This window comes from Anser brachyrhynchus (genome assembly GCF_964034855.1).
Source record: "Anser brachyrhynchus genome assembly, chromosome: 1".
NCBI lineage: Eukaryota > Metazoa > Chordata > Aves > Anseriformes > Anatidae > Anser > Anser brachyrhynchus.
Window position 1 is genome coordinate 56505185 of NC_137694.1, and position 62383 is coordinate 56567567.

A 62383-nucleotide genomic window follows, 5' to 3' on the forward strand; every position below is an offset into this window, starting at 1 on the left:
GCTGCCAGAGCAGAGATTTGCTTGTTCTGAGCTACGTGGGGCCAGCCTGCTGGCAGTGCTCGCCGGGGGCTCTGGATGGAGCTCAGCCTGGGTGGACGTGTCCCCTGCCCCATTCCCTGCTCCAGAGGTGGTTTCACACGGGATGAAAGAGTCGGAAGCTCAGCAAAATTCCTAAGTTTGCCTGCTGTCAACACAGGGAGCACTAAGATGGGGGACATGTCCAGAGATGGACTGGACATCACAGATTTGCTCCAAGAATGACATAGACACAGAACAAGTTTCCCAGATCCCTGGACACATATCTTCTGGGTACTGGCCACGTGGGAGAATATTAAGTGGTATGTTTAATTAACACTTACGGACTATGCTTGAGCTAGATTGATGCTACAGGTTTTGTGAAGAGATGCTTTGTCCTTCATGGCAGTATATATTCTCTGGATTCTGTGTTGTGCTGTGGAGGTATGAGTCAGCCGGATACCAGAGAAGATTTTGCCAAGTGCTTTGATGCACAGTGTTTTGGGGATATATTATGTGAAAAAAACACAACTTGTTTGATCTTTTGATGCTCATCCTTTCTCCTGCTGTGCCCCGTGTTCAATGAATAAGTACCGATACTTTTCCTGAGTACAGGACTAGCTGCTAGCATTCCTCAGAGTCTCTTATATGTTATGGGCATTATACTTTACGTATGCCGTTATTTCCCGTGAAGGTGTTCTTGCTACTTATAGCCCTTGGATAGATGGATAGATGAATTCATTTTGGTGAAATGTGAGCTCTTGTCTCTTATGGAGACAAGAGTCTTCTGCATGTCTTCCAAAGCCTTGGCTGTTCATAAACGCTGCTCTGGTTAACTTTTCAATTTCCCTCAGCTGTGAATGGTGCCACAGTTGCTTGTGCTGCTAGAGCAGCCTGGAGATGTCTCTGTGAGCAACAGGAGGGCTCTGGCAAAAGGTCCTCCCGCACAAAAAGCAGGACTTCTGCAGTGGCAGGAACCAAAACAGGGTGCTAGGTGGCTGCTGTGGGATTATAACTGGAAGATAGCTTACACTGGCCCAGGCAGAAGAGGGATGCATTTTACTGCTGCTACATTATGCAGCTGTCTTCACTGCACAGGGCTGAATCCCACTTCTGGAGAGGTCAGTGGCTTTACTGGAATTGCCCACAGCACCAATTCAGAGGAGTACTGACCCTGTTCCTCAGAGGGAGGTCACAGACCCCTTGTTTAGAGGTGGGGATGACAGCAGCACAACATCTGGGTGTCAGCCAGGACCAGTGGCTGCTCAGGGGCTTCTCTGGCCTTGGAGGCATCTTTGGTGGAGATTCTCAGTCTGGGTCATTCTCAGCCTGCTACTCTGTCAAGCAGTGATCCAGAAGCCTTCCTCTCCATCCCCCAGATCCCTCTTTGTTGACTACATCCTTCAAACGTCTTTTGGTTATCTGCTAATCTCTTCACAATCACTGTTAAGCCAAGCTAAACACATGCTCCCTTATTTTCCCTTGTAAATCAGCTTCTCTGCCGCTTTCATCTTTTTTTTTTTTTTTTTTTTTTTTTTTTTTTACTGCTCTCCTCTGAACTCTATTCACTTTGGGCACATGTTTCTAGCTCTTAGCTGCTAAAAGCAGAGTATAACCCCTCAGCTTTCGTTGTTGTTCATCTGGAAAGGGCTAATACTTCCTGCAGCACCTCAGCAGCAGGAGAAAAGTGACCTACCACTGCAGGAGCTGTAAGCTGCTGCTCTTCACCAGCTATTGCAAACCAGCCATATAATTTCTTTCTCCCAGTCTAGCTCATGCTCTCATCCTAAAAAGTCTTCTTTTACCAGATGAGATAGGCTGCCACAGACAAAGCAGGGCTGCCTTGCCCACTGTGGATACCACAATTTGGCCCAGAGCTGGTGCCCAGCCCTGTCCTGGTGCCAGCACTAGCAATGGCAGCTGGAGAAGGAGAGGATTGAGCCTGTGTGTGCTAGCAGTGACTTCTCTCCTTTGCAGCAGACATAGCCTGGCTGTGGAGGCAAAGTTCCTCCAGCTTTTTGTCATGTCATATTTCATGGCCTGCTTGCATATGAATTTACTATCTGTCACTGCCAAGGCTCCTTCGGTTCTACATTTTTTTTTGATTTTTTCCTTCCTCCCTTTGAACGTCTGTTGCAAATCTCTCTTTATTTTTTTCCCTCTCCCTCCACATCTCACTTGCATTTTTCATCTGAGATGGAACTCATTTCTTTTTCACTCCAGATTGCAATCTCCCCAGGTCTGCTGGTCTTCCTTCTCTCTCTCCTTTCTGCTACCTGCAGCAGCCGTGACTTTGTGACCCAGAGGGCACAAACATAAATAAGCAAGGGAGAATCCCCGGGATGGCAGTAGGACACAGCTGAAGTAATGAAGCCAGAAGGTTGGTCTTGTTGTAGACCAAGCAGCACTAGCACAATGTGCAGCCTTAGCTCCTGAGGTACCATCACGGTCTGCTGACAATATAATTGTAATGATGTCTCTTTCTGGGGGACTGTTCAGCTGCAGCTTGTCTGCTTAAGCTCCGTGAAATATTTTTTTTTCCTCACAAAATAAATGTTTCCAGTTAAAGGCCATTGTGAGCGTACAATGCAAAGCCTACAAGGTCAGGCCTATGGCTGCACACTTTGAGCTGTATCTTCTGAAAAATCCAGCTGCACAAGTTGGAGATGCTGGGCAGTTGTTTGAAAACTTAGTTTCCTAACTAATGCATCTGCTGATGTTTTGGCAGCTTTTGAAATTAGATGGCATTTGCAAATATCCATGTCTCTTAATCCAAAATCTTTATGGAAGGCTGTGACTCCAGTAAATATTCCCCCTAGGTTATGGTTGCAAATGATTGCTGGTTTGTGAAACTCACACCCCTGATAAAAAGCAGCAGGTAGATGGGGCTCTTTCGTGTCTTTCTCCCTGGCAATTTGCAAAGATTAATTTTGTAGTCCAAATGTTTGTCCCTGAGCCTACCGCTAAGCTGCAAATCTGGCACTTCAGCTGCATTCCTGCTCACAATCACAAACACCCCCAGCGGCTCCTGGGCCCAAGGTCTCCCAGCCAACCCGACAGAGATGTGCCTGCTGCCCCAGAGGGTTTCGGTTGTACCATCTGGCAGGTGACACCGAGCCTGAGATGGTGTCCTGGAGAGGGGACAGCCTGGCTGCTTCTGTGACCAGGACATCTCCAAGCCAGCGCCGTGGTTATAAGGGTGATGAAACAAAAGATGTGTGGTGCCTGAAGAGCAGTGGGAAAACAGGAGGGGCTGCTCATTGACTGTCACAGCAGCTGCCATGTGTCGTACACAGGATGGAGCTGCATGGACCAGAATCCTGCTGAGATAAGCTGAGGAGGTTTATCTTCTGACTGCTGTTCTCTTGCAGGACTCCCAGTCCCTTAGCAGACCCTCACAGGCTTTGTAAATGCACACTCGTGCAGGAATGCACACATGTAAAATTACGAGCAGTGTTTGTTCACATGTGAGGCAGGCTGACTAATCAGTTTATTCACAGAAAGTAGGGGTCTCTGTCCCTCCATCTCTATGACACAGAAAATAGGCATCTGAAATACTCCGGTGACCTCTTCAGTGACGTCAAGGATTTGTGTCATGTAAGTTGCTTGCCTTGGTGGGTGGCAGAGTGCAGGGCAGGCTTTGTGGGAAGGCAGAGCTGGGCTGCGAAGCATCTTACAGCTTCTGGTGCTCCAGGTTTTCTGTGCAACTGAAAAAAGATGAAATGGGACCTTAGGATTTAATCAAAGCAATTATTAGCGCTTTATGGAGAATCAAGATGGATGTGCATCGTGTGTTTTGCAGATAGATGCTAATAATTTCCTATTTATTTGCAATGATGGCTGCTGATATGTTGGCTATTTCCCCAGGTATTCTTTAAAGACAGCATCAAAGATGGACCCCAGCCACTGAAGAGCCAACATGTCCTTGAAATGGCCCTGGAATTTCTTCCATTTCTCTGGTCATGTCTTTGCATATTGGATTGTGCACTGTACCCACTCTTCTATTTGCAGAGTGGGGCTGAATCTTTTTCTCCTTCCAGAAAATCAAAGCTGCCTTAGGAGTGTCAAAGTTAATGCTAAGTTAATGCTGATTTCCCCCTCTGATGGTATTGGAGCACCCTGTTGCCACTGGACTTCCAGACAGTGACCAAAAAAGAAAAAGAGGGGGGGGAACGACAAAGAAAAGACTGAGAGAAAAGGAACTGTAACTCCTATTTACTGCATGACAGTTCAGATCACTGCATTCTGAAAAATAACCCTACCTGCTATAAAAAATGTACAGTTCCCTGTGAAATGAGGAGGTCTGCGTGTGCGTCAGATGGGCCTGAATCTGGCTCCGGATTCCTGGATTGGTTAAAAGGATTTCTTTTTAGCAGAAGTGCTTAGCACAGGTTGGTAGCAGGTTAGGCATGTCCTTTCCTTTCAGAATTGGAGCTGTCTGGGGAAGACTGAATGGAATAATTGATTTTTTATCAGACACAATAATTGGGGAATAATGGAAAAGAAGAGCGTGGAGGAAGAAGGGCCTGGGAATTGTGGTAATACAAAGGGGAGGAGGCCCTTGGGGGCAGATCATATCAACTGAAGTGGAAGTAATACATAGGCTTTTCTATCCTTCTGGCCTCTCGTAATAGCAAAATGAAAAGGAGAGCAGGAGGCACAAGGGAAGAATAAAGCCATATTCTGCTCTCATTCACTCCACTTTCGGTTTAACCCTCTACTGTCTCGTGTAACTGAGACTCAGATGGGTTGTCCTTCCTCTCCGCCTCTAATTTACGGGTTGAGAAATTGCAATGCCACTGAAATAAAGCCAGTTCATAGGTGCAAGGCTGATGGTAGAGAAGAGGTGGGCCTGGCAAGCCTGGATTTAGGGCTTGGAAGAGCCACTTGAAGCACGACCTGGTGAGGATAAAGACATACCTCCTTCTGGGAAGCATTTGAAGGCAGTATGGATGGTGTTCTTCAAGTGAAAAACAACAAAACAAACAAAAACTCACCACCACCACCACCCAACCTACACAGACATGGTACAAGGTGCGAATCAGGCCCCTGGCTCCATCCATGGAGTGGCACAGAGAGTGGCTGAGCCTCCTTCAGCCAGATGTCTCCTTGTGGTGTCAGTGCAGTAGTGGCTTAACAAGGCGGGTGGATGGATGACACTCCCTGATAAGGACATGTTGCTTTGGGACAAAGGATTACTGGCCACAGACAGCTACTACGCACGCTATGGTTTTGCACAGCCCCTGCAAACACACCTAGTCACTGGAGCTGGCTTTTTTCCACCCTACTAATAATGCCTTGATCCTGACTTGCAGCAAGGCTGGCCATTCTAGTCTTTGGTGATGTTCATCTCTGATTTCAACGAAGCTAGGAGGTATAACAAGCTTTCCCATTCTAGCAGGTACACTTCTGCTCCCTACAAAACATTTTTTGGTGATTTATGGCACCTTTCAATATGCGACGTCACAAAGATTGACTGCCTTCCCTGGGGGAAACTTATTATACAAAGTAATACATTATCATTACCTTTCTCTTCCTTCCGGTAATATCGCTGTCCCTCCTTTATATCTGACTACCTGTCAGCAATTATCCTATTTATTTTTACACATTGCTTAGTGAAGTGGTACATACTTTGCTCTTTCCACCTTTCCTTGTAATTAGATGTCTCCATTCTGGTAATCAATATATATTGCTCTGTCAATAGCTTTTGGGTATTGAAGTGCCCAGAACTGAAAATAATAGTTTAGGTGTGGCATCTATAGAGAAAGAAGAGCAGGGCTTGCTGCTGTATAATGTATATAGTGCTTCTGTGCATGGAGAAGGGCATTTCGTTGCCTTGCCAAAGCTGTACGCAATTTGCCCTCTGTTATGACCCTTTGTCATCTTCCATTGTTACAGCTCTCTCTTTGCCATTAAGCACCTGTGGTTTAGGTTATTTTCCTCCTGCCTCCCTTCCTGATCTCCTTGGTCACATTTTTTTTTGCCAAGCTGAATGTTTCATTTGCGTAATTTCTTCCTGTTGTTTCAGTTTCTCCATCTCCCAGTTTGTTATTTCTCCTCCTTGTCTGCCTCTGAAAGCAGGCTCCCACATACTCTCTACTCATTCCTCCAAACTGTTCCAGATCATTTGTGAAGTTATGAATGGAACCAGAATAAACAACAGAACAATAGCAGGCTCCCTGCAACACCCCTCCTGAGGCTTTCCTTGGTGGGCACATACAAGCAGGCATGGCCTGCAGTGAGCCTTCATGCTCTATCATGTCCATATCTGTGCCCTCTTGAATTTATTTTGCCACTGTAATAATCCACAAGATGCTCTACAAAATGCTGTCCTTATGAAGTTGACAGAACTGCATCTAGTGCATTTTTTTTTCCTCCATCATCACCATGTTAGCAAGTGTGTCATGAAAGCAAGCCAGCATGCCCTGGCGTGCTTAATCATTTCCCGTTACACCTGACCCACGGTGCTCCTCTGTATTCCTCTCTTGGCAGCCCACCTGCTCCGCTTGTGCTCCTCAGCTTCGCTTCACAGCATTTCTCTCTGAAACCTTTCCCAATTTCCCACGCACTGATATACATCCTTAACCTGTGGTGTATGCAGCCCTTCCAGTTCCCCTTTCAGGCTCACTGCACTTTACAGAACCAGAGCTTCAGCTGCTATAAATTGTCATAGTGCCACAGAAATCAATTGAGCTATGTGATTTGTTCACCAGCTGGGCATCTGGCTTGGATTTTGTGAAAGGCCATTTGCTTGGACTGCAAATAGGGCACTGAACGTCCCTAGGGCCAAGTGAGCTTGGGGAATGAAGGAGAAAAAAAGAAGATATTGCAAAATAAACCAGCTCTAGCAGCCAAAGGAACTGGAGAAGGGCCAGATAAGATAGAAAAAAAACATCAGCAGGGACTTCTCTACTCTGATCATGCTGCTAGTTTACTCCTGGTGGTCTCGCTGCTCTGACGGGCCACCTAGCCCTCCCTTAATGAGTTCTTTCTCTTAGCAGTGGTCACCTCCCATTTGCTTGTATTACAGCAGTACCTCTGCTCAGGTAGCAGAGACCCTTACTGTGCAAGGTGCTGTACATGCACTGAAAGACCAAAAGCTTATCCTAGAAATCTTCACAAAACCTGCCACAGGGGCATGCAGGTAGGGAGCAGAATATTACTATCAAAAAATATCAGGATCAGCTTCACAGGCTGTGATCCTAAGCCCTAAACACTGGGAAAATTGCCTCCATAGACGACTTCTATCTTCTTCCCTCCCTTCCTCAGGTCCCATCTTCTTATGTTGCCCCTTTCCTTTTAGTTCTCCACCTGGAAACAACAAATCCACGTGGATTTATTGCTCAGAACGAAACAATAAAAACAATACTGTGAGGCTGATCTGACATTTGCTACAACCAGCTTGCCCCCTGACTGCGTGTGCATTTCTCCTTATTAGCCTGGCACTTTTTCTGCCTGGTCCACTGGGATTTGTAGGCAGAAGTGGTACCTGCTAAGACCCTGGGTGAAGCACATGCAGCATGAATTATCTGCTGCTTTGGATTTGTACAGCACCTAGCAATAGAACAACCCGCTTCTTGACTGGCTCATAGGTGCTGCTGGAATACATGTAAGCCATAATTAAACATGGCCCAAACTGAATAAGCAAGTGACAGAGAGTCAGCATATTTTAACACCTCTGCAAGGCAAGGCTGCACAGCAATGGCACTTTTCCATGACTTGTTAACGCATTTAATCAAGGTGTTTCCAAAGGGCTGCCCAGACTTCATTTATACTTATAAGTTCCTTCAAAGGAGTAGAATAATAAGCATGCCTTGTGTCTGTATCACTTTGTCCTTTTTTTTTCTTTTTTTTTTTTTTCTTCAGGGAGGAAAATGGGAAGCAATTAAAGACGTTAAAGGGAAAACACTCAGAAAAGATGTCAGGGCTGTCTGTGAATAACCCAGGTGCTGTTTGTGGAATCCCACGACTACTCTTGTAGAGATCCATAAGTCATTAAGATTGTCCTGGCTGGCCTATACAAGGCTGTACATGCCTTCCCTTGGCTCAGGACAAAGTGCCCTTGCTTTGGTCTCACAGCCAGAGGTCTGAGCAGAGCTAGGTGCTCTCCCTCTTGCTGCCAGCCCATCTGCTGTTGGGCAGCTGCTCTTGACCCTGAGCAGAAACTCTACATCTCTTGCCCTGGAAAGGGGCCTTTGCTGTTCACCTCTAAGAAATTGTTTGTACTTGAGATGGAGAAGAGCCGAGGCTTCTCGCAGTCATTAGGAAAGCACTGAGGCATATAAACTGTAGGGTTGTTGGTCATTTGGGCAGTCCCCGAGAGGCATTCGTGTGGATGGGAGGGTGAGAAATGTGCCTTACACAACATATGTAAATGGCAACCAATTTTTCTTTCCTTTCCTGCCCCCCCCCCACTCTCCTGAGTGCAAAAGGCCTATAAAACAATTAGAGCTTAAAATTGGACTCCTGGCAGAGAACGACAGAGGGAGTTTATGCCTTGTTAAGTGTAATCAGTCTGGTGATAAGGGGACAATTTCAGCTGTGTGAGATATAATTACATCATAAACTCCACATTACAAACAGGGCAAGCAGAGGTGAAAAGGTAAAGAGGGAATAAACGATGATGCCCTTTGGGGGTTGTGACAGAGGAGACTTTTCTGGATACCATTTCCCAAAGAAACTTTTCCAGCTGGAATAGGAGCTGTGAGCGTGAGGAAGGGCATGCCAGCACTTCAGGGCTAGCGCCTGCCCTGGTTCTCCCAGCAGGCTGGGAGGAGTGCCTTGCTGTGGCTACACCCGAGGTTTCACATCTGCCATCTGGAATGGGATGTTACTTTGGGCAAGTTAAATATTAATCGTTTTTTCAGAAAACAGACAAACATCTCTTTGTAGCCTGAAGCCGTAGGAAAGCATCTGCTGTCATGATGCCAGATGAACTATGACAGCCAAACTGCAAATAGTAAGGAAGCACAAAGTGTCCGCCGCCTGGTGGTACCACACCGCAGGCTGAGGTCTCGATCTGACCACACACCGATCCTAAACCTCAAACAGGACCCCCAAGATGTCCCACCACAGGGGTGGTAGTGGAGGAGCAAAGCACCAGCTTGTCCCTCTCCCAGGCTACCTGCACTGCTGCAGAAGTGGTGGGAATGGGTCTCTCTTCCCTCCATGCAGGACAACCCACCCGTCATGAGGAAGTCCCTTAGGAACCAACTCTGGCCAGCCCCATCTGGAGACACATCCCAGAATGCAGCTCAGAGCAGGTGTGGCTGTTGGGGTCTCATCAGGAACAATGGGAAACAAATACCTGGGGGGTTAACCTTTGCCATTTTAGGTAAATATTTTTAAATATTTGATATGGGTGAAACAGGAATGGAAGATAAACAGCACACTGCGGGGACATGGTTTATTTGTTTGAAAACAAGTTTTTAGAAGTTCAAAATTACTTAGTTCAGGGATTTGAAATATTGGCAAGAGATGAAAATAATCCTGGGAAATTCTTGTTTTACAGTTCTCTCTCTCAAAAAATAGATGGACATTTTTTAACTAGTAGTGTCAGAAACTGTGGTCCCCGTTTCTGTTTTTGCTGCTAATTTCCCACAATACAGACTAGAGAGCCGTGTCTGGTTCTGGATCATGTGTTTTAGTCTTTTCTTGATACTGACATGCTGCAAGGTACTAGATAAATCACTTAACCTTTCTGTGACATATTTCCCCATCTGTAAAATAAGGATGATAATCGTATTTGCTTACTTCACAAAAGTGTTAGAAGAATGAATTATCGCCGTTTTTATAACCATTTATATCTCTCTCTGGGGCAAAGACTGCTTTTTCTTCTGTACTCATGGAACAGCAAATCTTGCTCTGTAATGGAAGTCCTTAAGTGCTATTATGATATAGAAAGATAAAAATTAAATATAGCTTTTGACAATGTAGCAAACAGCTTGCAAGTATAGCAAATACAGATTAAAAGAGCAGGAACTTTTTTTTTCACTGCTAAAGAAATGATCAATTAAGTATAGTGATAGCATCCTGAAGTATAACCCTATCTCAAAGTGGGTGGTGTAACCCTCCTCCAACAACCATTCTTCTGCAAAGGACAGAGAAAAATGATTAATGTTTATACAGTTCCATGAATAGATTATTATTATTGCTTAGATTAGAGTGCTCGGAGGCTTTGGACAAGATGAAGTTGCATTGGGAGCTTTGCAAGCCTGAAGCTGGAAACAGCCCTCACCTTAAAGAGCTTGAGGTTAAAAGCAACAAAGCATGAACTTGAGGTTAAGAGCAACAGTCCGTGTCAAAAGAGGCAGAGATGCACATCCATGCATACACAACAGGTCACTGCCAGAGATGGGGATTCCCAAACTGACGTTATTTCAGATCACTCACGTCACTGCCTCCACAGAAGCATTGCTCATGTGCTGTTCTTGTACTGCAGGTCACCTTCATTCACAGAGGCTAGGTGTTTTTCTGAGGACTGGGCATGAAAATATACAGGGTCCAATTTGTAGACTTAGCGACCATGCAGGCCACTGAGGATGGAGGGAATGAGGGAAGCCTGAGCTGGCTTGTAGAAGGGGGACCATCACTGGTAATAGCACAGCCTTGGGTGGTGCTTGACACTGAGACTGCCTCACATGTCACAGGACCAGATCAGTCATAGGAATATAGACTCATAGAATCACAGGATGTCTTGGGTTAGAAGGAATCTTAATAACCACCTAATTCCACCCCCCCTTCCCACAGGCAGGGACACCTCCCACCAGCCCAGGTTGCTCAAAGCCCCATCCAACCTGGCCTTGAACACCTCCAGGGATGGGGCATCCACAGCTTCTCTAGGCAGCCTGTTCCTGTGCTTCACCACCTTCAGAGAAAAGAATTTCTTCCAAATATCTAATCTAAGTCTACCTTTTTAGTTTAAAGTTATTCCCCCTGTCCTAACAGTATACTCCCTGACCACAGAAGAGGTGCTCCAGCCCTCTAATAGTTCTTGTGGACCCCCTCTAGACTCATTCTAATACATCCATGTCAAGAGTAAGAAGCTCAGCACTCACTGACATATTACATTTAAAAAGACTAGTCCCTGTTGCTGCCTAAAAGGAAGACTTCAGCTGCAAGTAGCTTAATGCTGCTCTACAGGATTGCAAAGAATCATCCTGGGTTGAACCTTGCTGTGAATCATTAAGGCCACAGCTGTAGCATCACACAGGACTGATCACAAATATTCTGTATGAAGTCTGGGGCTGACATCATTAGGTGTCTACTTCAAGCATCTTCCTTATGACTGGCTCAGTCCTTCGTACTCACACATCTTTTCAGTACAGCACAGAAGGAGAAAGCAAGGTCCCTAATTTATGGACAGAACTGCAGCACGGGTGGACTGAGGCTTTGTCTACACTTTAAGACTCAGTGGTGGTTCCCAGCTCCTGACTTTAGTCTAAGATAGTCTAAGACCCTGAAAGTGTACATACCACCCCCCCAACGTAGTTTGTTCCCAAAGGTGGGTAGCCCTAAGCTGGAAAGGAGCCCTTCTGTGCTCTGCTATACCTCCTGACAGGACACCTGCAATGCCAGGGCTATGAGGAAGGGTGCCCACCTCCAAATCTAATTGTAAACTTGATGCAACCTTTGTTCCCCAAAAACATAAAAGCATGCCCAGCTGTGCCAGTGGGAGAACTTAAATCACCTCTTATCTAAGCCAACTTGTCACCTTCGCTTGCCTGTGGGACTTTTTGTCATTTTTCCTGAAGCAGCAGGGTCACAGTTTCCAAGAACTTTAGGGACCCTACTCAGTTTGGCTTTCCAGAGTGTTTAAGGAATATTCACACCCTGATGGATGGGCCTCCTGCATTCCCTGCCAAAGCCACAAGAGATGGTAAGGAAGCGTTAGAGATGGACAGCTAGGGTTATTAGGAGAAACACTAACCAGACAGGACAGGAGTGCCAGGCAAACTTTGTCTGATCTGAATGTGGTTGCCTCTGGACTATGAAACATAGTGAAGCCCTTAGTACGATCCTTGGTGTTTGCTTGATAGACAGTCAAAGCCCCAACAGACAGCCTCACAGTAATACGCTAGGTACCACTGGTGTTTTTTGTCTAGAGAAACAAAAGCATATAACAGGCAGGATTTTCTCTTTGCTAGGGTCATTGCCCAGGACCGTGCTCCCTGCCAGGCGATCCACTACCACAGGAGGATATAGCCTTGAAAAGAACGGGAGCATGATGAACCCTGTCCATGTATTTCACCATCATCAGAAGGGTGTGGGGATGGCAGAGAAGCATGAGACTGCAAAAGGAAGAAGGGGAGGTAGCAAGCAGTGATTGCAGAGGCTGCCTGCTCTGCTGCCTGACACTGAGGCCAGCTTCAGCTACCAGACTCATACCAGGAGAGGAGAATTGTTGGGGGCCTCCATGCGCCCTCCAGTCATGCCACCCTTGAGCAAAGAACAACTGCCTACAGAAAATTTAGAAGGGAACTTTTTTTTGGTTGCTTCCTTGCAAAAACAAACAAAATCCCAAACCAAAATCCCAGTAGAAGTCTGCTGTATTTTTGTCACTGAGAGTCCTTGCCCAGCCTGGAGACATCTCAGCTTGGCAGCCTGCACTTCTTGGTTTGGCACCAAATGGTCAATGGTTTGTGCATAGCACAGAAGTGCCAGGAGCACCCCATACTAGGCTTTGGGCACAGAGGTGGTAGGATATGCTGCACAACTTTTGCTTTTCACAGTCAGAAACTAACAGAGCCTGATAAACCTGAAAGCCTTGAAGGAACCAAAGGATATGTGGTGACATCTCTGGGACAGTACTTGAATTGGGACTGGAGACCCCTGCCACCTGTGCTCTCAGCACTGTCCTTTTCCACATGGGAAAAGACAAAGAAATCTGCTTAAAAGACAAAGAATCCTGACAGCAGCTGGAGAAGAGCCCACAAAAGTTGAAATCCACCATCAGTGTGGGAAAGGAACAAAGAGAGGAATGATGGCACACAGTCCTGACACAACCATTTCTTGGCAGGAGACAAGTGCCTGTGCATTTCAGATAACTTCTAGAGAACGTAAGAGCTATCAGAGCTCAGTGGGGAGAAGCAAGAGGCTTGGAGACAAAGGCCCCGATCTTTCTGCTGATTCTCAGGGGAAAACTGATGTCTTCAGAGCCCAGACTTGCACACCTGCTCAGCATGCCTCCTCATGCTCCCCAGACCTCACCAGTGGTGCATGGAGAGCTCTGAGCTCTCTTTCTACCCTGCTGTCCTAGATGAAACCATTTGCTGCAGGAAGCAACACCTCTGGGAGCAGACCCGAGCCTGATAGCCATGCTTTGTTCCCTGCACTGCTATCTGATGGGGAGAAGATCATTTGGCTTTTCCTGATTTCTAAGTATTTAGTCACATTATCTGAACATAGCTAGTGCTCACTAGATATATATGCCCAGGTCTTTTTCACCCTAGAGCAAGTCAAAAGTTGATGCATTGCTTTAGCTATGACTATTAAAAGGAACCTACCTTTGGGCTGAAACAGAACCTCAGGAAATCCTTCAAAACAACCTCCCAGCAGTGTCAGAAAAAATAGCAGGAGACCAAAGCAAGGGCTTTATAATGGAGTGACTCTTCCGATCAGTTGGTGTGAGTTAATTAATTAATTGCTGCAGTTGCAATGACATTCCCTCTGGCTGAGTAATCAGGAAATCAGCCACCTGAGGCTCTTAGGGAGTTAATTGCCTTAAACTTTGTTAAAGCAGAACGATAATACCATTTTAAAAATGCCATCAGTGCACATTTCTTGTCTTTTGGGATATAGCAAACCAATTCTTCATTTTGCAGAGCAAAACCTTTGGAGTTTTACTTGGAACAATTGAGTAATGGAGACAGATGAGGTGGAGAAACAGGGAGCGAACTGTGAAATACAAGTTCTATCTGAAACAAGAGGCATGCTTGTGAATTTGAAATACCCCGAAGCACTCTCCAAACTTTCGGTGTCCATCCAAACCCATGTCCTTTCTTAAGTGCTTTTTGTCTAGTGGGGAGTGGAGTTTCCCTAGTCTCTCTGAATCTCTGAGTTGCTCTTCTCTTTGAAGCCTCATACAGAAACCCTTCTGCTTTCGTTCAACCTGATTTTATCTTAATGAAGTGTTGGCAGAAATGATAGAACTATTCTGGGGAAAAAAAAAGAAACCCTGTTCCCTCCCCTTTCTCAACTACTTATTTTTCTGGCTGAAGTTGAACTTCTCTATTCTTTAGACCTCCCTCCCAACTGAGCTCTTTTAAGACCTTTGGAGGAGAGTCAGTGCTGTCAGTGGAAGTGGGTATTTTTGGCTAGAGCCCCTACAGGCTTTTCTTTAAGGAGGCAAGTCAGAGGCCTTTGAAAGATGTCAAACTGACCTGAGGCAAAGCCAGTCTTGTCCCAGCAGTGGCAAAATCATTGTCAGATGAACAAAGGCTAAACCTCCTGTGCATCTGGCTGCCTGCCTCTCAGGCTGTCCATCTCTTGTGTTTTCCGTGCATATACTCCTTCGTGTGTGGCTGCAACACTGCAGTTTGCTCCAGGCATGCGCCTTCACTTCTCCTGCCTGGGGCTCCAATCTGTAGCTGGCAAGGCTTTGACTCACTGCCAACTGATGGAGAGGGGAAAGAAAATTCCTGCGTGGACTTCAGCACCCTGAGGACTCCCTAGCTAGAGCTTGCCAGAGAATTTCACCTTTTCTTGATGTTTCTAATTAGAAGCAACCCACAAAAATGAACTGAAATAAAGAATCCAACGGAACGAAACACAGCTTTCCCCCTGCAAAGTTCATTTCATGAGAGACAGTGAGTGCATATGGAAGACACAGGCACTGAGGACAGTGATATCAATTCCCATTATTTTTATCACAGTTGTTTTACAATGATTGTTTCTTTTCTTTATTTTTTTCTTGTCAGAGAGAGAGTTTTTAAAGTTCTGCTATTAGCACAGATAGCATAATCTCAGGGTTTGTTAAAAAATGAAGAGAGTCTAACCCATCAGATGATGGAAGAAAGCTTGAAATCGTTAGTTCTACAGCCTCAGAACAGAGAACAAAACCAAAGGAGACACATGTTTTAAGTGATTGTTTTAAACATTCCAAAGGCTTTATGGGGGCAGATTCATAACTTATTACCTGAGTCTAGCAAAACTGATTTATATATATATTTTTTTTTTTCCAGCATGAAGAATTCCTGGTCTCTGGGGGACATTGGGCAAAGTGACTACATGTTTGGTGTGTCAGATCTCCCCACCACAGCCCAACATGGACTCCCAGCGAGGGATGCCGCCATCCTCAGATGCAAACAGCCGTTCGTCCCTTCTATCTTATCTCTCAGTCACTTTGTGTGTGAGCGCATACACATATTATTAAATATAAATACAAACCCCAGGCACACATTTTTATCCTTAAGTAATAAAATCTAATGGAAGAATTTACAGTCATGGGTTATAAAGCAATAATAGTTGTAAAATCATTTAGCAGGGTTCAAATACAGGTGAAAGGAGAAGTTCAGAAGTTCAGCATTTAAATACGTTTCCTGGCAGTTTCCGATGACAAACAGCAAATCCCCTATTGACATGGTGCCGGTAATGAAAGCCCAGAACTGTTCTCAATCTGCTCTGCTTGTATTTTTGAGATCATGGCTTGTTCAGTTTTATTACATTTCATGTGCACTTTCTAGAGGTCAAGTTATTCGGTGGAGTAGTTGTGAGGGCTGCCTAAAAAGGTCACTGAATAGGAAACAAGAATCCAGATTTCTGTGTGCTGCCTGTCCAGCCCTGTGAGGAGGGAATCAACTTTCTATGTGAAACATGGCACCCATGGCTCAATGCAGATTGTACTGGTGTCACCTGAAGGGAAATGGGTGCTGCTAGCAGGACTGGGCACTATTTTTATTGGCACTTAATGCCACTCCAAGGAGACTTAGAAGTTATCATTAAAATGCTTATGTGCATATATGTGTATATTGCTTATACTACTGTTTCTGCTATTTCTAGCAATTAGTAATTTCTAGCAACTACAGCTTACGAGCCATTTTCAATTGGGCAATGACTTTGCTAAATATCTTTACCACAACAAAGCAGAAAACGCTTGCTCAGCCCTTAACAGCTTGAGCCTGTCTCCTTGTGCCTCTGTTGCTTATGGGCTTAAGGAGCAGAAGAATGAAAGCAAATAAAATCAAGGTCTCAGAAATCACATGAAGCACTTGTCACGGGGCTGACCCAAAATGACAGGTCCCTTTTGCTGCGTGGTGCCAGCCCAAAGCCCTGAGACAGGAACCATGTAGGAACCCACAGCCATTGTCAGCTCTGCTTCTGCTGCTGCATTACTTAACATCCCATCTGAACCTTGCCCTAATGATGGGAGCAGGTAATAAGTTATAAGGTTGCTCACCGGATAAGAAGATAACTTTGCCCTATGTTTCATTTCGTAATTATTTTTTTAAAGAACAAATGATTAGAAGGTGTGAGAGCTACTAATAAAGAGAGTGTACTTTCTCTCAATAAAAAAGGACTCCATTTCTTCAGGGAGCAATTCTCAGCTGGCTAGCAGAATGGAGATATCTATGATATGTGCAGCATGAAAACTTCAGAATTTCTTGGTTCTTGAAACTTTTTTTTTTTAACATCATTAACCTTGGCAATCTAAACTACTTACAGCAAATGAAGGCTGTGCTCCCAAACATGCCCCCATTAATGACATATCTGAAAAGATATTGCCACTTCTTCAAGAACTGTCAGAGAGGAGCTGGGACAGCATCTCCCTTCTTCTCCGGGGAGGCTGGCAGCAGGCGGGGGTTTCCTGCCAACGTTCCCTGTGACCAGGCTGTCCTTTTTCATTTGGCTTGGAAGTGATTTTTAAGGCACTGGGGAAAGCTTTAGTTCTGGAGGAAGTTAACTTATTGGTAGTTTCGCTTTCTTTTGCCTGCTTTGCTCCCCCCACCTTCCACTGAAAGCATTTCCCCTCCTCTTGCCAGGCCAGCTCCCCAGAGAGCAGGGCGAGCCAGCCTTCTGCTGCTGGGAGGCCCTTGTGCCCTCCCTCAGCGTGCTGCCCGCCATTACATGCCCCACTCCCTGCTGCAGACCCTCCGTGCCTTGTTCTGGGGGGGCTGCCGTCTAAAGAACATACAAGACAAGGGCTTCTGCCTTCTGGGAAATGGGGTCAATGAGCTGGGCTTCTGGTGCGGCACAGGAAGCCTAGCGAGGAACGTGTCCTGGGCATAGGTCCCCGGCCCTGTCTGCAGAGGTGCAAGCAGGCCAAACCAGGCCAGTGCTGACAGAACTGGGCTCTTGCAGGGGCATGGAGAGTCTGGCTGGCATTCATCAGGGATCAGCTTATCCCCGTAGCTATTTGTCTTCTGACAGTCATTGTCTGCCTGTGTTTTTGCCCTCTTTTCCTCACACCTGCCTTTACACTCCTTCAGTAAAACTTCCCAGCTGGCTATAAGATTTCCCAGTGCAACTGGATGGCCTGAGGCTGCACCCTGGGAGAAAAAGATGAGCAAGGTCACTTTGTATTTCCCCCAGCATCTCCACGTAGTCACATTTCCCTAGGGAATGGAACAACTCTCTAAGCAATGCTGCATGAAGCTACTGGAACAAAACAGCTCCTGCAGCTTTACTGGCAGAGAAGAGGAACCACCACAAACATGATGGCTCGTGCACTGGGGCCAAATGTTTATAGAACAAATTTAGCAGTGACTCAAGCGATATAACAGGTTGTAGCATTTTATCCACATCCTTTCTGCCCCTCAGGACACCATGAACCAGTGAACGATTGATAGTACATGAGATCAAACCTCACCAGCTCAGCAATAGCTCTTATCGCTGTGGACATTAGAACCTGCAGATGGAGATCAGCCACACGGGCCAGGCTAGCAATGCTGTTGTAATGGTTTGTGGGGGGCTTTAATTCCTAGTATGGCGGATGTCAGAAACAGAGAGACACGACACTGACAAAGAGAAAACAAGAAGAGCGTTATGGATGTGAGTGCAGATATCTAAACCTCTCATTTGCAAGGCATTCTGTGGTGGATTCCCAAGGAAACAATTTGCATAGGTCAGTTTAGCCTATGAAAATGAGCTCACCCTGCACTCAGGAGAGAATCTATGGGGCGGTTTAGAGAACCTAAAATGGAGCTCATGGCTTTGCAAGGTCTGTTTAGAGAGCCCGAAGTTTTACCTAATGCATGAGATTAAGTGCCAGCCACGGCACCTGTAGGAGTCCTGGTGTCCTGATAGTTTTAAAACAAGCAGGTAAATGCATACAAATACCATCATGCTTACAAGAAATGCTAAGAACGCACTATGCAGTGCTGTTTCTTAGGGAACTGAAAAATTTGTCCCTTTCTTCATTAAGGAAGATGACAAACTTTCTTTTTGAATAGACACAGAAAGAGGAGTTGGAAAAGTTAGTCGGCTGCTCACACTGTATTCTTCACTCTGGAAAAGGGGTGATGAGTGTGGTATTGCTTCTTACCTGTCCCCGAAATGGTAGAGCACAGGTTCTCACTGGGGCACTTCAGGGTTAACCCTTCTTATGGGCCACCTCATTTTCCTTATTGAGCTCCATGCTCCATTTCAGTCCTGCCAACACCCCTGACCGGTTTATGACCTCCCTCAAATAATGTCTTGGGACTCTGGAGCTGTTAGGAACCATTGTATAACTGTAAATGACTTAAGCTGGTCGGGAGCCTAATTGCTGCTAAATGACTCGATTGTCTCACACAGATAGCAAGGAGATCTCTTTGCTCCCATCGCATGTGCACAGTACAGGACTGGGGTCATGTAGCAGGTGGCTGATAAAAAAAATGCAAAGGCAGCTGGCCTGCCTGGTTGGTTGGATACCTTTTTCCAGTTTGAGAAGTTATCTGTCCTTCTTGACTGGGGTGAGGGGGAGCTGTGGTCTTCCTGAGCTGGTCTCAGGTAGCAAAACCTGTGCAACGAACATTTTGCTGATGAAAAGCTCTGTTTCCATTATTTTCTCTCTTAATTGGCTGAGGAGGTTGGTGCTGTCAGCTGCAGGAGCAGACAGGGCAACAGTGGGGCAGCTAGCTGTCCAGCTCCATGCCCCGGCCTATGTATCTACAGTTTTCACTCTTGGGAAATGGGAAAAAATTGCGGGAGTGAAGAAGGGATTTAAGGTGGGGTCACAGGTTGTAAGTGGTGCTCCATGTTTGCTCATAGAGTCAAAAAGCAAGGACTTGTAGGGTGTGCATCATGCATCATGGTGTTCCCAGCAGTGCTCAGGGTGTGTGACTGCCCCAAACATCCCCAAAGACTATTAATCCCTTATAAGTACTTTGCCTCACCAGTTGAGATATGTTTCAAGAGGTAGGGTCAACCTGGACCAGTCTGTGTTTGGTATGTAAGATGACACAGATGCATTGCGTACATTTTCTTCTTCCACTCAGGGGCAAACACTAAACTGAATGGACTTTCTGAATGTGGTAATTTAAGATGCAGGGCAACACAAGGTAAGATATTTGTTTTGAAAAGGATAAAGACAACATTCAGAAAAAAAAACCACGGGTTTATTTTATTTCTCCATGTCATTTTTTACCTGGCATGTGAGCATTGCCACTGCAGTGAGCAATGCAATCATTGCTTAGAGCAAGAGTTAAGTTTTTTTTTTTTTTTGGTTGAATTCTGTTGTAAAAGGGAAAAAAAAAAGAAAAAAAGTAGTGTAAAAAGCAAGATAAAACTCCACGCTATAATAGGATAAATGAGACAATGATTAGATTAAACCATATTACTGAAGCGGCATTGACTCTGAGCGGTGTTTTTGGGTGTGAGAACTTCATGCGACTGCAGAGCTCAGCAACGGGAAGGCAACTGTGGTGCCTTCAGTTAATGAACACGTTCCTGCTGTCATCATCCTGGGCACTGGCTTTACACTACCTGACTAATAAGGGAGCATAAGTTTGCTTTGAGTTTTTAACATGGTTCCTTCCTTATGTGCTGCTTCCATCTGAGTTTGGCTTTGAGCATCAGTTATTTTTTTTTATCCTCAGAACAAAACTCTGGGGTTTTGAAACCATTCCTGCTTGGGGAAAAGAAGCCATTAGCACAATCTTGCGTGGGAGCCTGCATCCATGCAGGGCGGTGGCATTCTGCTCATTGTTATACTGCAAGAAGTGGCAAGATAAATCATTTTAATCACAGAGCCAGCAGAGAAAGTTGCTTTCTCCCCTCAGATTTCCAGATGACCCAGGTGTAAGAATGAAAGCAATAATCCCTTGGAAGGACTTGTAGCTGGTTCAGCAGCAAGATTTAAAACACCATAGGATGGAAATATATGGGAAGCATCTGTCAATGTGTTGGCATTTTAAAACAAAGAGAGGAAAAAAATAAAATAAAAAACAACCAACAAAGAAACCTCCAAGTGGACAAAATGGAGTCTGGCTGAGAAAGACCGGCCAGAAAGGACATTGCTTTGCTTTTGCTTAGATTTCCCAAGCCATAAATTCACTTTGTTGTCCTTTTGTTCTGTGTTAACTCCACAGTGCTCCCAGGAGACTCTGCCTAAAATGTCAGAGGTCTATTTACAGCAGGGAAATTGCAGGCTTGCAGGAGGCTTTGTAGAAAACCCTGAAAACACCCCAGTGGATTTCAGGTACTTTGATTATTTTATTGGGTGAGGCAGCTCTCTGTGGAGAAAAGATGAGCTGAAGCAGTGCTGTGTGTAAGAAGGCACAGAGGGGTGGGTGTTAGTCTATCTCTGGGGAGCGCAGGCATGTGGGGATCACCATCCCCCATTTTCAGGGATCCTTGCCCATGTAGTGGTGCTGGAGTGAGATTACCAGGAAGGGGATCCAGCATCCAAATAGTGTAAAACACATCCGATTTTTGGATATCTAGTTGACTGCATCGGTGGAAAGTGAACTGCCTGTTTGTAGTAAAGAGCTGGTGGGGGGAAACTCTTCCCAGCCTACGAGCCCCTCTCTTGGCCTGAAGTTTGGCTCTTTAGCAAAAGGCTTCCTTGAGATGGGGATGAACCCCCCCATGAAAATGAATACAAACCTGATAATAATAAGAACTTAATAGGTGAGATTACAGCCTGTTTCTTCTTTTTGGAGTACATGCAGACTAACTTGCAACACTGTAATATCTATATACCAGCTATGCATCTCTTGGGCATGGTGGTTGCTGGCATTTCTGGAGAAACTTCACCATTTCTAAGCTTATCTAGATGATTTCTTCTGAATCTTCACCCATGAGCAGGATCCAGGTGATCAGCCTTGGGGCTGAGAAACAAGGTCATTTGGGGATCAGCCAAGGAAAATAGCTTTTGTTTTCTGTTCAGAAATTGCTGTGGTCTGGCATCCCCAGAAAGATTTCTTCTTGATTTAGGTAGCAAAACTCACCATTACCAACAGGGAAATTCTGAGACTTTCCTGAGTTTTTTCAAGGCTATCTCTATTGGCACACAGATCTCAAAACTGATAGCCTGTGCAGGGGAGAGATTTTATTCACTTCAGGTACAGGCAAGAGGAGAGTAAGAAAGCACGTATGTGTGACACAGGCACGTGCAGGCAGTGTCCGCGGAGATATTTGTGAGCCATCTGATGAAAAAAGACAGTGCCTTTGCTCAGGTGCAGCTCATGAGCATATGCCTCAGAGTGGCTTCCTTGCTGACGATGGCTGATATCTCGCCAGGTTGTTGCTCTGTGTTGGCCCAAACTCAGCGTACCCTGACTGTCACACCAGCTTACTGCGAGGTGACATTTAGCAGGATCGGTGCCCTGTGCTCCATGCTGTGTACAAATGCAGGCAAGCCATTTGGATATTTCTGAGCTAGAAGAACAGGTCCTATCCCTGGGAGATGTAAGCTATTTGATCTATTTAACACCTGTGCTCCTGCTTTTATTTTATTTTATTTTATTTTATTTTATTTTATTTTATTTTATTTTATTTTATTTTATTTTATTTTATTTTATTTTATTTTATTTTATTTTATTTTATTTTATTTTATTTTATTTTATTTTATTTTCAGTGGGAGCTTGTAATGAATCTAGTGAGTTAAAATCAAACTTACAAGGGTGGCTCTTCAATACCAGCACAAAAGAAAAAAATCTTGAAGAGTTTCTTCTCTGCTGCTATAAAATACTCACCCCTAGGGAACTGTACTGACTGGAGACTGTGAGTGATTCTGGAAGCAGCAGGCAGGCAAATCACTTATTTTATTAGCTATATTTTGCAGCCCAGTATGTTTGTACAGTAGATAACATATTTTGCATAAAGTCAATGGCTGATGCTGTGCTTTTTATCATGGCCTGCTATTTTTTACAGCTGCTCTTTTAAGTGTCAGCATCGAGCATTTGTTGATGTCATCATCCGCGCTTTACATTGCTATGTGCTGCGATATAGCTGTTCCAAAGCTTTGTACTGTGACAGGGATGTCACAGTTACTGGGGAGAGATGCAACCGCACTTCAAACATTTTTCACTCTTTGCATGGCCACGTTTATGGCATTTGTAAAACTCCGTGCAATTTTATGGTGTTTGTAAAATAGCGTCATTTTATGGCAGTTGGGAAGTACTGTGCTTTCAGTGAAAAATGGACTTACACTGGTTTCAGTGGGAGAATTTTCCAGTGCCACAGAGGGATGAAAAACACCGAAACTTTCTGGGCATAACAGAAAAACGCTTCTGAGAATAGTAGCAATTAAAGCATTTCCTGCCGTTGGCATGTAAGTGATTATTCTTTTTGTGGTAAAGAGTATTTGCTGCTCTGCATGATGTGTATGAGAGAAGAGTGCAGCAAGGAAACCTCTGTAGTGAAGGATTTTAATAAAGCAGAACCTCAAGAAAATTGTATGTTTGTATTCACACACATATGTAAAAGAGCAATCATATTCAAAGGCTGCCAGGTCCCTTACGCTGATAATGGTAAAATTTACCTCTGTGCAGAGCCAGAGAACAGGCTTTGAGGCTTGTCTCTGCTTAGTATCCTCCACGTTAATTTGTCCCTATTTGCACAATGTTAATGCTCCTGTTTGTCAGAATTAAACAGGAGTGCCATTAAATACTGCAGTCATTTTTATTCTTTGCAGCTGTGTAACCTTCGGTAACTGTGGACAACTTCTCCCCCCCCTTGCCTCCCTTCTGAGGGCTTCACCCTTAGCCATAATTGGGGAAAAATCCAGAGAGGGGCTGGAGGTGAGATTTCTTGGAGCTGCTAATTAGCTGATGCCATCACCTCAGAATTACAATCCAATTCCTTGGAGGACTCCAGAGACTCATCTCCAGAGCTCTGAGACAGATGCTGAATTTACCCTCAGAAAACGGGCAGATGATTAGTGCTGACACCCTCAGTTCCCTGAATGAACAGGCTGGCAGAGGGTTGGTTGGTTTAAAGGCCTTGCCTGGAGTTAAAGAGATTCCTTTCAACTTTCTCTTTCTCTCTTTCTCTCTTTCTCTCTTTCTCTCTTTCTCTCTTTCTCTCTTTCTCTCTTTCTCTCTTTCTCTTTCTCTCTTTCTCTCTTTCTCTCTCTCTCCCCCCCCTTTCTCTCTCTCTTTCCCTCTCCCTTTCTCCCTTCCTTCCATCCATCCTTCCTCCTTTCCTTCCTGATTCACAAACTATTTCAACAGAATGTGAAATTTGATGAGGGAAATTTCCTCTCCACAGCTTCTCATTTGGGGAGGAAGCGAAAACAACAGCAACTCTGCTGACAATAAAATTCAATTACAGTTGAACTACCATTGTTTTTTTTTAATTTCATTTGTGTTTATCTTTTAATTAAGTCCTCCTCATAGTATTTTTTTTGTCCTCTTTCTTAACATGCATTTCAGGGGCAGGTGTTCAGTGAGCCTGAGATAAAAGACATAGTGCTGCATCTCTCTTAGCTGACGTGCTGGATGATGAAGAAAGACTTCTAAAAATAAAAGTATTGTTAAGATATATATGATACACTGATGGCAGTATCCAGCGCAAAGGCTGTGGGGTTAGAAGGAGAGCAAACATGAAAGACCCTAACCAGGACTTAGTGGTCAGGGAAGTGTGCTGTGAGACACAGGACTGGAGCTTGTCTCTCTGCTCAGCATCCTCCCCTTGGAAAACCAAGGAACAACATTTTCTTTCTAGTAATACTTATACCAAGCAAGAACCAGTTATTGTATAACAGTGTGATAAAACATTTCCTGGGCTAGTGCTGTGTGCTGCAACAGATCGTAGAAGAGCTGAGAAGGTGCAGCTTCCCAGAAGAGGAGGATCTAATTTTCATAGCTCCTTCAGCACTATCATTCGTTGTAACATGCGTACAGATTTAACTTTATTAAAGCAGCACTGCTAAGGTAGCTCAGTTAAGCACACAGGAAATATGCCATGTCACCATGCACTGTTGTTTTTGTAAGGCAGCAGCTTTAATATTGGAGAGCAATGAATTGCCTGGAATGATATTAAGTCTGGAACATTGTGCTAGCACTGGTCTGTACTTGCATAACTCCCAGTGCAACATCAACAGGCCTCCGGCTGTAGTTTTGTTCAATAAGTAGATGTTTAAGATTTTTATTTTTATTTTTTTAAAGTGCACCAATCTCTTGTTCTGCCAAACTTGGGAGATGTTTTCCAGTTTTCTTGCTGATTTCAACAGGGGTTGAGCAAGAGTCCCACAGTCAGACTTGCCAGCTTTCCCGGAGCCACCCCCAGCACCTGGTTACCAAAAGCTGAACAACAGATTTTTACACAGTGTAGATCAGATGCAGTGTTTCCACATAGCACCCTGTTTGTTTTGTGACTGGTCATATAAAATTATTTGTTGTATAAGTAGTTTGTGGTTCTGCGAGTCAGCAGATGCTCATGACACCTGGGGACTGTTTAGGATATTTGGGCGTTGAAAATAGATCTGCTTTTCACAGCTTGCACCCACCTCAGGCTTCTGCCATTCCTCAAAGAGTCTGGATGAAAAGTGAGTGGACTGTGAGTACCCAGGAAAGCAGGTAGTTGTGTAGGATGAGGGGAGACTCTGCATTTTTGCTCTGAAATAGGCACAGAGATGGGTCTGTGTGTTGAAGGCTTTGCAAAGAGGAAGAAAAGGATAGTTCTGGGCATGGAGGGCTTCTGCTGGACCGGGAGACATCATGACTAGATGATGCCAAGGACAGAGAAGTCAGGTTGTTTGCATGAGCCGGATGAATGCACAGGAATAACCTGATGCACGTAACACAACATGAAATAGCAGTGAGACTGAAGCATGTGCCAAAAGCATCCAGTGATGACTATTGGAAAACTCTCTGGATACTGGGCTGGGTATAGATCTGAGGTTTGATCCATTGTAGCTGGATTTGTGTTCTTTTGCTCCTACTTTCTATAACACATGCAGTATTATCATTGGAATTTATTCTTTGACCTGGTAAACTCTAAGCTGTTTCGTTCAAGAAATGCACGTGTACATATACACCCACATTTACAAACACACATACACTCATCATATATATATATATATCATTCTATTACTGCCTCTTAGTAACATATGACATAATTGGGTAATAAAATGCCTCCTACTCTAGTTGAGTTCTTTCATCAGAATCAATGAAAATTTATAGCTGTGTTCATAGCACAAAGAGTTTTTATCCTCATCACGGTTTGCTCCTCTCCAGTGATGCTCTGCAGAACACCACAGGCAAAAGCTGGCTAAAGAAAAAGGTAGCTAAATAGAGCACTGAAAAGAGTAGGAAACCCCAAGAGGGTGGAGTGAATACTCCGCTCTGCCCTCTTTTGTGCTTACATTGTGACAGTCCTTAATTAAGTGATCACAGGATGCTTTTTTCCCCTGTGGAATCAGATTTCATTGAATGCGCAGAATGGAAGGACTCATTGAAAGACAGGCCTTAGGTAGGACTTGTTTTATTCTGTTTATTATTAATTATGAACTTTCAGGCTTTACCTCCTGCCTTCTCTGATGTCAGAAGTATTCCCAGCCCCCTGGGCTCTCTGCAGTTCTCCACCCAGGGGTGTCTGAGCCCCACAGGTGAGGGAATGTAGTCCCTGTAGTTCAGGAAGGAATCAAGGAACAGCCTGACAAAGGCTGGGGTCACTTCTGAGCTTTGCACACTACTGTCAGACCCTGGGGATCTTATTTTTGCAAGCAGGCAGTGCCAAACAGTGCTCTAGCGTGACACAGCCATGCCTGGCATGCAGAGAAGGAGCCTCGCACAAGTGAAACCCACAGTTCAAGTCACCAGCAGAGCATCCTGTGGGAATGTGGTGGCACAAATAGGGCCAAACCTGCTCCTCATCCTGCCTCAGATCAACTCTTGTCCCATACTCTGTTGTGCAGCTACCCCATGCTGGCCCCATGAAACCACAGGCATCCTCTCTGGTTGCACCTTCCTGGCCTCACCAGTACAGTCTCCTCACACAGCCAGCATCACTCTCCTGTTTATACCATTCCCTGTTCTGTTTTTCCTCTCCACTTCCCAGTCAGCATCCAGCCAAAATCTACCACCCCTCCTTGCCAGCCCACCTCTCCTGAGGAGTTTTTTCCCACTATTAGCCTAGGGAATTTTGCTCCTGCTCACTGGATCATGATCCTGTGATTAAAGTGGTGGGGCACTCAGAAAGCAGGGGAAACAGGCTTTTCTGGCTATCCTGAGAGTCTGGGCCACGTGTTGTGTTGTTTGCAGCAAGCTAAGGACTGAGCCTGGGGGGGGGGGAAGTCATGCTGAGCCATCAGAATAAGCATTGCCAGGGAGCATCGACTCCCTAAGGAATGTAACTGCTATAATCTGAAGGACTCAAAATAAACCTGTTTGAACAGATACTCTTCAGACAGATACTTTGGCCAGATGACAGGAGTTGGTGACAATGACAGCAAAGAGCACAATTAACAGAAAAGGCCACCTGCGTGCCAGAATTCAAGCTCCTGCTTTAAGCACTGTTCTCTTTTGAAAGGGTACCAGAATTTTGTCACCACAAGCAAAACAGTGCACTTTCCCTGTCTCTTTCTCAGAGAGGACTGAATCACTAAGATTTAAGACATTGGCCTGAGGCAGGCAGATAACAGAAAAATGTTAACTTGAAAGTTAAAAATTTGGTAAAATTCAAAGTGTCTGAGAGCAGGTGAATTGCACTGAGGAGTGCTGTTAAATGCCATCGATAAAAGGATCTCACAAACACCTGTGATGCAGGCTGAGATTTGAGGCTCCTTGGTGGGGACCTGCTTTTCCTTACCTATGGGAGGGGTAACCCTGGGAATCATATGGTGCACCCCGAACACTGCACATCTACGTACTCCTCCTCAAGGCAAATTGAGGAGAAAGCCTCTCCTGAGTAGTTCCCTACACCAGCAAGCCTTTCATGGCAGTAAGGAGGTGCTTTCCGTTGCCTGGTGTCCCTGCAAGAGTGTGCACCTACTCCTGCCTCGAGAATCCTGGCAGCATTGTGTAGGATGGCCCTGAGGTCAGAGCAGTAAAAGGAGATTAGCCAAAGGAATAAAGCAAAAGTAGCAGTAGCATTTGTTCTGTTAGTACATGTGGGAGACAAAAGAAAGGAGAGAGGGAACAGTGAGGTTTCAGAGAGTGGAAAATTAGTGACAAGCAAGGCTGAAATTGCTGAGGGCCCTAAATGATTTCTTAGCTTCAGTAGACGCAAACAAAGCAAAGGTACCATCCCAGAGTCAGGAGTGTGTTCCCTGCAGATAAAGAAAGAGAAGTGTTAAATTGGCTTTTCCTATTGTTGAGGAGCAGACAAAATGGCTCTTTCTGCTATTGGAAGCGTTTGAAACCATTAAAAGCTGACAAGGCCTGGGGTCTGTAAGGCTGTAAATAGAAGCATCTATATTTAATCAAAGATGATGAAGGATTCAGTGAATTTCTGCCCTGTAAACTTGACATCAGCTGTGTGACAAAGATGAGGAGTGCAATGGCAAAGAATGTGATTATTAGAGAGTTTTGAAATGCAGAAAAAGGGGTAGCTGCTCTGAATTCACGGCACATGTTTGCTGGCTGATACTCTTTAATTCTTTAACAGGCTGTGGATCATTTAGGTGGCCAACACATACCACTTGATTTGCTGGTCCCAGAAAGGATCGCAGGCTCAGCACCAATAGATGATGTCCCATGAGGGGACACGCTCTCCCTGAAATGCTCTTGAAAACAGCTGTTTGAATAATTACTTATTTGTTACTTTGAGATACAGTTTTTTTTTTTTTTCCTGATAAAAACCTGTTTGGGTTTATGTTTAAAGCATTTAATCTAAAAACCCTTTGTGACTTTGACATCAGGTTTATTTTTGATCAAGCAAATGAAACAACTCTGAAGTCCTTTGAGAAGCTCCCAGCTCTGAAGAGCTGGAATGAAAGGCTTTTTCCCTTCTTGCCCTTTTCATCCTGCCAGGCTTCAGGAGGCCAGGGGGTGAGTTTTTATTGCTAGTCCCTGCAAAACAACATTAAGCTGTGTGGGTATCTTTGGATAGATATTGATTGTAAATGTTGGATTTTAGAAAAAAAAAAAAAAGTAAAATGGCCAGGATGTCAATTAAAAGCCGTCCCAGGGACAGAGCAGGTTTGCCTGAAGACACAAGCAATGAGGATGTACCACAAGAGTCATTCTCAAAAGAGCCAAGATCTCCTGGCTGTATCAATGCCCACCTGAATTATTTCAGTGACCACTATATTTTGAATTAAACCCTTATTTGCACAGAGTCTTTCTGGTTGATCTCCATGAGATGCACAGACATGGGGTCATTTGGTCCCTGAGCTAAACCAATACAATTTTCTCAGATACAAAAATACCAAACTACCGAGGGGCAAAAAGGGAACAGAAAAAGAAGAGGTGCTTAGGCAAGGCCTATAGTCTAGGCTAAGGGGAGACGTGGGGTGATGGAACAAGAACACTTTGCAGTTGCTTAGCAAAGTCAGGTCAGAGCACAGAGTGGGAAAAGAATGGAGAGCTTGCTCAACAAGCATGAAGAACCAGATGTTTGGCTGCTTTAAATCACAGGTTTTTTCTGACCCAAGGTCTAGTGTGTACCTGTTTGGAATTACAGAGTAAGCAGCACCTTCTCTGCACGCTCTCTGACTGTGGTAATCACAGGGAAGAAAAAAAAAAAAGAAAGAAACCCTCAAAAGTAAACAACCCCCTCCAAACCCCAGCTCTCTTTTCCAGCCGCCCCCACAAAATAACAGCAGCAATGATAACTGAAAAGCTTTCTAGAACCCCTTGGGCTCTCTTACTGTGGTATTGGTAAAAGTCTGCCAATCTGAAAACTCAGCTAAAAGTAAAGAAAAAGAAAATCAGCTTTTGATCAAAAGAGCAATCACTGCACACATGCCTCCTTGCTCTGCCCACTGGTGTGAATTTCAGTCTCATATGCAGCAAGTTTTCCACATTAAATTGTCTAAATAGGAGTCAGGCAGGCTCATAATCCAGTTTTTATGTGGGGTCCGGCTTTCCTCCTGAACAGCCAAGCTCTCTTCCCCACCAGCAGCACAGGACCCTGTCTTCCCATAGCTGATACGTGAGCAAAAATGATCCCGACCCTGCCAACTCGCTGCACGCCACATCCCCTTCTCCCTGATGCATATTCACCACCCCCTTTGGACTTTGTCCCAGTCTCCGCCCTCTAGATTGGTGCTAATTTACGTCTGTTCTCGGACCTTGGTCATCTATCTAATTGTTTTTAATCCAATTGAGAATCTCACCCTCAATACCTCTGGCCCAGAGGGATTTACAAGGAAAGGTTAAGGACACAAGATAGCTAGGTGAGTTAAGCCAGGGCGGCCTGTGGGCTCAGAGGTGTCTAAGGTGTGCAAACATCATCTGCAAGATCATGATTTCCTTATGCTGAAGAGGACTAATTTTTCTGAAATCGGTGGCCTGTCTCCCCGAGGAAAGTCAGTGCAAAAATGGAAATCAGGGCCATAAGCAGAAGGGAGGAATTGTGCAGGTTATGAGGGGTTTTATGGGGAATTAAAGGATGAAACCGTCACATGCAAAATGTAAGCTGAATGTCATGGAGAGCTGTGAGACTGTGGAGGGGTATCCCTAAGTGGGCTGCACAACCTTGTCATTTGAGTCGCTTAAAATTAGGTGAGGTAAAACCCCCAAGCATCTACCACAACTAATGGCCCTTCAGTTTTGTCAGGGACTAGGACAAGACAGGGCTGTCCCGTCACTCATTTCCAAGGTGTTATTAGGCTAATGAGACCTGATCCATCTGACAGCAGCAACAGCCTTCCAGGATGTCCATAGGCAGGGAGAGTGCAGCCCCATGCTGTCACCTCGCATTGCCCTTGCCTTGGAGAAGTTATCCAACGAGTATCAGCCAACGGAACAAAATGTTATTGTGACTCTCTGCTGTGCCTTGTGGGTAGAGAATATAACCATGATTTTTTTCGGGGGGGGGGGGGGGAAGTGGTATTAGGCTGCTGAGAGTGGGACAGAGTGTTTCTGGCTGGGACACGAATAGCAGTGATGCTAGCTGATCAGAAGGACTGGTTCACTCTGAAGCAGCACAGTGAGAGCCAAGCACCTCTGACTTTTTTCCCTGATAAATCTGACTCCTTTTCCCAGCCAACAGCACTTGGAGGTGTTGCCTTCTTCCCCAGCATCTCCTTGTTCAAAACATGGATCATAATGTCTGCTTTGTGAAGGATTTCCTGAATTTCAGAAGAAAACAGCTCTGTTGATGTTAAAAGGTTGGTGATTATTGCTGGGTACACCTCAGTCTATTATCCTGAAGTTAGGATGAAACTATAGCTGCATTTTTGTAGGCAGATGTTGCTAGCACGTGGTCAGCTTCTTCAGACAGCTTGACCCTCTGACAACCCTTTGTCGGGCAGGTTTAAGGTAAGTGAATGCCCAGAGCAATCCGATAAGTCTGAATGATGTTGTGGAGTATAGGATGTGCCCAAGCTGACATTTTTGGCAAACACCAAAATATATTACAATGCCAAAAATATATATATATATATATATATATATATATATATATATATATCTCCTGGGGACCAGCACAGGCATGAAACAAGTGGCCTTTTTTTTTTTTTTTTTTTTTTTTTTTTTTTTTTACTTCTTGCTTTGAAGATAGGTCCAGGGTACAGGGGAAGGGAAAGACATCAATATCAGACAAAATGGGATGAAAACTGGAAGATGAGAAAGTGTAGGAGTTTAACAATATGCTACTGCCAGACACTGTCCCACTCCATGACAATTTGTTCTAAATGTGCCTCAGAATAAAATTATGAAATCTATGAAAAACAAACTGATGATATTAAGTCTCTTTGGAATTTGGCCAACTGTATGTATACAAGTGGAGATGCCACACATTTCCTGAAACCTAGATTTGATGTTGGGTGGGAAATTCTGAAACTTCATAAATAAATAAGAAAGCCCAAGCAAAATTGTACTACATCAAAACAAAATCTCCAACTATTGGCACTGCAAGCAAAAGAAGGAATTCCAAGGCTTTGATTTTTCAAGATGAAGCTGATGTAGTTTGCTCAGTAGCTCTGCTTCTCACCTCTCTGTCCCAAAACAAGGCTTCCTTATGACCTCAGAGACACGAAGCAGAGCTTCCAAATTTTGGGCAGTCATCCTGCTGTGTAGGAACCCTGGCAGTGGGGCTATCAGATAGACATATGGAGTGGTCAGAAAGTAAACAACAGTCTAGAAAAGCTGCTTGGTTTCTATTACAAGACTGGTGAAATTGAAACACTCCATATCCTAACAAAGATAAATTGACACATTATGATCATCCCCAAATCGTCCTCTATTCTACACAAATTAACCCCCAGGAGAAGCTGTTCCAGTGCTGGGGCTGGCTTGCAGGCCTGGTGCACTTGTGTGGAGAGTCATGCCCATATAGTCTTAGCTTTATATGACTACAATGCCAACTTCTATATTTAAGACAACCGTTGAATAGGAACGATATGGAATAGGGAAACTGCAGTAATGCACAGTCTTCACCCAACTTAGAAGCCTAAGTGTGAGCACTTTTCCTTCCGTAAAGTGAGACCAGGGTGCTTAATTCAGGTGTATGTGGCTGCAATGCAGTCACCTAAAGTTGCATGAGGTGAATAGCACAGCTAATTCATGTACATTTAAATCAGTTAGGTAGGTAAACCCCTTTGTGGTTCTGAACTGTATCTGACTTGGCTTCTTTCAGATGGTAGATGAGATACCATGGATGAAGAAGATATAAAAACCCTAGCAAACCCTAGCAGGTGTAGAAAAAAGGTCTTGTGTAAGACCTGTAGGAGGTAAGACAGGGTATCTGATTTCTGCTGAATAGTTGTGGCCTGGAGAAATGAAGCCCGTATAGGGCAGGGTTTTGCTCAATTATTTTTTCACCCTGTAACAATCAGCTACTCACTAGTTTACAGTTCCCTCAAACAGTACGGGGATAGCTGGTACAGGGACAGCTGGTACCAGCCAGACTACAAGAAAGCTATTGATTCACTGTGATCTGCTATGTAACTAACAATTAGTGGCTAGGAGAAGGCTGAAGACCTGGCAGCTGCAGTCTGGCCAGAGGGATTTCTTAAGTAAGCAACCTATACAGTCATTAACCTACCTGCACTCCCGTGTGCACAGGACAGCCTCCCCAGCAAGCCTTTGGGTCACGATTTGCTTTGCATTTGGACTTTGTCACAAATGGCCACCCTTGCAAGTGATATGTCTAGGAGGGAGACCGCATTTTAATGGCTTTGCTCAGTGTGCAATGTGTGCTTTCCCTGTCAGTGTGCAATGTGTGCTGTGGCTGCAGGACAGAGGATGGTGCAACCCTTTGAAGAATGCTTTCCAACAGTGCTTCCCGTGAAAACCAGTGGAGGCCTCAGCAGAAGGAGGATTGGACCCTGAACAAGCAGAGGAAAACAGCCATATGTTGGAAGGAGATGAATACTATGTAAATAATAGGGCATACAGACATTTTGTAAGTGGGCAGGCCAACCTCATTATTGATCTACAATTAAGCCAAACTGTGGGGTCATACCATCCTATTATATCTAGTAGATTAAACTCAGTTAGGCTGTCTCTTTTTTGTTATTGTTTCTGAAGTATCTTTAGAGCTTTCTTAATTCAGGTCAAAAAATGAGAGGCTTCCTCATAAGCATTTTAATTAACCAGCTGAAGAACTCTTTTGCCCCCGGAGACCCACAGTACCAAATCCAGAGCTTAGCACTGCTACCCCTCTCAGAGTGCCATAAGTAAGCTCAAACTGTGTTTGCATCCCTTTATATATTCAACTCAAAAACACAGCCAGCAAATCAAACCCACACCCTTCCCTCACCAAATCCTTGGAAAAAACAGTATGTTAAAAATCTGATTTTTGACCTAAACATGTTCTTTGCCCCCTCCCAACATGACAACCAGCATGTCCAAGGAAAGAAACCAAAATTTACAGAGGAAAACCCTTTTGGCTGGACCTCAGGGCTACACACTCATCACAGGCATCTTCCCTGCTGCAAGGCATTGGTGCAATTGGGTCATCCTGTGTTATCAGGGCTGAGTAAAACCCCAGTCCTTTTTGCAGGACCACTCAGCTTGATGCACTGTCCTCTCAGGGAGAAGCTCTTGGCTGAGTGGTTTGGTTTCTACACAGCACGCTCCTTAGGTCAACAGGAATCTCCTTCCACGTCCACGGTGGCTCTTGCCCACGTTCACTAGGCTGCAGCTTCTTGTGGTGGCACTCATGCAGCAAGCTGGCCTCACGCCACAGGCTATTCATCGTCCCAGCATGCTTGTTTGAGGAGAGCACCTGCCCCCTGCAAGCAGTCACGGGCGATAACAGCATGCACCCCAAGTCCCCTGCTCCTCCATATCCTCCTCTATGTGGAGCTGGCGCAGATACTGCTCTGTTCCAACTTGTGGGGCAGCGGCGTGCTGTAGGTGCCATAGGCGGGGAGGACATTGAAAAGTAAATACGGTTTGGGGAATGGCAGCAGCTCCAGGTGGTGAGGGATGAAGGAGAGCATGCTGGGCAGCCAAGCAGTTGTCAGTTGCCCTTGCAGTGGTGAGTAGTATCCCACAGCAGGGACAGTAGCGGCGAGCTTTCTCGGCATCAAGCTAGGAGCCTTTCAAGAATAAAAACAAAGTCTCAGGTAAATCAATACTGACTTTTACTTAGATACAATTTGCAATCAACCTTGGCTGTTTCCCTGGTGCTCAGTAATTAAGAAGAAAAGTTTAGAAGAATAGACTCCCTAAAACCCAGTGATGTGCTGTCAGCCGGGGAGCAAGGCAAAATACTTTTTGTTCTAGCTATGGAAACACTCCTGTCAGGGAAATAGCCTGTGTGCCAGCCTAGATTAACTGCCCTGGAGTTAGCAAGGGTACGGGGCAAGGGCAAAAAACACTGATGACCCTAAGTAGGCTGGACATTGTAAAAAGATCTTGACTGCCTAAAGAAACACATCTTTGTGGTTACAAATGTCATATTTTTTCCTGTTCAGGACATTGCTGGTGGTTAAGATGTTTTGATCCAAAGCACGATTTACAAGCATATGATTTAGAAGTAAAATAGGGTAGGATGACCCTCATGGCATATTTACAAAATAGGTTTAGGAATAATACACATTTTAAAAAATAAATTTTATTTGACCATATTTGTTGGGATTTAACTTGATCATATCACCTTTTTGTCCTTTCCAGTCCTTCCTCTCTGGGATAGTCCCATGTGAAGAGGTAACCTGGTGAAGGATAGCTTTCTCCCCCTCACTGGTTTTATACATAGCCTCCAATACTTACTGTGATATCTGCCTTGGGAGCAGGAATGAAATCAACTTCTGTCAGATGCTGAAGGCCACCAAAGTTGCCATATTTTTCATGTTTCCTCCACTTGGCTCGCTGGTTCTGGAACCAGATCTAGATACAGGCAGAAATGAAAGGGCACAGAAATGAGCAGCAGATAAAGAAGGAACTACTCACATTCAATTAATTTTCCTGCTCATTAAATGACCTCAGCAAAACCAGAGGCTGAACCTAAAGGAAAACATGGGGTTTGACACAACACCTTTTGCATTTTGCATAACATGTGGGATCTCTGCACGATCATGACAGCCACTTTTCTCTCACAGAATCACAGCTGTTATTGAGCATTTGGTTTTGTTTCACTCAAAACTTTTAATAAAGATTATATATCATTTGATGTTGTAGCAGAGCCCTGTTTCTGTAGTAATGGTCTAGGTCCATCCCCCTCTTCAAGGAAAGACAGTAGGACAGTGTGCAACAGGTCTTCCAGGGATCTCCTTGGAAAGTAAATCCTTTCATGGTCAAAGCTTCACAGCAGTCAAGAGATATGGCATTATGATTTCCTTAGGAGGTACAACTTATTGCATGGCAGGACTTTGTCAACCTGCTCTCAAATGAATAGACTGGGAAAAGACCCACCTAGATGTTTGCTGGACTGCAATAAGCGTGTGTCACCCATGGAGCTATAGTAACAGGGTTCTTCTTGTATTTAGCTTGTAACATTCTGAAATTCATGTAAGGATCCTAAGCAAAAGACCCATGGGGATGCCACCTTCTGAGTCACTCAGCACTCTGTTATCTGCCATCTCTTTTGCTCTGGACAACAGACAACTAATTTTCTCGAGGGAGAGCTTCTTTGTCTTTCAGCTGGTTTGACTTGTCTGGCTTCTGGCTGAGGCATGCAAGCATTTACTGTGCAGCCACAGTAGTACATCTTGTTGCATTGCTGTGAAAGTTGAATTCCCCTTCCATTATAGACTAGCTGGCTTTGGAACTTGCTGTTTGAATGTAAACATTTCTTTCTTGGCAAGAGATTTAGATGAACACAAGGTGTTAGGGATCAAAACCATATGCTGCTGGTTGTAAATATATATGCATTTTAAATCCAATAATGAACAGCTCAATTATTTCTGCATCTCTTGCCCAGCAAGTAATGGGAACGTCAGGAGACCTCTGCTATATTGCTGATAGAAGTATCCGAGGTTACTGAAAGGACAGACCTTTTTTGCTGGGTTTGTATGTGTTTGACAACTGCTCAGTGTGTATGAACTATAACATTCCCTTTCTACCAGGTCGGAGTTATATAGTGAAACAAAACCATGAAATGAGTCCTCTTTATCATCGATTAAGTGATTGAAAATAGAGGGAGGTGCCAAAGCCAAAAATTCAACCTTTTAAGTGCTTCTTCCAGAGTCTGCATGTAGGATAAAGTCCTCACTTCATAGATTTTTATTTTTATTTTTTTTTTAATATAGGCATAGCTGTGTTCAGAGCCTAAACTGCCTTTTCTGCCCAGCTGCTCCAAAAAACCCCCCTCCCCAGAATGATTTGTAAACCTGCACCCTGACTTCTCTTTACTGGGATTTAATCCTATTCCTCCCTGCTCCATCCACCACAGATAGCAACCTACTGATACCATTTTTTTTTCCTGCATGTTAGTAACCTTAAATTTTCCAGTGTTCCTGAGCTGTGGCACTGAGACAGAGAACAACATTCCCATGGGTGCTCATGAAAGTCACACTGGTGCTAAAGCCAGGGTCAATTGCTTCCTTAATCTTGCCTGAGATTTCACAAAAGACTCATTTGCCCATCACAGCTGTAGCATTAGCCAGGAGCAGAATGAGGGCGGGTTCTCAGCAAGTTGTATGAAGAAACAGGGGCTAAAACAGAGCACAGAGGGAGGGTGGTGTTCCCCGTGTTGTAGGAATGGCTTCTGTCTGTTGCTCTGTGATTGTCCCTGTGTTGTTCTCTTGCAGACACATAACCAATGACCTAGGGCACGCTAAAGAACAAGCCTTTTCCTTATTTACCAGTCCTTTATCTTCTTACCATTTCATAACTCTATCATTAAAGATTTTACTGATTATGCAGTTCACATTGACCTCTGTGTCAGCAAATGGTTCCTATGAGAGGCCTCCTTTGAAATGTCCTCATTTGCAATTGAACACCTGCTTCTTGTGTACTAGAACATGATATCTTGATCTGTTCTGCTGTCTTAATCCAAGAAGGATGTAAGACCAAGGCAAGGTCCTTACAGTGACATCCCATCAATGTTATTACCTCTATCAACCAAGTATATAATTAATCAAAAAAAAAGATGAATTTGACAACATCTGTTTTCCATAAGCCAGTGTTGATCAGAATTAAATATATTACCATTTCTTTAATTCTTCGTGAGTAGGGACTCATATAAGCTTTATCACCATTTTGCCGAAATCAGTGTTTGGCTCACAGGTCAGTCATTATGTCGTTGTTCTCTTTACCCTTCTGAATACCGACACAACATTAACTTTCTGACAGGTCCCCAGAACTTCCACTGTGCTACAGGACTGATTGAATATCAAAACTGATGATCGAAAGTGTGTCTCAAGCAGCTTTTTAAGAACTACTAGAAGCAAGTCACTGAGATTCTGGATTTAAAAACGTAAGTCTGTAGCTGCTATTCAATATTGTCCTGATGGAAAGTGTCTCATCACCATCATGTGATACTGCCACCTTACCTGACATATTTCCAAGGACAGAGCAGAAATTATGACTGAGCATCTCTGCCATTTCTGCACTCTCCTTGACTATTCCACTATTTCTGTAGAGTAACAGATCAATGAAATTGTTCACTTTTTTCTTCTTAATGTACTTTTATTGAGTTTCTGATGATCCTTTGTTTTTCTGACCACATATTTGGCCTGTATACTTTAGCTTTGGTTATTCCTTCTTTTTATAACTTTCTGTTTCTAATGTTTACTCATCCAGCATTCTTCATTTTGAGTTGGATGTAGGCATGCATACATGCAAGGATATAATTCCATCTGTCCACTTAAATTGTTTTGTAGGAAACATAGCTTTGTTTCTTGATTGGGGGACACAAGCTTTTCACACAGTTGTGAAATGTTTCACATGGTTACCCCAATAGCTGCTCACTTTTTTGTTGTTGCTGTTGTTAAACTCTCTCTCTGAAGTCATTTGACTTATAGCTTATTTTGGTTCTATGATTCTCTGATTTCAAAAATACCTAAGTTACTGCTATTTTTGAGTTATGTGACCAGTTTATCAGCCAATACAGAGGCAAATGCAGAACCTCCGTGTCAAGTGTAACAGTCTGGATAGGGAATTTGCTATCTGAAATTCAGACACGATGGGTTTTTTCTTCCTTGCACATCTCAGGTTGATGTTTCCCATGATAATTCCGTTTCTTTCGTTTCTTCTTTTTTTTTTTTTTTTTTTCCCTAGAGATTAAAAATTATTTTTTACACAGAAGATGGTCCTGTTCTTTCATGTGGTTTGGTGCTCTGTCAGGAACACTGACTAGTAGCCCAGCTTGCGCTCCCATGCTATCAGAAATGCATTTTGCATGCACTGATATTGCTAATGAGCACATTACATTTATGCTGCTCCAATTCTCCCTGTCATCTAACTATGAAGCAATATCACCACAGTTAGTCAATAGTCCCAGGCATGTCATAGTCAATAAACTGATCAGTGTTGAACTTTGATTGTTAGAGTGGGACATGTACATGGAAGTACACTGATGACTCCAGCATTATGGTGAGTACAGGAACTGTAAAAATCATCACAGCAGTGCCTGATAACACCAAATTCCAATACACAGTGGTATGTATATTTCACTGTAGCAGTTTTCATATGCATTGAACACATGGGGTCAATTTTGAGCTCTGTTAGCAAGGCTACATTATAGCTGGGGGAAACAGGGTTAGTTTCCATGCACTGAAATTACAGCCAGTGCATTTATAGTCCGTGATATCAAATTACAGAACAGTAAGAAAACATTTTCATTTGGGCAGTTATTTTAACTTTTTTGTGAACTTGTAGAAGAAGGATGTGGGTGAGAGTTTGCACTGAATTACAATGTCCTATAAAAGGTTGATAGATGATTAATAAATATTTTCATAAATGGCCATTCTGTTGCTACAGAGTCCAACAAGTTGCTTATAACCATCTGCAACTCCTATTTGCTGTGCATTTAAGATGCTTAGAGCACCTGTTAACCCTTTGATTAATCCCATTTGGCTAATCCCAACTGGGTGACAAATACTTTTTTCCCTATTTGTAAAAGGCCTCCTCCGTAAGGTAAGAAAGAGATCACGTATTTCATTAGCATGGTCATTCACACATAAACTATTATGAACATACCCTGAATAAGGAACTGGTGCAATGAGTTTAGCCTTTTGGAGGCAGAACATACCTGAACCCTGGCTTCTGGGAGGTTAATCTTTGCTGCCAGTTGATTGCGAATATGGATATCCGGGTAGTGAGTCACTTGGAAAATCTTCTCCAGTTCCTGGAGCTGTTCAGCTGTGAATGTTGTCCGGATTCTCCGTTTCCCTTTCCTCTCAACTGTGCAAACAAGGAAAGGTGTATTGAATTTCATAGCAAATGACCACATGACCACAAGGAGATTCAGAGATGCAGCAGTTTCTGCAAATTGCTGTGCAGCTGGGATGTCATCTCCAACTCCTTCTAGAGATGTACTTACAGTAGGTGTACTTACAATAGGTGACTGTCTCTTGACCCAACAGTGAATGTGGACTTTAGCATTGAAGTAGAGAGTCAACAGTGTCTATTTGCAGTGCTAATTCCACTGATTCATTACATATGAGCAACTACAGAAACCTGTGTATTTTAATCACAAAACCTTATGTATTTTAGCCACACTAACCCTGCAATGGTTTTGTCATCAACATCCTCTAGTGTTGCATGAAACTTTGACCTTTGTTGCTCATCTGTCACATGCACACAACATCTGCTGCTCATTTATAATCCATTATTAGCTATTTGTGAACAAATCCTTAATGTAAAGGCAATGAATGAGTGGATACTTTGTTTTGTCTTGGTGCTGTTCTCATGACTGTAACAAATCACCATTTTTCTTTCAGCTTATAAATTTTCCATGCCTATCTTTTCCTGTCATACTGGTTTTGCTAAGCTTTCCCCAAGCTCTGAGAAATAACACCCTCAGGAGAGTGGTTTGAATATCCAAGGTCATCTGCAGATATTTATTAAATAAAATAGAAATCTGTATTTTCCTTAGACTTAACATGAACTTTTCCACAGTCAGGAGGCTGTGAATCTTGTTGGGCAGTGGGGGAATAATGAGTAAATGGAGTAACTTTTGTCCATAGACAAACTGTGTCAGGTCTGCTTCTTCATCTTAGAACAAGATCCTTGTTGGTGTAAGCTCAGTTCTTTAGCATATTTGTATTTCTTGCAAAGTTGCTTGGGTTTACTACAGAGTCTGCAGCCTATTTGTTGTTTCCTTGTGCTCTCTTGCTCTGTTTGCATTAACTTGTTCATTCTTGCCTTAAAAGTTGAATCTGAGTTATTTTGGATAGGTACTGACTCTTTATGAGATTGAGATGAGTGATATGGTGGCTTTTAGATCACTGTTAGCTTCAAGCAGAAAAGCACTGCTGGACCTCTTGAGAGTGAACCACCTTACAATCAACAAACCCAACTTCTCCTCACCCCAGGGCAGCAGTAACTACTTTCCCATGTCACCTTGTCACCAGATATCTCCAGCTATTTCTTACCCAATAAGATTCTTTGACAACACTGCACCCATTCCACCCTACTGCCACACCCAAGCCAGTTGCTCCACCCCTACACTATACCCAACCTGATCTTGAATGTTGGAATGATTCATGGATGGAGAACAAGACAATTAGAAGAGTCAGCTTCAGAAGACATGTCATACACAAGTTCAGATAAGATGAGAAATTACAAATATAAGTGAATTTGCTTGGTCTGAATTTGATCTTACCCCTAGATTTTATTCCACTGGCACTCCATTGATTTTGATTAATTTACTCCTCCCAGATGCCAGCAAGATCAAAGAGTACCCAAAGTGGGTGAACATTGTGAAAAGAACTAAACCACTCCAGACTAACTGATCTCCACTCTCTTTCCATACCATTCCTTTAGCAGTATTTAGGGATAGTCAGCAACTTCACTGACATGTAACAATTGCATTAAAAATACTACCTTACAAAGAAAAGTCACAGTATTCTTCAGACTACATTGTTGTTGTGTGGGAAATCTCTAAACACGTTTGTGCTTAAGAACTATAAGGCCTTAAAACCCACAGAACTGTGTATGGGGACCTTTTGGTGGTATGAATTCCTGAGAGGACTCTGTGACTGCTCTACTCCTTCAGCTGCTGCAGTGTGACGACACAGACTTTTCCATCAGCACCTACACTGATTTGAAAATGCCCTCCTACACTAAGGTATTTTATTCAGACCATGAACTATGTAACACTTTGTGCAAATTAGGATAAGGTCTGGGTTGATCTGAAATGATGCTGAAGGGTTGATGTCTTGCAGAGAGGAGGAGAAGGGAGTGGCAGAAATAAGTTGTAAGGCGACTGATCTGCAAAACATGGATTTCAGCCACATCTCAAGGCTGGAATCCTCTCTGGTGCACAAATGGAAAATCTTCCAGATGACATTGGATGAACAGCACAAAATGTTATGCCCCAAGTTACATTGTTTGTTTGTTTGTTTGTTTGTTTGTTTTTCTACTGAGCTTGTAAAACTGCAGCCTGATAGGAATGTAAAATTCCAAATCTCTCCTGAAGTATTTGGCACTGACGCCATGTTGCTGATGAAAACGAACATTTTGAATAATTGCTTTTGGTCTTCCATGGTCTGATGACAGCTACAATACATACCACGTACCTAGATGCATACACTTCGTAATGGGAACAGTTACCTAGAGGTGGTTAGCTTAATCCCTCAAAGAGACTTTACACCTCTTCCCCCTGTAGTATTAGCATAAAGTATTCCTTGTTGGGGCTAAAACTGTGAAAAAGGTAACTAAGCACCTTAACAGGTGGAAATTGGGCTCTGCCCCAACCAGAAAATGACATCTTTCATTCTGTGATGGAAACTTAATTTTGACCCTGGTGACACAGAAAATAAGGAATAAAAAATCCTGCTCATTGATTTGGTAGGAAGATGTCTAGGAGACAATATATGGGAACCAGTAAGTTAATATATTCTGTTGTGAATATTTCCTCTTTTTTAAACACTTCAGATACTTTGAAAAGGAGACCAGCCATGCAAGAGTAACTGAGAAGCGTCATTTATCATAAACACTGTCAATACTCTCATATCTCAGGAGCAACCTAATAAAGCTCATGTCCAACAGAGTTAAATCCATATCATTAGACTTTTCACTGGTTTATCAAAGTACTACTCATTAGACTGCAGCCCTAGCTTCAGCCCCAAGGGGAAAATGTCATTTAAATTTAATCTTGCTGACACCACTGGGGCAAAGATTTGAAATGAGAAATATTTTTGTGCATATATACTGGAGATAGCAATGGGCATCCTCTCCTTGAAGCTCTGATTACAAAGTTGCATCAACTTGAACCTTCACAAAATACGTCTATAAGAAAAGGGGCATTTATTGCTGTATGGATTAAAAAGGGAAATATGGACTATCATTACTAAGAATATGAATCCCAAGACACTATGTCCCCTGTGGATATGATAGCGCTAACTTAGTTCATAGTGTCTCTTGTCTGGAAGATTTTCACCTCACACCTCTCTGTGGCGGTTGGCTTCCATATCCTCCTGGGAGATATTTTAGACAGGTAAGATTGAGTACCAAGGTGATATTTTGTCAAGTACATCATACCCTGTCATACAGTAATGAATATCTCTGCTATATTTGTATCATTACAACATATGGTATTCATATTTCTCTTTCACAGGGCAATTCATATAGCATGTCCAGACAAGTGAATTCTGCCCTGACCTTGCTCATGGTCTCAGAAATTGGAGGCGTCCTGTGATGTCCCACATATCTCACTGAATACTGAGCTGAGCTCCTGCCTCTTGCCAGAGTGGGAGACTGCTCCCCAAAGCTGGAAGAAGCTGCACTCTACCCCCAACATTAACAGAGTAGAGGAATTAACCTAATCTCAACTGTGACCACCTCCTTGTTCTTATAGTCCCAACTGTACATAAATACCTGGGATGCTGGCAGGGTTCATGTCCTGCCAGGTTTTGTATGTCAAGGCAGTCTATGTAACTTCTAGCAACCAGAAAGCCTTCAGAAGAAAGAGAACAGACCACACTACCTCCTGGAAGATTTTTGAAGAAGCAAAAAAAGACCCATGTATTTTTTTAATGTTTTATATTAGTGAACTGAAATATAATTTCACAACTATGCAAAGAAAAAAAATGTCTACATTTCAAAATCTAGGATGTCACATCAAATAAAAAAGAGCATTTTTTAGTATTCCATCAGAATAGAGCAAATAATGATTTAGTCCAGTGTAAACCCTTCTGTCTCATACATTGACCAGACTCTCTAGAATTAAGATGACTGAGGTGGACCGTGATAGGAATGAAACGAATGCCAAAGGCCAGCTGGGTCTGACCCCATCACAGTGGGTACCATACAAACAGTAATCAGTATTTTTTGCCTGTAAATACAGAACATGACAGCCATCATCTGTATAATATGGAATAAAACCTAAAGGCAAGACTTTTAGTGCCCAAATCAGAGAATACTACCTGAGCTAAAAAGGAGTGGTTTACATTATCAGACCATACTAGCTGCAGGACTTCTCCATAGAAAGCATGTTCATACAAACTACAGACCGAGATGATAATGTAGATATTTATACTTGGCTACCAGCTTAAGAATTTCTGGATGCTGGAAGGACACTTGGTGCAGAGTTTGTTGAATTAATCAGCCTACATTGACTCAAGAAAACATCTCTAACCATCAACGTAATACTATCTCTACAGGGATGGGGTATAGAACAAACTCATTAGTAAAGATCATGAGTCTAGAAGGATCTGGAAAGACCACCCTACAAAGAATATATGAGAATGAGAAGACAAAGTCTATGCACAGCTGGTGTAAGTGTGAGAAGAAACTTTGGGCAGATGGGACATCTTATGGTACCTGAAGGACCGACCTATTGCTTTTTGAAACATACAGTATTAAAAATTATGCTATAGATGGGATTGGGAATAGATCTGCTAGATCATCTGTCCCACCCAAAGGTGTCCAGGACTGGACAACACAGTTTAAGAGAGAATAGGCTCATGAGTTTCTGGTGTCTCCTTTCAGCATCTTTTGTATGAAAATGACCCATATAGCTCGGTGACAGGCAAAAGAAACTTGCTGTCAGTGTGCTCGTACATCTTCCACATTTTTCCTTCTTGGAAGGGCATGGTGAGCTGTTTTGTAGATAAGACTGTTATGTAAGGGAAGAATCTACACAGTGCTCAGAAGTGCCACTTCTACTGAAACCAGATCTTTCAAAGTTGGAACACATCAGATTAAACAAAATAAAATAACATGAGGTCAGGTACGGGGCCAGTAGAGACTGAAGGACAGGCTTTGATTTCAACTGGAAATGAAATTAAATTGCTAACAAAATAGACTCCTGTGACCTAATCAAGGCTTTTGCCTGTAGGAAATCTAGAAGAGTGCATTTTTTCTATAAGTAATCAGTCATTCTATTTTTGTTTCAAAAAAGAAAAAAGAAATCCAACCCACAAAACACTATGAAAAAAAGAAAGAATCTGGGACTGTATGTTAACATTTTGCCTTGCAAGATGAAACTTTCTCTGACTGTAGCTTTGATACTTTCCTTTGCCTTGGGACCTTAGCTTAGAGATCCCATAGCAAACAACAGCATTCAGAATTACAGTCTAATAAAGAATGTGGGTGGAAGATATAAGACTAGAAAGTGTTGGAAGTGTAACATTGGCTTTACAAACGTGGCTGTAGAGTCTCTGGGGAAATAAGACTCTCTGAGTTTCCTGAGCTATTTTCTATGTAAAAGCTGGGGATATTCAAGTGTGCTTTTATGCTCTGTGAAAGTCATTTGCAGGTTAGCTGACTGCTGAAACCAAGCCTGAAAATACCAGGCAGCTAGATATGTCAGCATTTGTAGATTCTTAGAGATACAGCTGTCTATACATTGCCTTATTGTTGACATTGGAAGGGCTAGATTCTTCACACTGATAAAGCAGTATAACTTCTTTAAATTCAGAAACAGGCACATTTGTCCTTTGCAGATCTGGCTTTATTACTAGGTCAGACCTAGGGCAAGTTGAAACGTTTAAACTTTGTTGAAATACTCATTTTTCTTAAAGGTGTGCAGTTAAAGGACGAGAACAATGAGTACAAATTACAGCAAATAAAATTCTGATTAGATAATAGGAAAAAATATTTTCACCATGAAGGTAGTTTGACACTGGAACATAGTCCTGGAGAGATTCAGAAGTCTCCAGCCTTGGAGATATTCAGAACTTGACAGGACAAATCCTATGCAACCTGATCTAAGCTGGTCCTGCTTAGAGTTGGGGTTGGACAAGTTGGTCTCTAGAGGTTCCACCCAATGTACTGTATTGTGTGATCTCTGATCTCCAAATATTCACGTGGACTAAAGTGTAGCAATGCTCCCCCCTGCCCCCCCTTAAAAAAAAGGAGGCAATTTAAAGCTTTAATACTACTTGTAGCTTAAGGAGTCTGATCTCTTGTTTATACCATGTTAGCTAAGCTTATTTTCACCACCCTCCATAACAGAGCTGCGAGATATTAGAGGCATAAGTGAATCAATACTGAAGACTAGTACTTGTACCTGCATTTGCTAAGTAAAAGCTGTGCATCTGCAGCAACGCTGTGCTTTGGCAAATTCATTCTGGCCTGTAGCAGGCAAATAGCCTACACCTTAGGCTGCTGTGCCTCAGCTGCCCTGTGTGCCTGAACCAGCTAAATATATGCTACTTTGTGAAGATCTCTGCAATGCTGCAATTGCACCTCCGATTTGCACTTAGCCCATTAGCAGGCCAAGACTGTATGAAGCCTACTTGGTCTCAATACGAGGGGCATGTGCTGGAGGGATAAGGAACCAAAACCCCAAGAGAAGGGCTGGAAGTCAGTGCTGACACATCTCTGCTTTGAAGTATGTAATCTAGGTAGGTGAAAACTTGTGGGATCAGTTTATCTTTCTGCAATCCTCTTTGTCACTTCTGGACAGACACCCTCGCACAGCATCTGATAGCCAGATCCAAAGATTTTGCTGCTTCTTTGTCAATAAGACAGAAAGCACTTACATAAGCAAGCAGTGGCTTTAGCTTCATATGCTCAAAAATATATTTTTCTCTGTGTAACAAAGATGACTGTACCATTTGTTTCTCAGAGAGAAACTCAGGAGCCTTGACAATGATCCTCATTATATCTGGCTGGGTTGTGTTTTTTTCCTTTTAGCCTTTTTAAAAGAAGTAACTCTCTCTCTTCTTTTTGATTCAACCAATTATAGATATTTGAGTCTCCCAGCTGGTTTCTTCCAGTGACTTTTCTGAGCATTGTTCTTCTCTGGTGACATTCTGCTTATGATGGTCAAGCCCATAGCAAAAACAATTGCAACTCTATAAAAGAGCTATTACAGCATGCTGATGGCATCAGGACAAAATGTGCTTGTCTGTGTACAGAGATGTGCCCGTGGCAGTCCCTCTCCTAGTTAAAGAGGTGGCTCATGGCTTTCAAAAGAGCTTGTGCTGCATTATTTACGTGGGAGTATAGCAGCGTGGCTAATCTTTATTAAAATGTGTTTTTTTTTTTTTCAGCCACTTTCAAGAGGAACTGGCATAGCCAGTGAGACTGATCTGAATTGTACATGTACAATGTGTTCTGCCTAGAGCCTCTTGCTAGTGAAACGTAGCATTTAGCATCCAGCTGCTGGCCACTGAGGCATAGCAGAAGTCAAGGCAGAGCAGCAGGATTCAAACTGTTAAAGGCTCAACTTCCTTCTCCTCAGTCCGCAACTCTTTGATGAAGAGCTGTGTTCACCCTGGCGCAGAGTACAGTGCCTAATCACCTGACAGCAAGGCTGAAACGCAGAGAGGTGCAGACTTAGGCAGTGTGGGTTGGAATGGTAAAAATGACAGGCCAGAAACCCCTTTAAGCAAGCTGTACGGTGGTGGCTGCGGGAATTTCTTAGCCTGCTTTTCAGAGGAGCTGGCAGGGAGCAGAAGGCACACATGAAACAATTCACATGGGCAGTTTGTTGCAGAGGATGGTGCTCATCATCAGCCTGAGCCCCTGGTGAATATAACCCTTCTCAATCACCAGCAAAGAGCTGATGGTGTTTACAAATGATGCTGTCCTGTTGTGCATAAGTCTGGCACAGCCAGTGGTCTGTGAAAAGTCTGGAGGGAGCACACAGACTGTGGCTTGAGGGACCTCAACTGACAGGGGTGCGTGGTATTTTCCACCACCTGGTATCAGTTCTGTTCCCAGGCTAAATGACCTCCATGTTCATGAACTCCTTCAGGTCAAAGTGAATTTGGGGCAGGTATATATGTACTTTTCCCCACTCACCTACATCTCAGGTTTAAAACATACTTTCTGAGATTGCTCTGCCATTGCCAAAATTCACCTTAAAGATGCTCACAATCAGTGAACAATGAGAAAGCAGTGACCTGACTAATCCAATAATGGTTTTCATTGTGAAATACAGAAATACAGGTTCCCCATTGCTCTCCCCACACTCTCTGGTCAACCACCTTTGTCAGAAAGCTGAGCTTATTACAGGTTGCGCAGACAGGTGTTTTGTTTTTCTTTTTTTTCTTTTTTTTTTTTCCCCTGCTTTATTTCAGCTCCTTGTGATTACCTGCAAACCTCTAAACATGAATCAGGCATGCTTGTTTACATCCCAGCCTCAGAGTCTGCTCCCCCTCCAATAAAACATAATTCCATCATTATTTTTGTACATAGTCTCTGATGTTTCTAATTTCAGCATAAAGCATTTACTAATACAGTAAGTAAAAGGCTTGCCATCAATTTTAATGAACGGTAATTAAAAGCACTGGATCCTGGGGATGTAATGAAAAGTTCTCAGACAATTCCAGAGAAGTCAATAAGTACTTGCAAGACCTTTGAAGTAAACTTATCAAGATGTGCCATCAACTTTACAAGTGGTCACATTACATAGATTTGACTAGCAGGAACAAATTAACCTCTGGCTCCTGTGTAATATACCCTTCGGATCTAAAATTCCCGGGAAGAAGGAGCTCTTGAAGAAAAGCATTGCATGCTAACATTCACTTTAACCATCCAACAAAACACAAAACAAAACAAAAACAAACAAACAAACAAAAAAGCACAAATAGAATTTATGATAGTCCTCAACTGCGAACAACTTTTCTTGCTTCAGTGCTTACTTGTATCAGTCAGACTACTGTGTGAACGTAGTCTGAAGGGCAAGAGTAAAGGATTCAGGTTTAATGCCTTTCATTTAATATCCAGGGTGTGACTAAAAACAGTTAGTCTTCAAAGAGGGAGAAAAACAAAGAACTAGCCTTCAACAATGCTTCAGGTAAACCCACTAAATCAAGGTCAATGGTTCGCTGCATTTCTCAGTGTGTATAGGAATACTGCACTTCAGAGACACAGGACTGCAGGGACTATTCACATTAACAAACAGAAGACTGGTAAGACAGCTGATGGCAGCAGAATTATGTATATAGGAATTTATTTTTTTCCCCCCTGCTTTTCCTTTTCATTTAGAATTGCTTCCTTCTGTTGTTCAGGACAATGGGATGCTTTTGCCCTTTTTCTCAGTCCCATTGGTGTATTCTGGGCAGCCGATATTTATCTGGAATTGTGATTATACAGTGCTTCATTGTCTCTTGGGTGTTTTATAAATGCATTAAGTCAGCATATTGGGGAAAAGACTGTTCTGCAAGTGATAAACCATGCCATTTCACAGGGGTACATGGATTTGACCATATCATCCGCAAATGAACAGAACAAATGAATTTATGGCTTCAGAGAAAACATAAACACTAAGCTAAAGATGCCTGCAATTGGCATCAATGCAGAAGAGACATGACTTATACTGGAAGTTCTCCAGGACTGGGCTCATCTCCATATTTTCCATTGTCTTTATGATAATTGACAGCAGAATTTGTCAATATGCTTTGGGATCAAAGATACTATCATAATAATAAAACTATAAGAGTAGTTAAAAGACCCCAGTTAGCAATGAGCAGAGGATTTCTGCTATAGAAATATTTGACTGACGTTGACTCACTATGGCACACTCCTCTACAGTGAATAATGAAGATATGAGCTGCAGGAAATAACATTGTGCAGTTGTTCCCAGGCCCTGAAACCCCCAGTTCCCAGTGAAATTAGGAGCAAGCCCCATTTGTGGAAGCCTGATCTACCTTGTACTTGAATTATTGCCCAGAGAAGAAGTCCCAGAAGACTGGGCATCTGCCAGGATATTAAGCTGATGATGCTATCTGGTTTCTCCAAGGTACTGACTGCTCCCTGGCTGGAGCAAAGGACTGGAACCATTACCCATGCTTAACAGCCTAATAATAAAATGAAATAATTGCATTGATGGGCACACTCATCCACTGCCTTTGGAAGTAAAAAGTTAGAGCAGACACACACACAGATATGTATACAGCCAGACCCAGCACATGTAAAAGAATTGCCCATGACGATCTGAACTAGTATCATGGCAATCTCCATCAGGAGCTGCCACAGATCTGGCCAGCATGGAGCATGTCCTCCTCTCATGCTTTGCTGCTCAGCCGTGATGAACTGGTCAAGTCGCAAGAGTTTCACACAGAGCAGAGAGAAGGAACTAAAAGGAAAGTGGGGGCTCAGTATTTAACTCGGGCATTTACGTGGACATGTTGCTGTGATGCTGACCGATGGCCACAAGAGTTTGCCCTGTTTTTAAGTCACAGGTGAAAGTGTTCACATGCAGAATGAAGGCTTCCAAATTCAAATGGGAGCTTTGCAGAATTAAATGGCACCACAAGCATATCTCTAGCATACAAGGGCTTTTCTCTTTTTTATTTTTGCTTACAATGCAGCCTCTAAGTTCAAAGTGCAAGAGGCATTGCTTCCTGTAAATAGGTTGTGATAAGGGCATAAATCTATTTAGTTTAAATGACCCTGCATTTCTATACCGCTTAGTCGCATAAGCCATCTTCTGGGAAAAACAAGTTTTTAGGAACACTGTAATGTTATAGGCTTGCCTGGAAGCATGCTCCAAATCCATGCTCAGGGTTCACGGTTGGGGTGCTCTTGCTGTCTTGAACCTCTTGCCCATGAAGAGTGTATAGTCATGACCTCCTCCTCGTCTTTCTCATCCTATCCAAAAAGCACCGAACACCAGCTTTCCTCCCTTCAAAGTGATATTGTTTCTTCTTGTTTTCTTCACTTGATTTATTTTGTTCCCTGAAAACTGTACACGTGTATGCTTACCCAGAGCCTAGTGCCCTCTGTCTCAATTCATGTATGTGCTTTATCCAGATAGAAGGGTGAGGGACTGATGTCCCCCATGTCAGAATTTTCCCCCACTGCTGAAGCTGGTGCCATTCCCCTGGGCACTTGTAAGCATACTCAGTGTGAACACAAGGCAGACCTTGAGGACACCTCTGTGGCATATGCTGTGGGTGTTTGGCACCACCAAGATGCCTTCTTAGAGGACATATAACCATCCCATAGCTACTATGCCAAAAGTATGCCTGAGGCACAGAGTTGCTAGGCATGGTAAGAGAAGTTCATTTGCTATTAGCTCAAGCTGTAAAGATTATAGACTGCTGCAGGGGATGGTGCCATCCCATCTCTCCTGGAGGCATTGCTGCTGACTATATCTGGAAAAGGTGACTCCAGCCTCAGCCAGAGGCACAAGAAAAGGAGCCACCTGCTCTTCTCCTCTAACATGAAGTGGAGGACTGCAGCTGGAGGTTATGATGCTGCAAAGTATTTTAAACCCAGGGCTTCAGCTCTCTGCTAAGAATGACACAGTGTGTGCACAGAATCTGAAACATCATTGTTTGTGCACTGTGGGGAAAATGCCAATCCAGTGTTTTCAGATCCTCCCTCTCCTTCAGCTAGTTTCTATCAAAGGCTCAGCAACTGTGGGAACCAGGAGCCTAGAAAACGGCAGATCATTAAACCTCTGCTTGGTTTCAAAACCCCACTGCCTCCAGAGAACAGAGGGATTTTGTTTAAAATGCCTTTAAAATACAAGTTGTCATTGAAAGGGCCTGTTCAGCTCGGCTCAGTTTTATGCAGGTAATTACGTGCTTTCCCCCTGTTTTGCTGATGAGGCTGGTACCAACCACTGCGCCGGTCACTGAAACTAAGTGCTGAGTCAGGACACCTGCCTTCCTCCTCTGACACCCTGGGAAAGTGGCCTCCCCATGGCTGGGAACTCCCTCCCTCATGAAATGCACTTCTTTTTAACACTCTCAGGCAGTTCCGTGTGGCAGAGGCATGCTGCCCTGGCTCTACCTTGAGGATGCAACACATGATTTTGCCCTGCTGCCATCAGCTTCCTGCAGCTTACAGGCCAGAAGTAGGCTAAAATATCTGGTTGTCTTACGACACTTCTCTCTGCATCAAGACAGACTTTGTCTTGTAGAGGAGGAGGTGACAGCAGCTTGTCACAAGACTCATGTATACCAAAGCAGCAGCTGCAGGAGCAAGGGTTTTCTTTCAGATGTATTTCACACAAATATGTGTTTCCTCTGCCAGCTTGCAGAGTATGGGCTGAGGAAGATGTGTGGATGTCAGTGAAGCCACCTGTATTTGCAGTCACATGAACCCACTAGGAGCCTTCAACGGCCTTCATTGAAATTGCACTGTGCTGTTTTATCCTTTTTTCTTTTCTTTTCTTTTCTTTTCTTTTCTTTTCTTTTCTTTTCTTTTCTTTTCTTTTCTTTTCTTTTCTTTTCTTTTCTTTTCTTTTCTTTTCTTTTCTTTTCTTTTCTTTTCTTTTCTTTTCTTTTCTTTTCTTTTCTTTTCTTTTCTTTTCTTTTCTTTTCTTTTCTTTTCTTTTCTTTTCTTTTCTTTTCTTTTCTTCTCTTCTCTTCTCTTCTCTTCTCTTCTCTTCTCTTCTCTTCTCTTCTCTTCTCTTCTCTTCTCTTCTCTTCTCTTCTCTTCTCTTCTCTTCTCTTCTCTTCTCTTCTCTTCTCTTTTCTCTTTTCTTCTCTTTTCTTTCTTCTCTTTTCTTTTCTTCTCTTTTCTTCTCTTTTCTTTTCTTCTCTTTTCTTTTCTTCTCTTTTCTTCTCTTTTCTTCTCTTCTCTTTTCTTCTCTTCTCTTTTCTTCTCTTCTCTTTTCTTCTCTTCTCTTTTCTTCTCTTCTCTTTTCTTCTCTTCTCTTCTCTTCTCTTCTCTTCTCTTCTCTTCTCTTCTCTTCTCTTCTCTTTTCTTCTCTTCTCTTTTCTTCTCTTCTCTTTTCTTCTCTTCTCTTTTCTTCTCTTCTCTTTTCTTCTCTTCTCTTTTCTTCTCTTCTCTTTTCTTCTCTTCTCTTTTCTTCTCTTCTCTTTTCTTCTCTTCTCTTTTCTTCTCTTCTCTTTTCTTCTCTTCTCTTTTCTTCTCTTCTCTTTTCTTCTCTTCTCTTTTCTTCTCTTCTCTTCTCTTCTCTTTTCTTCTCTTCTCTTTTCTTTTCTTTTCTTTTCTTTTCTTTTCTTTTCTTTTCTTTTCTTTTCTTTTCTTTTCTTTTCTTTTCTTTTCTTTTCTTTTCTTTTCTTTTCTTTTCTTTTCTTTTCTTTTCTTTTCTTTTCTTTTCTTTTCTTTTCTTTTCTTTTCTTTTCTTTTCTTTTCTTTTCTTTTCTTTTCTTTTCTTTTCTTTTCTTTTCTTTTCTTTTCTTTTCTTTTCTTTTCTTTTCTTTTCTTTTCTTTTCTTTTCTTTTCTTTTTTTTCTTTTCTTTTCAGAAAGGAGTGAATCATAACGAACCATGCAGCAAAGATCTTACTACTGCTACCAAGCACCTGTTTTCTGAAGTGTAGTATTACTGTCCATATTAACCTCTCCAGAAACTCAAAGAACTTAAAGCGGCACTTGTCACATCCTACATGCCAGAGCTATTGCATATCGACAGTTTGCCTGTGTGCATGGTGATGACCTCTTCACCACCCGTGCAGTGGGTCCAAGGTGTATACAACGCGTTAAGCTGATGTGGCATGTTCAGCAGCCTCGCTCCCCACGTTGTGCAATGCCCATTTCCTGCTAGCTCGGTAGATTGCCACCCAAAGTAGGAGGGCAATAAACACCCAAAGCAGTCCCTGTCATTAAAACTGGTAGGATTTACAAGCCTGAGCTAGAGCTTAGCTCAGAGGGTGGGTCTCCATGTTTTCAATGACGAGACTGAAGAATCATCCCCCTGACTCAGGCAAGAGCTTAACAAGAAATACTTGTGATGTCTGCTGTTATGTATTGCCACGTAGTGCCATGTAAGATAACAGCTGTGGTTTGGGGTATTCTGGGAGAAAGTCTGAATCTAGAGGCACTCACCATGAAGTGGATGGTCCACTGGGAAATCACATAGCTGATCTTCCTCTTCATCGTGTTTTCTTTTGCCTTCTGGGTGTTCACGACCTGTTTCCTCACTCAAGAGGGAAGCTGGGCTGTCAGTAGGTCTCCTGCAGTGGGCTCCCTGCACTTTTTTTGCTCTGGTCATGGGTGTAGTACACATGGCAGGGAGAAGCATTTTATCCGAAGGTAAGTCATTCTCCGATTGACTCCTGCTGCTGGAATCTGTGAAGGACACAGCACGAGAAAGCTTTGATAAAGCTACTGTCATTAGGTGCACCTTCCAGTATGTGTGAAAAGAAAAGAAACATGAGTGTGGTCTAGATATTTTACCATTCAAACCTGATCATAGTTAAAATGGCCTTTATCTTCCTGTGTTGTGCATCATTGCCAGGATGACCCCTATGTTGCAGGAGCATGATCCTAGTAAACTTGCCCCCCAAAATCTAAACTACTCACTGCTTCATTCCACCTGAAAAGTTTGGACGACCCTTGTGGGAAATTTTCAGAATGGGAGTGTAGAACTAAGCAGACAAGAAACAAGAAACAAGATAATTGGGTCTGTGCTGCTTTAATGGGCAAGCCTAGAATTTGGTCTAGTTTTTCCCCTTGGATTTCTTTGCTTGGAAAGGCAGAGTAAGAGGCAACACATAAGCACAATAGACTTTCGCCATGGTCAGCACCAGAGTGAAGCTAATGTTACAGCACAGATTTGTCTGTTATTAAAACCAAAGAACATCAAGCTATTAATGGACTTCACTCCTGAGCAGTCACCCACATCTAGGCTCTGGGGTTTGCAGCACCTAGGGCTATTCCCCTCTTCCTTCTCTCCTCTTATATCCAAATAACAGCTGTGACACTCAACAGATTGTACTGGTAGAAACTCCATTTTTAATACCTATTTTACTTCTGGTGCAGGATATAGCATTGGCAAAGCATCTAACTTTTTAGGCTTGTCAAAGTTTTATTTTCTGAACAAATAATAAGTTCTATTTCTAGCCAGCCTTGGAGCAATGATAATTATAACATCTGGAGACAAAGTGCCCAATTCTGCCCTCAGTAAAAGCCCACACAATAGGAATTGTACAGAGGGATTACACTGACATGAAGAAAATACAGTTACAGGAGCTCTGGAAATCAGCCAAAAGTTCAAGTCAATGAGGAATGATTATTTAAATGTTATCTTTTCAATTTATCACAAATCTTTGGGGAAACTTCTAAACACAACAGCCTGCATCCAGCCATGCTGACTTTAAGAACATGGTATGAGCTCCACCTCTGTGTTTGAAGCATATTGTGCAAAATGGAACTCATTTAATTCAGTTAGGATCAATTCATTTTGAGTTTTCTGGTGAGAGAAAAAGGTAGGGTTTCAAGCAACATTCATGGGATAAAGGAGAGGGTAGACCTGGAACTGGTCACTAACTTGGGCCTGGGGTTAAATGATTTGCTCAAGAGCTTGGAGGATGTCAGTGTAGTGTAGGTTCTTAGCCCAGGTTTTCTATCTGAATCTCCCATCCTTAAATTAAGGACTAGCTGTACTCCCTTTCTAGATGGGATGCTGTGAAGATGAATATGGACGGAAATGACAGTGCTTATATCCTACAGTAATGAAGAAGACAAGGGTACCTGAGCAAGGTGTTTTTAGGGGTAGTCACTAAACCTTCTTCAGAATGACATTGGCATTTTCTAAGTTATAGAAATTTTTTTCAAGTCTTCATCCTTCATATACAACTTTTCCCCCTCAAAGTATTTCCCTGAGGTACTTGCATACCCCAGTGATGAACACGACTTACATATGGACATGGATAACATTGCAGGCTGAAGAAAAGAAAACAGGGAGGGAATCCACTGTCCCATGGGAATCCCAGTGGAAATCTGTCCTAGACAGATGGGAAAATATGAATGTTTGCGTGAACTGGTAGAAAGGAGTGGGAGAATCTGTTGTTTGAGATCAAGGAAGTAAATTACAGTGATATAAACCTTATAGAGAGGTTGGAGAAATCAACAAAGTTTTCTGGAGAAGATTGAAGGTAGATGATACTGAGTTTAAAGCACAGACCTGAGATTTAAGAGCCCCAAGGTCTAGTCCTGCCCCTATTGCAACCTTCTCTGGTACTGGCTCTCCTCAACAAACAAGGCTCCTGTCTGCAGTGGCAGCTCTCTAGGCTAGCCAGTATTTTTCAGTGCATGTTCATATGGCTCCAGCAGAGACCTCTGAAAAATATCTATTAATTGTCATGGGGTAAGATTGCCTCCAGGGAATGCGGTTTTCTTCATTCCTTTTTGTTGTGGGGATGGTGATGACATTTCAGCCTGGCTCAACATGAGGTATTTGTTACCGAGCATACTGTTACTATGCACAGAAATTACTTTGACTTGTGGCCCAAAATGGTCTTTTTATTTTGACTTTCAGCTGTATAGGAAAGGATGGGAAATGTCAGGCAAGATTGCAAGATTTCTTTTTTGGAAACAGGAAGTTATTTCAGATGCTCTAAGCTCCATTTAAGCCTCTTTGTGTAATCACTGGAGAGAGACAGACCTGTTGCAGACCTCAAGCATATGATTTTAAGGCCTTACTAAGGCTCTGAGCAAGGAAGAGTCTGTCACTGAGACATGCAAGCAGCTTTTTATTGTGCTGTTTTTCTCTTGCTCCTCTACTTTTTTTGTTTCTTTTTTTTTTTTTTTTAGGTGGTCTGTTTCTCCTTGTTATAGGTGGGGTGAATTGTTGATATTAGCCAGGTGGTATCTATTCAGTTATATTCCTTCATTTGTTTCCTCTTTTGCAACAAACGGGGGTGGAGTGTTGCTACTGGTGAAGTAAACAATTATCATATTGACACTTGTTTGTGAAGCCACAGTTAAATTCAGATTAATTTGCATATCCTTAACACAACAGGGCATAACGCAGACATAATAACATAATTACTGTATCTGTTACTGCTTTTACTATTAATTTCCCAGGTGCAACATCCTCATCCCAAGCTCTCCTTGCCTTGACAAAGGACCTCCTGTTGGTGGAACCTCACTGACAGAAACTGGAGGAGTAATGAAAAATTATTTCAGATGTAATTTCAAGCACATCGAAATCAGGTTCCAAAGGATTTCAGAAGAAGTACCAATTCACTTAAAAGATGAGTGACTCATTTAGTGTACTGGCCCTTTTTCTAAAACAGGCTGCTAGTCTTCTCTGTTTATAATGAAGGAGTTGGCACCAAGAAGGAGACCAACACTTGTTGGGCATGCTTATTTGTGTCCCTTTCAAAGGCCATAGTTACTCTTTCTAGGCATTGTGACAAAAATAAGAGGGGAGAAACATAGGCTGAATACTAACATGTCTTCTTTTTCCCTGTTCCTTTTTTAACTTGGTAGGAGTCTCTCAAAAATTCAAAACTTTCAGTAGACTTCAGATCAACAGCTGCAGTTCCAGGTCATCTTGTAAGTCGCCTTTGTATAGTAAACTCACAAATGTTTAATATTACAACTGGGTTTGTAGGAAGACTACACTCCTTATTCCAAACCCCGTTGGAGATACCCTTAACAAAACAAGAATCAGGTACAGAGATCTTATTATATGTGATTGACTCCTATCACACCTTTCTATGAGTGGCTAGCACTGTACATCACATTCTTTTTGTCAAAGAATTGCATAATAATTTAGGTTGGAAGCAAATTATGAAGGTCATCTGATCCAGCGCCCTTGGGTTGCCTTGGAAAAAGACTCCAGGGTAAGCTCTGTGTCCTCATTTCTGACTTTCTGAATCTCCTGGTTCCACCCATTTTCTTAACATTCAGTGGCTAGATTTAGACTTTAGGACAAGTGTGGTCTTGGTCCCTAGGCTGCCTAGATCAGCAGACCATCTGGATGATCGTTTCTGGCCTGGGTATCTACTTCATGGAGCCATGGATACATGTATGGCTCAGTTCTTGCTCTCATGGATCACAACATGGCTCAGATACATAACATATAGGAGGTGGTAAATATTCTTAAAATCTGTAGTAAGATATGGCTTGGCCCTGGCCCTCAGTACTTCCTTCTTTGCTGCTGCTGAGCTGTTCTGGGAAAGCAGCTGGATTTGTATCCCATCTTGGAATTTCCAAAAAGTTCCCTAGCTCATTTCAGTTCCCTGACCTTGGCCAGCACTGAGTCAAATTAGATATAGCTAACTATTTACACAATTTGTTTAATGTCAGTGTTATATGGCATAAAGTTGAATGACTTTGATGAAATACAGCAATTAGCCCAAGATGTACTGCATAGGGTATTGCAGTTTTGAAATAAACCTTATCTGCAAAAACTGGCAATTCTGATGGGAAAGTAAAGAGTAATTAGCTTGGGTAAATCTTTGGAGCTAGTCAGAAACCAACAGTAAAAAAGCTTCATTTTCTTTTTCTTTCCTCTTTTTTTTTTTTTTTATTTTAAATTTTTATTTTAACTCACTGATCAGTTGCAAAAGCAATGTGAAACAACATTTTGAAATATCTCTGTGGGTTTCCTATGTTCTCCCAGCTCTAGTGACAGCTAAGTGAATCTCCATGCGTATACGTTATTTTCATTAGTTAACATTTCACATTGCCTTAAGTAAATTAATCCAGCCTTGCTTTCTAGCAGGGGAGAGAAGGGTCACTATTCTCTTGTTACAGCTACTGTCTCTCTCTGGCTGGATGATGAAGTGAAGTCAAAGACAAAGCCTGGTTGTTCTGCCTGCATTGCTTTCAAGGTGGAAAACTGACTGTATTCTCAGGTGGAGCAGTTTGGGGTGAGACTGTCCTGGCAGTACAGCAATGCAGTCCCAAGAACCCACCATGTCCTGCATACAGTTTTGTCAGACCTTGTGTTTCGAGTGGCACATTTAGCTGACATGCACATTGAAACAGAGCTGGTTATCTTCAACATACTGATCACGAAACAGAATTATTATAAAAAACCCTGTCTCTGCCATGCTTTTCTGTTGCCAGAGAAGAGTCTCCTGTTGTTAATATACATTTTTATGGTCCATGCTATGAAGAACACTGACTCTCTTTTCCATGGTGTTACGTCTCACTTTGGATCCAGTGGCACGAAGTGATGGCCATGGGCCCTATGGAAAGGAATTTCAGTTCACTAAATCCCACTCGCACAGAGCTCATGCCACCATTTCCCCCCACTAGGCAACCTGGCACCTGGGCTCCATCAGCACATGAGATCCGTTACGCTTGCACCAGCATCAGTTATGTCCCTGTCCGCTCCTACAAATTACTAAGTTCTATGTTTCAGGACTGTATTTAAAACATAGCCTAGATCTGCTGCCGTTAAGGTCTGATCTGCACTGGCAGATTTAGCAGACATTTAGGGGCTGCACCCCTCCAGCAGTACCAGTCATGAAACAGCTAAGCAACAACACTAACTGTGGTTTTCAGCAAACTTGTCTGTCTTTAAACTTATCCTTTCTTTGAACTGATGACCTTGAGAGGTCCCATTCAACCTGAACTATTCTGTGGTTCTGAGAAAATACAGTAGAACTCTATCCCTTTCCCTCATGTGCAGGTTTCCGTGGAAAGCTGCAGGTACTAGTTCAAAGTTGGCTGTTATATTCAGTCCCAGTGCCTGGGGCTCCCAGGCTGTGAGATGTGTTGTGGGTTTGCTCTGCTCCATGGTCAGGAGACAACTGCTGTACAGAGTGAGGTCACCCTGTGTTCTGGGGGAACAAGAAAGTGCAAATCTTGTGCAAAGGATGATTGAAGCAGCAGTAGTGGGACTGACCTCTAGACCAACTACTGTAACCAACCAAGAGCTCAATTTTTTTTAGTTTCCTTCCTTATTTAGGTCTTGTTTGCTTTCCAGTCTAGATCAGGATCCTGTTTGGAGCTGAAACAATGAGAATAAGCAGTGGCTACTTCAACCATCAGGTCTTTAGAAAAAGACTCCCTCCCTCACTACTGGTTCATCCATTTTTTGGGGAAATGGAGTGATGATCCATGAAGGATCTCTGTGTATTGCAAAGTGTAGCAATAAGCTTTGTCTCGTGAGTGAAAGTCTTCCATCAAAACTCCTGGTCATTTTTCAGTAACTGAATGTGTCTGGTTATATAAAACATCTCTGTTTCATGGAACATACAGATTAAAAAACAAAAATAAATACTAAATCCAGAATATGTTTGTTGTTGATTTTTGTTAAGGAAAAAAATAGTTTCAGAAGGGGTAAAAGTTCAATTACGGTTGAAGTAACTAAACTGAGGAAACTGAAGTCAAAAAGGTTAATGCACTTGCTGGTTTGCTGTAGTCAAAGTTATGTTAGTTCTCTACAAGTAGGCTTTATTTAGTACACGAAAGAACCTAGTGTCCCTGATGATAAGCAGAAATGATTAAACACAGATGCTTTCTCATGTCTCGTTCCGGTGATTGAGTTCTAAAACTCCTCAGCTACAGACCCTTACAGACCATTTCTCTTGCTTGAGGATGAGTGGTCAGATTTATCAGAAAATGATACAGATTTGGCCCTAATTCCAGACCACAGACAGTTTCACCTGATATAAGTGAAACTCCAACAGCTTCATTAAGTTGCAGCAGTTCTAGGTCAGCTTCCTGTGTTTGAATGCCCATCTTTCCTTGTGACAGTTTTTTTTTTTTTTTCTCCTTTAATAACAGAACCATTGTTTTGTAATGGGAAATATAAAGGATGTTGCATTTGTTTACAATAAGAACTCCTCGATGTTACTGAAGAGAGCTACCTGCAATGACTGCTGAGGTTGCATACGCACCTCTTCAATAACACTAGGGCTTCATATTGTACAAAATCCCACCAAAGGCTGGCAGAAGAGTAAAATCTACCACAAGGTTAAAAGGAAATTAATTTTTAAAGATGATTTCTGAGTATATAATGATTGATTTGTGCTTGACTACAGAAATCCAAAATTCCTGCTAAATTTAAGAATAAAAATTCTACGTAATCAAAATTTAGCTTTAGAGATTGAAAAACAAAAAAAAAAAAAAAAAAAAGGAGAACATTTTTCATTATGTGATGTACTTACCAAAGGCCAGTGGTGATCCTGCTTTTAGGGCTAAAGATGTCTCAGCATAGTCACTTCTGGTCCTGATTTCACTGCTTGAGGTGGTGCTGGTAGAAGGTTTCTTTAAGATCTCCTCAATGGAAAAGGACAGGCTGGGCTTCCCCTGGCTGACACATTCACGGGGGTCCATTATCTTCCTGGCAAAGCAGCCACGGGGCAGAAAGTCCTCTCCTGCTCTCCGTGCTCTCGGTGCGCCCCAGGAAACATGCAGCTGGGAAGGTGCGCTCCTCTCCCCACTAGTGCCCAGCTGACCTGTAGGAGTGTCGGGAGGAGAAACAGAGGCAACCCAAAAGTAAGCACACTTGCCTGCTCCTCTCTTCTGGCCAGCTTGAGACCAAAAACTGTACTGCTGTATCTGGGGAAGGCAGCATCAGAAGGGGGGGGTGTGAAAAGTCTTACCAACCCCACCCACTCCTGAACAACCCCTGGTCAACGCAAATTTACAGAGCTCTGAGCAATCACATTGCCATCCCAGGAGGAGGTACGCTTCTCACAGACGCAGGTAAAAAATGCCCCAGGAAGAGTTGCTTCATGTTGGTAGATCCTGCTCAAGTGGCAGTTATCCTCCTTTACTGGTTTCAGGCTGAAATCTTTGACAAACCGTTTGCTTATGTACTATTACGGAGTTAAAAAGAAACAGTCGGCAGGACAAATACTTCTTCCTAGTGCCATTTACTAGCAAGGGAGACACCTCGTAAACTTCTCTTACATACAAGGAGTTGACACAGATGGAAACCTCCCTCACCGGCAGTTCCCAGGTTATCCTACAGTCACCCCCACAGTCATCAACCTTGGTTCAAATTCTCTCTTTTCCCACTCTGGAAACCCTTTGAACTTTCCAAACAGGTGCTTTTCAACATCATCCCATCTTATCAGTCACAAGAGAAAAAGAGAGGCCCCTTGCAACACACTTAGGAACAGGAATTAGTGGCCTCTACCTCCCACCTATACTCCTAGAGATAAAACATTATTTTCTTTCTCTCCTGAGCAAGCTAGCTGGATAATCATCCCACCAGCAGTCAGGTATCCAACACAGGGGAGAAGATTTCCCAGAGAATGCTGATGAATGCCAGTAATTCATCTCATGAGCTACTTCTATCTTCTCATTAATTTTTATTTTGGGAAGAATACACTCCTATTCCTTCCCTCTCCCTGCCCCCACCTGATATTTTTTGCATTCTTCTGGGATTGCCCCTCACCTTTTAAATTGCTATGGTTGTGTCTCCCTCTCCTGCTGGTTCTCCTCTGTGCCTTTGTTATCAGGCTCTTATTATTGTATTGGCAGGCCCTGCCTTATTTGTCCAATGAACTGACAATTCTCGAGCTGATATCCCATCATATGACCTCTTCATGGAGTGGAGACCAAAATTACTGTGTAACCAGGGGCAATAAACCACACCTGATAAGATGAAAGGCTTTCGGCTTTTTCCAGATTCCAGATACTGGGAAAGGGGTGGGGGTGGGTGGGTAGGTGGAAAAAGAACAATGAAAGAGGTAAAAAAAGAAAGGCAAACGGTGCAGCCAGTCATGATGAAGAATATTTAATTATCTGATTTTATTAATCAAGCTTCTCCTCAGGCGACAGGTTGGACAAATGAGTGTCCTTTACTCTGATGAAATGCAAGAGGTAGAGAGCGGGAAGTGTTTCTCTTTGTTCCCTTTGCATCCCTCTGCCTGGTGGCTCGCTGGGGCTGTTTGTGCAGAGGAGAACCTCACGCCCTCCCCATTACCTGATGAGGTGGCAGCTGCTGCATGGGCACAAGAGGCCTCATGGCCTTGTGGAGAGGACACCTTGCCTATTCAGTCAATAAGCACTGTTGCCTGTTGAATCAATATGCACAGAGGGGTGGTACTCTGGCGGAGGGCACCATTGCCATCCTCTCTTGCTTTTGGGTGCTGTCAGTGCCTGTAATTGTGGCTGGACACACACACAAAAAGGATTTCTTCCAATTTTCTGCTTAGTCTGAATGAGAGAGTGGGTAGTTTATGGGCTGGGAGGAGGTGAGCATGATATCTGTATGGGGAGGGAAGGGAAAAAAAGATGTGAAAGTACACCTTGGATGGAAACTGCC

At 43.1% G+C, this 62383-nt stretch overlaps 1 protein-coding gene and 2 long non-coding RNA genes across 3 annotated transcripts; 1 reads left to right on the forward strand and 2 right to left on the reverse strand.

Moving 5' to 3' along the window:
• Nucleotides 1-1985: 1985 nt before the first annotated feature.
• On the reverse strand, nucleotides 1986-13611 carry LOC308188587. The gene is made up of 2 exons (XR_013945617.1): nucleotides 13521-13611; nucleotides 1986-3722 (listed from the first exon to the last, which is right to left on the reverse strand). It is a non-coding gene; the product is annotated as an uncharacterized lncRNA (long non-coding RNA).
• An 8497-nt stretch (nucleotides 13612-22108) lies between these two features.
• On the forward strand, nucleotides 22109-33763 carry LOC308184616. The gene is made up of 3 exons (XR_013942722.1): nucleotides 22109-25851; nucleotides 30531-30655; nucleotides 32700-33763. It is a non-coding gene; the product is annotated as an uncharacterized lncRNA (long non-coding RNA).
• Nucleotides 33764-33779: 16 nt separating this feature from the next.
• Nucleotides 33780-60666, reverse strand: ISX (intestine specific homeobox). The gene is made up of 5 exons (XM_080571808.1): nucleotides 60273-60666; nucleotides 53245-53487; nucleotides 39130-39281; nucleotides 34707-34823; nucleotides 33780-34033 (listed from the first exon to the last, which is right to left on the reverse strand). The coding sequence occupies exons 1-5, from the start codon at nucleotides 60439-60441 to the stop codon at nucleotides 33788-33790; spliced, it is 927 nt and encodes a 308-aa protein (XP_080427934.1). The 5' UTR covers nucleotides 60442-60666; the 3' UTR covers nucleotides 33780-33787.
• Nucleotides 60667-62383: the final 1717 nt, after the last annotated feature.

Coding starts and splice junctions, on each gene's coding strand:
- ISX (XM_080571808.1), bottom strand. CDS start 60,441: ATGGACCCCCGTGAATGTGTCAGCCAGGGGAAGCCCAGCCTGTCCTTT. Junction 53,488..60,272: donor AGGATCACCACTGGCCTTTG/GTAAGTACATCA, acceptor TGTCCTTCACAG/ATTCCAGCAGCAGGAGTCAA. Junction 34,824..39,129: donor TCCCAGAAGCCAGGGTTCAG/GTATGTTCTGCC, acceptor GCCTGTATCTAG/ATCTGGTTCCAGAACCAGCG.